This window comes from Humulus lupulus, chromosome 7 (assembly GCF_963169125.1).
Source record: "Humulus lupulus chromosome 7, drHumLupu1.1, whole genome shotgun sequence".
NCBI lineage: Eukaryota > Viridiplantae > Streptophyta > Magnoliopsida > Rosales > Cannabaceae > Humulus > Humulus lupulus.
In genome coordinates this window covers 208,107,936-208,180,024 of record NC_084799.1, presented here as the reverse complement: position 1 = coordinate 208,180,024, position 72,089 = coordinate 208,107,936, and the positions used below count along the sequence as shown (strand labels likewise).

Here is a 72,089-nt window from a genome sequence, read left to right as displayed (position 1 = left end):
AAACTAAATGTCATCTAAATCAATTCCAAAGTTGTCATCATCACCGGGCTACTGTGATGGTTGTTGTGGTGCTTGCTAGGGTGCCTGCTGTGGTGGAATTTGGTCTGAGCCTAAAAAGTTCGCTATCATGGACTGGATCATATTCTTGTCCAAGTTTATAGGTTGAAATTGTGGGACTGAAGTATTCGGGTTGGAAGCTTGCGTAAATTGCTGCATTTGGAGAAAGTTGTTGTTCTGGGTCATGATGGCTTGACTGAATTGTTGAACCATTGACTGGAAAGCCTTAGTTGGTACCATTGGAGGGCCGACTGTAGTCGACGTAAATGGTGATGCCTCTAACTGTGAAGAGGCTCTAGTGGCGCCGGTGGCAAAGGAACTAGTGCCCTTCAACTTGCGTCTAATTGTGGCCACGACGTTGACCAAGTACCTTCGAGACGACTTGTGTCTCATCGATAGCGACACTTCTTGCTGAAGATTCAGATTGGGATTGAGATTGATATTGTGTTTGCGTATGAACTTCTTGTTGCAAGACATCCTGCAGTTTAGAAACAATACAATTAATTATTCACTTATGAATTAATGATACTTAAGGATATAAGAGATAATTAGAAAAGTAAAACGGTAAACTTTGACCAGCTATAATTAACAAACCAATAATTGGAGGACGAACTACATGTATTGATTATATCAATGGACTACAAGAGATATTACTCTGTAAATATAATTTTATAATTACTAAGAGTGCACAATTTCATATTTATAGTGGAGTAATAATTGAATTAATAAATAAGATTGTTTAATCAAAGAGAGTTAAATTAATAGTCTGGTTTATTAAAGCTTAATATTATATGTCCATAGTCTCCGAGTTGCTTCTGCACTACTGTTAAGGGTAAAGTTAGAGTAAAGTTGTTATAGGCTAAATTAATGGTGAAAATAACTAAATTGTAAATAAAATAATTTTCCAGGACTAAGTGATAATTATGTACGAGGCTCACAAAAGGAAACATGAAATTTTAGTAGCTATGATAGGTGTGTATAAATCATTTTTTAAGCAACATTTAAAATCAAACTACTTATTATTATTTATAATACCAAAATATTCATTCTAGGCAGAGACGACTTATATCTTTTTAAAAAAGCAACAATATATTAAACTTGGTAGATTTAAAAGGAAATGACGTAACGTAGACATTTGGCGCATGATGTCACTTTAAATAAATGTATATAATAAACCTTTAAATCGAATTATTAAAAAATAATAATATCCACGTTCTCCACTTTATGAAATATTCATATAAAATAATGTATATGTCTAGATGAAATAAATGTATTTTGTTTTTAATGAGCCTTATTGATCCAAATTTAATGAGTATTGTTTTGTATAAATAACTTGTGTTCATACTTGCTGTCAACTTTTTTAATTATTATTTTATAAATTAATAAATACATATAAATATATTACATATTCATGGGACGACTAAATTAGTCTTTATTTATTCATTTTATTGATAAACCAACTTTAGTCTTATTTTATATATATAATAAATAACTTCTGTGTTCATACTTTAGCTATAAATTTTTTAAATTATTATTTTATTTAAAATAAATAAATATACATAGAACGTGTGTCCATGTCACTGTTTTAAATATTTGATCAAAAGTTGCATGGTCATCTTAATAGAACATTAGATACGTTACAATTTATTATAAAATATATAATATTGAACTTCAAATTCACACTGCATAGTAGTAGAGGGACTTCACTTCAGGTGAATACATATTTCATCTTTGCACTTCTCTGCTAAGAGTATATCCTTAAAACACATCTCTATGGGAAAATTGTGTCGAGCAACTCCCAAGGATCATATACATACTAACACACAAAGCAGTCTAAAGACTGAACCATTAATGTTTTTGCTAAAACAAGCACTCATTTACCTACTTTCTTTGTCACCTCGCCATCAGCAAGCCCTCTTGTAGAACCAAGTGTTTGCAAAGAAGAACAAACATGGTTAGTGACTCTTGAATATATTATCCAGGATGACAAATCAATTTCCACTAAACTAGTTTCATGTACAAATAAATCAAATTCACATTTTATATTCAACTCGAGGGATTCTTATTATAGTTTCTCTTCTAGTGAGCTTTAACTCCACAATTGAAACATTTTCCCTTTTGAGTTACTTTTTCTTGGAGTTGTTGTCTTTCATGTCTCCCTGGCCTTGGGTGACTTTTTGGCTTTTTTGCCTTTATTATCCTTTCCATTTTTCTTCTTTCTCTTCTTACTTTTGCTAAGCCACATTTGCCTCGCCCTGTTTGGTCATACTATTATTGAGTGACTCAAAAATCTTTATTTCATTCAACAGCTATGTAAAGCCCACATTTTTTATATAATAAAATATCATTTTTTAAAAATTGGTGGGGCCCACAAAAGTCGTGAATTAGATTGGAAGGGCCGATAGGGGAATAAAATTAGGAGGTGTGGATTGGAATTGTAATCCCTTTCATTTCTTCAATCATTAAGTTGAACTAATAAATAAGTCAAGTTTCATTTAAAAAAAAATCATTTTTACTTAAGGTTTATACTATACAACTATTTAAAGTCAAAATGTAGTACAAACTAGAATAAATAGTGCAATAACGATAAATGCTTGGTACTTAAAACAAGAAAAACGATTCTTGTTCCTTCTCTGCTAGGGTTACGACTCTCAGCATATTGTTGTGGCCATGGTAGGTCGTGGCTGACCACGCAAAGGGGGAAACCAGGGGATCGGAAAGAGCGCCGAAAAGACGAAGAAGAAGAAGAGAGGACCAAGTTCCGCAGATCCAACCCTCAAATCACGATCCATGGCTGAGATTATGAATGGAGGCCTATAATTTGTCAAAATTGTAAGAAAATTATGAATGGAGGCCTATAATTTGTCAAAATTGTAAGAAAATGGGGCATAACCCAGACAAGTGCAGGAAGAGTAATAAGCCAGAGCAAAAGTGGCTACCTAAAGAACAGGAAGCAGGGAAGCTAGGGGAAGATTGTGTGAATGAGAAGGGTATCAAGCATAAGAATGTTAATGACAGAGGAGTGATTGGTGCTAAAAAGAATTCACAAGGAGTTTGGGTTGCTAGGAAGAAAAGTGAGCAGTTTAAGAGACCTGAACCGAGTGGAGTTGCTTTGGAAAATGGTTTTCATGTGTTGGATAGTGGTTTGGAAATGGCTGAAGAAATTCAAATTGGGCAAATTCTTTGCGATTTGGGACAATCAATTGAGGGAGGGAGAGATCCTCCCACAATTGATGGATAACATTCTTTGTTGGAATGTCAGGGGGGTGAATAGTTCCTGGAAGATGCAAGAAGTGAAACGATGTATTCAAGAAAAGAAAGCATGAATTGTTTGTCTCCTTGAAACAAGGGTTAAAACTCACAAGTTGGGAGTTTTATACCTGAATTTATTTGGCGGATGGTGCTTTACGTCTAATTCGGCTTGTCATCCGAATGGAAGAATAATTCTAGCGTGGAATCCTTTAAGTTTCGATGTGGATATATGTGAAGCTACAAGTCAGTATATACATACATGGATCAAGCCGAAGCACACAGAGGGTTTTGCTACTACTTTCATTTATGCTCACAATGAAGCAAGAGAAAGAGATGTGCTATGGACATATTTAAAATTGATTTCTTCCAAACAGGTGGACCCTTGGATTCTTATGGGAGATTTCAATTCAATCATGCGGCCAGATGAAAGAATTAGAGCTGGAAAGCTTGCTACTGATTATAAGAATTTGAGGGATTTTTTGGATACTTGTGGAATTATGGATATTAAGTACTCGGGGTGCTTCTACACTTGGAATAATAAACAGGAAGCGGATTCCAGGATTTTTGCCAAGCTTGATAGAATGATGGCCAATGAGAAATGGTTGGATATTTTTACTAGTGCGGAAGTCACTTTTTTCCCTAAAGGTGATTTCGATCATAGTCCAGCGGTGCTTGCGGTTTACCCTACTGTGTCAATTGGGAAGAAGCCATTCAGATATTTCGACATATGGAGTACTCACACTGACTTTCAGAAAATTGTTGCAGATGCTTGGGGAAGGAAAATTGAAGGTACTCCTATGTTCCAGTTGTGTCAAAAGCTTAAATTGGTTAAACAGGCATTGAAGGATCTTAATAAAGTGGGGTTTAGTAATCTTGAAGCTCAAGAGAGACTTACTAAACTCAACTTGATGAAATTCCAAACTGATTTGCATAAAGATCCCATGAATGAATGTCTTCTTGTGATGGAAAAAGCAACTCGGTCTGAACATTTAAAAGCTTCTATAGCTTACCTCTCTTTTCTTAAACAGAAGGCTAAAATGGCTTGGATAGCTGAGGGAGATGCTAATTCCAAGATGTTTCATGCTAGCCTCAAAAGGAGAAGAATGCAAAATACTCTACATGCGATTAATGATGATAAAGGTAATTGGGTAAATGATCCAGAAGGAGTCAAGAATGCTTTCATGGATGTTTACACAAATCTTTTGGGCAATAGCTATGGGAAGAGAATCCCGATCCTTACTAATATTGTACAGGAAGGCCCTACTTTAAGTGATATTCACCGTCAAATTCTCTTGCCTTCTTAAACCGAAGAGGAAGTTAAAGATGCAGTTTTCTCTATTCCTAATGATAAAGCTCCTGGCCCAGATGGATTTAGTAGTGGATTCTTTAAAAAGACCTGGGATTTGACGGGGAGAGACTTTACAGAAGCTGTGCTCTTGGTTTTGAATTCTGGGAGACTTCTAAAAGAGGTAAATGCTACCACTTTGACTTTGGTACCTAAGATTAAATGCCCAAATAGTGTTAGTGACTTTAGACCCATTGCTTGTTGCAATGTGGTTTATAAAACTATCACTAAAATACTTTGTGTGAGGCTAAGGAAAGTTTTGCCTGACTTGATTGCTACAAATCAAAGTGGATTTGTTCATGGGAGATATATTGGCCATAATATTTTAATTTTTCAGGACCTTGTTAGTCATTATGGAAGGAAACAAAATAGTCTATCTTGTATGATTAAGATGGACTTAAAGAAAGCTTATGACACTATGGAATGGGGTTTCATTAGAGAGATGTTGGTTGCTCTTAATTATCTCAATCATTTTGTTAATTTAGTGATGGGATGTATGACAACTCCAAAATTTTCATTGATGGTGAATGGGGTTTTGCATGGTTATTTTCCCTCTAAAAGAGGTCTTAGACAAGGAGATCCAATATCTCCGTTGTTGTTTGTCTTAGGGATGGAGTATCTCTCCCGTCTGATGACCAAAGTCTCCATGATGGATCAATTTAAGCATCATCCCAGGTGTGCTCCTCTAAAGCTAAATCACTTATGCTTTGCTGATGATCTTTTACTTTTTTCCAGTGGTGATGTTCCTTCTATTATGCTGCTGTTGAGAGCTTTTAAAAGATTTTCTGAAACTTCTGGGCTTCATGCGAACAACAGTAAGACATTTGTTTACTGCTCAGGTATGTCTAAAGGGGATGAGCAATTTATTTTGGAAAGCTCAGGCTTTGCTAAAAGTTCTTTTCCTTTTAGGTATCTTGGCATTACCATTTGTTCAAAAAAGATTTCTGCTGCTGAATGTGATAATATAATTGAGAAAATGGTTGTTAGAATTCGGGTTTGGAGCTCTAGGAATGTCTCCTATGCAGGCCGGTGTGTGCTTATAAACTCTGTGTTGATTGTTGTCCATTCTTATTGGGCACAAATGATGGTGTTGCCTAAATATGTTTTAGAGCAAATTAACAAAATTTGCAGGGCCTTTTTATGGAAAGGCAATCATGATACTAACACTCCAGGATTGGTTGCTTGGAATCAAGTTTGTCTTCCAAAAGATGTTGGAGGGTTGGGTTTTAGGAACATTGAGCACTGGAACTTTGGAGCTTTGGGTAAGTATGTTTGGGACATTGCTAGAGACAAAGATAGCCTTTGGGTTAGATGGATTCATTCCGTTTATCTTAAAGGCCAAGATTGGTGAAGCTATAATGCCTCACAAAATTGTAGTTGGTATTGGAGGAAGATTGTGGAAGTCAAGAATGCTATTAAGGAAATAATGGAGATGGATGAGTTTAGAAACATGAAATTTAATATTTCAGGTTTGTGTGGGAAGTTATGGTCGAACCAATCACAAAAAGTTTGGCATGCCTTCACTTGGAACAGGTATAGCTTTCCTAAACACAAATTTATCACTTGGTTAGCTTGTCAAGATAAATTGTTAACCAGGGATAGACTGATTCAGTTTGGCATTACTACTGAAAGTAAATGCCTCCTTTGTGAGCAGGCTGCTGAAACTCATCAGCATATATTCTTTGATTGCTTCTATAGTAAAGACATTGTTACAAGTATCCTTTCTTGGGTGGAGATGAAGATGACTCAAAGAACCTTAGAAGCTTGTTTGAAGAGAATTAAGAGAAGGAAATTGTCAAAATTCAGGAGAGAATTCCTTGTGGATGTTATGAACGCTGTTGTTTATTGTATTTGGGAAGCAAGTGATGTTAGTTTGTGGGAGCAAAAAGTCTATACTGTAAATAATATAGTCAAAAAGATTAAATATGATGTTTGTAATAGGTTTTCTCATTTTAAAAGAGAGAAAACAAGTAAAGTAGATAGAGATTGGTATGAGGCTTTGAGCTCTAGTTATGGAGCTCTTTGATTACTGTTGTAAAGAGTTGCAAAGAGATTGTTGAGCAATAAAAGTTTTACTCATTTCTCAAAAAAAAAAAAAATGCTCAGTACTTCCATAATCTCATCATCTCGTTTTTTTTCGTTTGATATCCCTCCCCATTCTCGAATCACAAGAAGTTGGAGCGAGTCTTTGATCTTTTATTTATTAGTATTCCCCTTCCTTGGATTTGGGACGCATGCATTGAGAATCCAGTGTGCAATTCATCTTGATATGATAGATAGATTGTCTTCTATTAGTCATATATAGGTAAAAAAAACTTGTTGTGCTCTCGAGAAATAAATTCTACTCTTTTCGATGGACAATGACCAATCGAAGAAAGCCAGACCAGTACGATATCGCTTTTAATCCTGAATAGGGTGATCCCCTGATTGTACGAACCTACTTATGTCTCTCCCCCATCAATCGGTACTAGTTATTGTCATTTGGATTCCTTGACTTTATTTGTCCGATGAGAAATGCGAAACGAAAGAAGGATCATCTTGCTAGGAATTAGATCCTACTCTTTGTCCCCCTCTTCACCGAAAATGAAGAGGTAAATTGATCGATTCATCGGATTCTAGTTCGAGATTGACGGTGCTCGATCCCACAGCTTCCGCCTTGACAGGGCGGTGCTCTGACCGATTGAACTACAATTCAAGGAAAATTAGGTGTACAACCTAAAAATTTGTATTTGTTTTTCTCATTGGATTTCATTCGAACCATTTAGTTTCGTTGTGTTGTAATAGAGACACGAATGATATACTTTATTAGTAAATTATTCTCATTAAAAAACTCTAATCAAACAGATTATCTATTTATAAATCCAAATGCAGTAAAATCATAGTGGGATAATTCATGAATTGAATCAAATGGGCCCTTTTACAGTAGAGTCACGCTCTTTAAACGCCCTAAGAAGTGTAAGTCATCGGTTCCAATCCAGTAAGGGGCATGTATCTTTTCCATAAAACTCCTGTCTTAGTCTTCATTTTTCAGCAGAGAATAGAGATATGAAAAAAGAGGTAACCGCCTGGCTAGTCATTTTTTTCATTCATTTTTAATTATGATGAGTTGTAGTCGATTAGGAGAATTGTTATGTCACAACAGGGTATACTCTTCCTCATGTTTCATTATCCCTTACTCTGCAATACACTAGGTCATTCTCAGTCTCTCTCTCTCTCTCTCTCCTCTCTCTCTTTATTCATTTCTTTCCCCCTCTATCTTTTCGGCAAGTTCATGACAACAACCACCAGCCAACAAACACGCTGTAGTTTGAGGTAACCTTTCCACCAACAACTAATCGACAAGTGGGTGTAGTACTATTGGAACCTAGGAATTGTTTGATTAATTGAGAGTTGTTTGACAAAGTGACTTTTGGAGTGGACTATGCTACTTGTAACCTAGGAATATTTGAGGGCTTAGGAGCGACTCTTTAGAGAAAGATTGACGAATTTATGTAGGGAGGGAATCAACTTGATTATTATACTTGTATTTTGTATATTTTGTTGATGTAGTTTTTCGTAAACTGGGAATTATAAATGAAAAAGAAAAGTTTCAAGCTTAAATTAACGATAAATGAATAAAAGAAAACAACATAATTTTTGCGTGGTTCAGTGGTTAAATCCACCTACTTCACAAGTCAATATTATTTCTGAATGCTCTCTTAAAGAATTGAGTGAGATAATTTCTCCAAAATTTTGGTATGTCAAAATAGTCGTCCCTTTTCTCTTTCATTCTTTCTCTATTTATATTCGAATATGAATAGGTTTTGGCAACACATAAACTTGGGTAACTACCAATAATTACAATATAACCCATTAATAGCTAATTCATTACATTCAATACATGAAATCACATAATTATATTTGTAAGAAGTAAATCCCAGATTCTCAGGGATCTGTCTGAGCTTCTTGATTACATCTAATTCATCGCGAGCTGAAACCACACCAGGCGAACTCGAATAGGTTTAAGATGACTCGAGCAGGTTTCCCACATAACCCGAACTAACATAGGGTAAATAACTATATATTAAGACAATCAAACAACTTCCCTTGCGACCATTTAGTTTGGATTGAATAGAATTATATATATGGACACTTAGCTCGTATTTGATGTTGTATAGAGAATCCTCAGTCATACAATAAATAATTTTCTCAAACTTGTTCGCTATAATTTTGTACTACGAACAGGTTACGTTAACTCGTATTTTTCAAGTACAAACTATTACAAAAAAAAATGTCATTTGTGACAATTGGAATTATCATAAATTATTTGTGTAAGATTTTACGCAAACCTATCAAACATTTGTGACAATTGGTGACACAAATACCGAAGCATTTGTGTTACTTTGTTGAGCAAGACATGTAGTGATGCACATAGGGCGAGGAATTAGCGGGGAATGTTCCCCCTGTACCCACCCCATCCCTACTTATTCCCCGTCGAGGCGGGGTGGGGAATCCCTTATTAGGGTGGGAAATCCCCAAGGAGAATCCATTTATTTTTAAAAAATTAAATAAAAATCGTAAATTATATCTAAATTAAAATATTGCACGATATTTATTATTTAAAATATTAAACATTATCCTAAATAAAATTTAAAATATTAAAAAAGTTACTACTATACTACAATAACACATAAATAAATATATAAAATACATATAAAATATTACAAAAATATATATAAAAAAAAATTAACGGGGTCCCGTCGGAGTGGAGTGTGCTATCCCTACCCCGCTCCCGCCCCCTTTAACATTTGGGGATTGAAAATTATCCCTATCTCCGTTTTATTTCCCATCTAGACGGGAATTCTCCACCATATTAGGACCGGGTCCCCGTGAGGCCCATCTTCATGAGGAAAATGTGCATCCCTGAAGATATGGCTCGCTCTGTTGAGAGCCCTACCGCAAATAGAATAGCTTCGTCCGGGAAATTCGTCCCCTTACTAAGAAAATAAAGCTCATAGTCAGGCACGGGATGGGATGATTGAGTAGATATTTCTGCTATTGCTTGCCCCTTGCCTTACTCATTTAGGGCTTCAGGGTGACGTACACAATATCGAACTCTCGCACGGTTGCTAATGGGATGGGGCTCAAGGAAACATAAACATTGACTTTTAGTAGCTAATAGTAGGTGTGTATGAATAATTTATTAATCAATATTTAAAAGTAAACAACTTATTATTATTATTTATAATAGCAAAATATTCACCCTATCCTAGGCAGAGAAGACTTTTTTTTTTAATAGAAAACAATATATCAAACTTGTTTGATTTAAAAATGAAATGACACTTGGCATATGAGATAAGTTTAAATAAATGTATAAGTACTTGAAAGTAATATCACCTTCTCCACTTTGTGAAATAATCATATAAAATTAATGGATTTGTAGATTAATTATATGTATTCTGTTTTTAATGAAAGATGATAAATAGCTTGCATGTGGTCATGCTTTGCTGTCTACTTTTTTAATTATTATTATACTAATTAAAATAAATAAATATATATTAGAATAACACCTTCATATTATTCCTTTCTTATTATTTTTTCACAACCAAGTTGCCAAGCTATATATTTCCCTTATATAAATACACAATAAACTTGAGAGTAAAGACGAGTGACTCAGATAGAACATTCAAAATGTCACCATTGCCAAGGTTTATCGTGCTCAAATCCGCATACAGCGGAAATTACCTGAGGAAGATCCCTGAGGAAGTGAGTACACAAACCGAGCTTCCGGGAACGTTTCTGAATTTCACCGGAGACGACATGGCTAGTCCTTTGGCGAAGTTCAAGGTGGAGACAGCCGAGACAGACTCGGAGTTGGTGCATATTCGCTGCTGTTACAACAACAAATACTTGACACGGCTAAGTCGGAATCATCTGTGGATCGTTGCAGCGGCCGAGAGACCTGTGGAAGACACTGAATCATTCTCGTGTACCATGTTCAAGCCTGTCCCAGCTGATGACTTCAATAGGGAAAATCATTTCCGGTTTGTCCATGTCCAAACCGGAAACTACGCTTGTCTGTGGAGGGCGGCGCAGCCCTACACAGACGGCGTGTACGCAGGATATGCCGAGTACGATCGCGACCATTGCGAGGTCTACAAAGTGCTCAATTGGGACGCCGTGTTTCCCGAACATGTGGCCTTCAGGCGAAGCAGCGATGGCAAATATCTCAGCGCTAACATGATCGGTGGCCTAGCGTATCTGCAGTTCACTACGACTGAGCTCACGGACCATAACGTGAAACATGAGATAATTCACGTCGACAGTGAGTTTGTCCGAATAAAATCCATAGCCACCGGACTTTTATGGAAGCGCAGCAGCGGATCCAACTGGGTCCTTGCCTCCGGCGACCCCAACAGTGACCCCCACAGTGACCCCAACATGTTGTTCCTTCCCGTTCAACTCGACGAGAACGGCGTGTCATACCGGAACAAAGGGAACCAGATGTTCTGCAAGAGTCGCTCCCCGGATGACAAGAGGGAGTGTCTCATTGCCTCTGCTCCCGACTTGTCTGATATTGCAAAGCTAGAGCTAGTGGACATCCCAGCAGCTGCTCCATGATGACCAGAACAATAATCAATTCATTCGTGCCCATGAAAAAGATCACATAGTTATGTGTACGGTGTTTTGTGTATGTGTCCAATAATAAGGGGGCCGATTATGTCGATCTACATGTAACAGCTAGCTAGATTTCAGGCATTACTGACTCCAGGTGTCTTCTTTAATTGATTTGCTACCTGTTTAAAGTTTGCTCTGCATAGAGGCCAAAAGATTGGAGAAATTTAATTATTAGCAACTTTGGATATTTTTCCTTACATTACACATTGAGGGCTAGTCCGATAATAGTGAATATATACCGTGAAGAACAAGTTCGTTTGGGAAAAGCTTTTGAGAAGGGGATGTCTAGATCTTCTCTTTGAGAAATCTTTGAAGCTAGGCTATAGGATGTCTGGATCTTCTCCTATGTGATCTCTTGATTGATATAAAACTATGCATTCGTTACTTTGATCTGTTTTGTTGTTTTTCCGTTCTTATGTGATTGTAGGATCTGGTTCATTGTGTTGGTTTAATTACCAAAAGAGACAATAAAAAATTAAGAAAAAAAGAAAAGAAAAGAAAGGGAAATACATATATATTTTTCTTTTAACTACATACAGGCCCGACCCTGCACAAGGACCAACCCTGTGCCTAGGGCCCACACAATGGGCTCTAAATTTTTTTAAAATGTCATTTATTTTACTGACTTTAAAATTTTATATAAGTTCTCCTACTACTCACGTCCGGCCCTGAATACATATAATTGATCGCTCTTGTTACTGAGGCCTTGATGCTCTTGTTAATAAGGCCTTGATGTACATTATTATGTGGCGGTTATATTGAACAAAAACAGGAATGGCATAAATAATGAATGGGATAGTGAAAGAGAGTAGAGCGCAGATTGCTGGAAGAGACCCAGATGTTTGTTTCAGGGAGGCTTGAAAGGCTTCAACGAATGCAAACACTGTAAATGCGATGGAAAAGTATGTCAATAGCATTATTGTCCAAAAAGGATAGGATAAAGTTCTCCCCAACAGTTTTGAAAAGGACACAAACAGAAAGTGGATAATCATAGAGGCAGCTGCCAAGCCAAAAGCCACAGAATCAAGTGCCAAAAAGATTTTGAAATCGAGTTTTTTTCGTAAGATTGGCATGCCATCTGGGTTGCCGTAGCCCCCAGGCATTGAAACAGCTGCGGCAAATGTGATGCTGGCTATGATTGTGGCCACTAATAAGTTGACTTCGACTAGGTTCTTATCCCAAGACTTATTGCTGCTGTTGTTGTTACCATCTTCTTTCCTATGTTTTTCATGTTCTTCTTCATCACTACTCTGAGTACCATCTAATAAGTTGATCGGTGATTGTGGTTTCAGATCTTCATTTGGTAAGCTTGTCCTTGTAATTTCACTGTCAAATCTTTTTTCCAACCTCTCTTCTTCTCCTAATATTGCTAAACAGCCTATCGAGAAACGCTGCATGTGTGAATATACGAAAATACTCGATTAATAGTAGCTCTAGTACATGCTATATTCAAATTAAGGTTTACATTCTTTTATATATATATATAAATTTATTGCTTTGCTTCATATGATTACAATTATAATATATCCTACTTGATATGTATAGGAGCTTCTATGATAGGGGCAGTAGAGGTGTTTTTATTTTTGGTACCCTAAATAGTCTGTGCGTATAAAAAAATCAAGCATGCTTAATTGTTTGAATCTGAATTTCAATGCTATAAATTATTTCGAAATTCTCAAAAATTTGTGGGATGCACGCTATAATTATATTGTTCACCGTCACACACAAAAATTGAGTTACAGTTTCTTCATATGTCAAAATAAAAAAAAAACCCTAACAATTTTCCTATATATATATTAAAAATAAATGAGTGGAATAAGTAATATATAATTGGATGTTGAAATGTGTCTGTACACCTAAACCAAAAGGATTAGAAAAGTATGAATATATGTATAAGAGTTTATACATTTTTTGACTTTTTGTTTTGTCTCATTACGTGTTTGGACTCTATGTTTTGACAAATTACTTTTTGGACCTATATTTTGTAAAATAGTTAAAATAGAACCATAAACTCAATTTTGATGAAGAAAAAATTGAATATAATAACACAGTTTTTAAGTAGAATAATTTTATTTTTATTATGAATTATTAGTTTGGTAAATTATTTGTGATTTTAGTTGAGAAAATATTGACTAAAATCGGGTTTAGGTAACTATTTTAACCATTTTACAAAACATAGGGTCCAAACATGTAATGAGACAAAACACAGAATCCAAAAATGTGTAAACCCTATGTATAATGTTTTAAATTGATGACATTATTATACTAGCTATAGCAAGCTATATTAGTATATATTTACCTTGTTAATAATAGGCAGCTGCGTACTTGATTGAATAATCTCAATAACAGTCTTCCCCTTGTGATTGCTAGCTCTTTTTTCAACTCTGGGGTCTTTTGCTAGCATAATTAGAATACCAAGGTGCCCATTAAGAGCAGCTACATGCAATGGCGTATTTCCTTGGTTGTCTTGCTCATTAGGCATAATACCATCAAAGTGATCACTTCTATGCAGAAAATTCCTTACTGTGTCTTCTCTTCCGCTTCGAACGGCCACATGTAAAGGTGTTTGGTTGTTATTGTCCAATAACTCACAAACATCTGGGCAATGCTTAACCAGTTCGTTTATCACATGAATATGCCCTTTCATTGCAGCAATGTGCATTGCTGACATGCCTTTGTCGTCCTTAATGTAAGCAATGGATCTGTTATGCTTCAAAAATAGCTCCACAACTTTGCTATTTCCGACGTATGCAGCGTAGTGAAGAGCTGTCCTTCCACGTTTGTCCTTTTCTTCTAAGATTTCAGCATTACATTTCTGTAATAGTTTGGTCACAACCACTACGAGTAGAATATATATATATATATATATATAGGGGTATAAAATAATTAATCAAACATATCAATTAATAATAATATGAGACTACAATTATTAATAATATAATTTCTCCAAGTACGGAAACATAATAGTAAGATATTAAATGTTCTTACCTTGATAGTCAGCTGCTGCATGCATCACAGTCATGTTATCCCTCCCCGATCCGCAACTACCAGACCAATCAGAGATGGAACCTAAGATGGAGACAGCAATTTTGTGAAATCCTTTATCCACAGCTATGAACAGAGGTGATTCCCCCGAATCATTGCTGATATAAACCAAGCCTGGATCTTCCTTGATTAGTGAATTGACCACATCAGAGTGTCCATATTTCACTGCGTTGTGCAACGCTGTATCTTTCTTCTCATTCAAAGCTCGGAGTGGAAATGTTCCTGCTTCAGCTGATCCTCCTCGTTGGTCGTTTTTAAGAGAGCTAGTAATTAGCTTCACCAAGTCAGAATGCCCTAACCTTGCCGCGATGTGGAGCGGAGTGTCGCCGCTGAGGTTGGTCTCATGGAGGAGCCATGGATATAAGTCTAGGATTTGCTGTGTTGATTCTTTGTTTCCATGTTTGACCGCTACATGCATAATAGTGTCTTTTCGGATGGTCACTTGAGCCTTTGGATCCACTTTTTCGAAAGTGCTCCGAGAAGAATCGCTAAGCCCATTCTTGGCAGCCTCAAATAGAGTCGGATCCATATATAATCACTTTCTTGAAAGGAAAAGAAGTTAGGTGAGTGAGAAGAAGATGAGAACTCTCAAGTTCAAGTTTTGAGAGAGAGAGATCAGAGATTGGTGAAGCTACATATATCATAAGTATCGAAAGCCATCTACATATATACATATTTCAAATAATGAAAGAGAATTGCTAATATCAAAATAGATACTTGCTGCTTAAAAAAAAAATATTCATTTCTTCAAGAATGAAATGTATATACATATAATATAGTTTTCCTTTTCCAAAGGTATATTCATTTCTTTGCTGCTTAAAAAAAAATATATTCATTTCTTCATGAATGAAAAATATATATTACATTCTTCACCCTACTTTACCTTTGCTCTTTCTTTTTCCTATTTTGCCATTATTTTATTCTATTTGTACACAGTGACAGACCCATGATTTATAAGTAGGGGTTAATTTTTCTTTTAACTATATAGGATAATCTATATTTTCATTCTCTATAATTTATAGTAATTCATCTTAATTGGCGTTCAAGTATATATATAAATATATATATATATATGTCATATTTGCTTAGTTTTAAAGTTGTAAACATTGTCTATAATTTTAATAAAAATTAGTTCACTATTTTTTTTAAATATATATATATATAATAGAATGATCTATAATTCTATTGTATACATAAATATTTATATCAATAATCTCTACATATATGACATCCAAACACAATGTTGACATAAATATATATTTACATGACTACATGACATATATATATATAATACAATAATATTTAAAAAGAAATTAATAATAGAAAAAGTCAGAGTGTAGGCAGTAGCATATACATGCATAAACTATTTTTAGTTTCTAATGTATCTCACAATGTCCATTAGTGAATTTGATGAAGAAAAATAGGTTCAATCACTTGATAAAAAACAAACAATCACACAAATTTATAAGATAAAAAAATTATATGTATGCATTTATTATTTTTAAATAAATATTGTTTAAAAATAATATAAATTATCATAAAATATCTTAAAATATTATATTTTAATTAATTAATTTATTTATTTATTTTTGTTTAAGTTTATATTTGTTCTAATTTTTTAATTAGGGAGTGACAATAAAAGATTATATATTATATGTTTAATATAATATTAAGTTTAAGTTTAAGTTTAATTAAATTTTATTTAAGTTATTATATATATGGCTTTATTATTTTTAAATAATTATCATTGTAAAATATCTCAAAAATATCATATTTTAATTTATTTAATTTTATTTAAGTTTAAGTCATGTTTACAATCTATCGTCAAATATAAAAATATTCTATTAAATATAAGAATATTTCGTTAAAGTTAATGGAAAAATAAATAAAAAACCGTTAAAACCAAGAATTTCTGTTATCTACGCACTTTTTTATATAGAAGAGATATATATAATAACTATAATAACACGAAGAGGAAAACAACTTTAGAATCTAGTAAACATATGAGTGCATAGAGAGAATGAAAAGAGAAAAGAGAAGACCGAGTTTTATTAATTAATCAATAAAGGGTATGTACTAATTTGGTACCATGTGTTTTTTAAAAGTTGAGATTTGGTACCCTCTATTATGAATAATACTCACCTGATACCTTGTAATTACAAAATCAGAATAAAATTGTACCCTAAACTAAATTTTGGTCAATAATTTTTTCTATATGACAAAATTACCCTTAAGATATAAGCATTTAAGTCATTAGAATATTAAGTTAAAATAATTTATAAAATACTCTTACACGTGTCAGAATATTCAAACTAAAAACATATTTAAATTATTAAAAAACAAAATGTATAATTAATAAAACTACACCCTAAATTTTTTTAATCCTACCACCCATTTTTCCCAAGTGGAAATGGGATGACATTACAATGGATTTTGTGGGAGGTTTACCCAGGACAGTGAGGCTGTATGACTCGGTGTGGGTGATAGTAGATAGATACACTCACTTTCTACCAGTGAAGACGACCTATACTGTGGATCAGCATGCAGAGCTGTACGTGAGGGAGATTGTATGTCTCCATGGGGTTCCCAAGTCTATAGTGTCGGATCGGGATCCTATCTTTACCTCCAAGTTTTTGGATGGTTTACAGAAGGCTTTGGGGACTTAGCTGAAGTTCAGTACGACCTTTCATCTTCAGACTGATGGACAGTCTGAGAGGATGATTCAGGTATTGGAGGACATGCTCAGAGTGTGTGTGATAGGCTTTGAGGGGTCTTGGAGTAAGTATCTCCCATTGATTTAACTTTCATACAACAACAATTACCAATCACTGATTGGAGTGTCTCTGTATGAGATGCTATATGAGAGGAGATGTAGATCACCCATTCATTGGGATGAAATGGGTGAGAGGAGGTATTTGCGATCGGAGATGGTTCAGAAGACTAATGAGGCTATCGAGAAGATTTGAGCTTAATGCTTGCTTCGCAAAGCAGACAAAAAAGCTACACTGATCCTAAGCGTAGAGACGTGGAGTTCCAGGTAGGGGACCACGTCTTTCTGCGAGTTTCGCCATTGCGAGGAGTGCGACACTTTGGGAGAAAGGGCAAGCTGAGCCCTAGATTCATTGGACCTTTTGAGATCCTGGAGAGGATCGGGTAGGTGGCCTCTAGATTGGCACTACCATCGTATTCCACATTTCTATGCTTTGGAAGTACGTCTCAAATACGACTCGTGTGTTGAAGTATGAGGACTTGGAATTGCAGACAAATTTGTTTTATGAGGAGCGAACGGTTCAAGTCCTAGACAAGGAATACGAGGTTCTACGGAACAAGACAGTTCCTCTAGTCAAAGCATTGTGGAGGAATAGCAAAGTCGAGGAAGCGATCTGGGAACTTGAGTAAGCGATGCAGGACTTGTATCCCGAATTATTTAGGTAAATTTTGAGGACAAAATTCTCATTAGGAGAGGATAGTTGTAATGACCCAAAATCACTAATAAGACTTAAGGGTCTTGATTAGCGTGTTGGGAGGGCATAATTGACATATGTGTGATTAAAGGGTTAAAATGCATGATTTTGGGGCATGCATGATTAATATGATTATGTGATATGCATGTTGTTATGAGTGTTAGATATGCATGTGGGCCCTTTATACTTATAAGTGCATATTTGTAATTTTGGCTCGTTGATGGCATAAATGTGATTATATGTAATAAATTGTTGAGTCCACATTATTATGTGGATAAATATTTGCAGCATATGGCTCGAGGCGGTCCTAGTGAGCGAATTAGCAAAATAGTCACAGCGGGGTTTAATACCCGGCTCGGGGGGAGCCTGGGGGTATTTTTGGGAATTTAGATAATATTTTGAGATTTATTGGGTAATGAATAAACAATTGGTAATTATTTAGAATGATGACATGATTAATTGGTAAACATTAGGAATACTTGAGGAATTAGCAGGAATTGGGAGCAAAATGACTAGTTTACCCTTAAGAACAATTTGAGGGCTAATAGGCTTTAAGGGGGCAAAATAGTCCTTTGTAAGCAAAGGATATAATCAGTCAAAATACTTGGGATAAGCTTAGTAATTCTAAGAAGTAACCAGAAACTTAAGGAGAACTCTCATCTCTCTCTATCTCATGAAATCTCTTTCCTTCTCCCTCTCTTTGTGCTATGAAGTTGAAGGGAAAACTGAAGGAATTGGAGGTGATCAATGTAATATCCAAGTGGTTCGGTTATTTAATTGTTGCTATTTAGTTATAACATATTCATTAATAGTGTTAATTTAAAATAATACTTTTAGTTGTGGAATTATTTTAATTAATTTTAGAAAAGTGAGATGATTGCATAGAATTCTAGATTGTTAGATTAATTGGTTAGATTAATTGGTTTCAAGTTATGTCTAGTTTAAAAAAAAAATGGGTGAATAAATTATGAAGAATATATTTTAAGTTGTATTTAGTTGTTAGTAATTTTCCAATTATATAATGTTAGTCACCACGTTAGTTCAAAGTTATATATACTTTGAAATTGAAAAAGAGAACTTTATTTTGAATAGATGATAGCATGATATTGTTATTAAGATATTTAAGTATTTGACTTGGTCAAATGTGGCAACTAAAGTAATAATGATGAACTAAGTAATTGATGATATAAGTAGTAGAAAATTTCGGTCTGTTAAGACCATATTTTTTAGGTTGGTATATTGTTAAATTAAATAAAAGATATTTGTTAGTATTATATAGAGAGAGTTCGGTGAGGAGGGGTTGTTAAGAATGATTTTATATGTACTTAAAAGAAAGAATATTATTTAAATGTTTATATTATAGGCTTAACAATAATCTGGTAGAGATAGATATATTAGTTAAAGTTAATAGTATTTTATTATTTTATAAACTAAATGATTTGTGCATAAATTAAGTAATATAATAACAATCTAAATTCCTAATATCAGGAACGACGAGGTTAGATTGGTTAAGTCAAAGTAGTTAATTAATATCTTAGGAACTAAAATTTGAGTTATGGAGATATGATGTTTATATATCACACGATGATTATTGTTCTTATGATGTTTATTTATGTTTAGTTGAAAGTTTATGTTTCTTGGTTTGGGGAGTTATGTCCTACATAGCTCTTCTTACTGGGCGTTAGCTCACGGGTACTCTGTGTGCAGGTAAAGGCAAAGCAAAGCAGTGAGTAGTGTGGGCTCGAGGCATGGATGGAACATGTTAGAGGCTGGGCTCCAGTTATTTTATGTTTTTAGAAATAAATGTTATATTTTTAAATTTTCAGACTTGAATGGTTATTTTCTTTATGTTTTTGTTATTAAACTTAGCGTCCAACATTTTTATTTTTAAATAATGAGATCTCATTGTCTGCTTAAATTTTAAATACATATTTTCTCTTAGTGTCTTAAAGTATTTATTGTTTATTATTTTTAAATGGACTCCCTAAGTAACGTCTCGGGAAATCAGGGCGTTACACGCTGCAAAGTGACATCATGGTTTAGAGACAACTTTTGAGGCTGAACACTTCTGTTTGAACAGTTTCCAGGGTGGCCTTGACACCAGCGAGTTCAGCAGCAACAGAATCAGCATCGCCAGCCTTGAGAGCAATCCCTTTAGTTGCCTTAACAGATGATGGTTCCTTCTTGAGTTTGTAGTCTGCTCCGGCAGTGGGAGGAGTCAAGATTTCATATTCCAATCGAAGAGGCTTTTGGGAATCAAGCAACTTGTAGATCAAATGAGGAAACACCAAATATTGGCCTTTCTTTTTGGCATTTCCTAAGGCAGTGATCTGGTCAAAAATGAGAGAGGCAAGATCAACTTGAAGACCAGTTCCGACTTTGTACAGAAAGAAGGCCGTTTCAAAAGTAATGGTTGAGGTATGAGTAGTGGGAATCCAATTGTTGGTGGCAAATTTGTGAAGCACGACATAGTAATGAGTAAGATCGGTTACTTTGAGTACTGAGTGAGGTTCCCAAACCATATTTTGTCCTACCAACTCCGAAAGCACCTTATCTTTGTTGAAATCCACAGCAACATTGTCAACAGAAGGGGGCAAATTAAGAACCTTGGCAATTTCAGCAGCATTGAACAAATACCAATTCCCTCAGACATAAACTTGTCCAAACATAAAAGACTTCTTATCAAACATATCATCATTGAGATTGGCATAGAATTCTTGAACAACTCTAGGAACAAAACCATCCAGCCCGGTTAAAGTACCTAACCACCCCCGATCCTCAATATTTTTAATGACCCCAAACACTCGATGGGCAGAAAATGAAAAAAATTTCTCACAGATAAAATCACGATGCACATAGTGCTTCATATTTTTCTCATTGTCATTGAAACAAAAATTCAGAGAGAGAGCCTTAAAGGAAGAACCTGGAGAGACTTTGGGAACCAAGGGAGACTTGGTGCGAATCTCAGGAATATTCACAGATTTCTTGCCCTTTGGTGAAACAGGAGGGTCCTCTGATGGGTCAGATTCGTCTTCAGAGCCAACATTTTCTTCAAGAGAGGGCTCGTCTTCAGGGGATCTTCATCAGAGGGTACACAATCTGAAGAAGGGTCAGATTCAGAAGAAGAACAAGGTGGAGGAATTTTCTTTACCTTTGACCGAAACTTGGAACGTGGAGTGGAACCCACGGGAGACGAAGCCTTCGGCGTGGAATCAGAAGGATCAGGCCCTTTGGAACAAGGAGGTTTTCGAGAAGAAGAGACCTGGAACCAACCTTTGCTTTTCTTCCTGGGTGCAAGCACATCAGGTGACTCTGAGGAATCAGAATGGGGTTTGGCAGGATCACGGTCATGATCAGAGACATCCTCTGATGGAGAAGCTCGACCCCTTTTGGAAGTCCCTGGGACAGAGGCGAGCAGAGCCGCCGATGAAGGAGGCTCAGTCGGAACTTTGGGGGCTTCAAGGTCCGGAATGACCACGGCTTTGCTCGTGGTGATGGAACCATCAATGTGGCTGGGATGAGACAAGGTACTCTTCCGAGCCTTCTTCTTGGTGAGGGATGGAGATGCAGTCAACGAACCAGCCACTGCCTTAACAGACCGAGAGCCACTTCCTCTGGTTCTCACCATGGTTGCACGTGGATGAGAGAAAACTGTCAAGGAAAAAAAAGAAACCAGAAAAAGTGAAGGATGGAGACGGTTGAAGTATTGGGCCCAAGGATATCCGAATAAATAATGAAAGGGAAAGGTAGGGATTTGATCCTTAATTCCTTTATTTGAATATTACAAAGATAAACACTTTTGGAAAGTACACACCAAATATCTCAATAATAACTGCCAACAATAGTGCACGACACAAATTGGGAAACAAGCCAAAAAAAGGAAACTTTTGATCTTAGAAAAATATGAGATAAGGACAAAAACAATCAAGATACAACATACCCTTTTTGACACACTCAGATACGATTTCCCTCAAAAAGAAATATATATTTTTTATTATTATTATTATATTATATTAAGTAATATAATCGAATGTACCAAAAAAAAAATATCTCATTTTTTATTAGTGCTCAATGTCTTCGTGCCCTTGCATGTGGAGAAAGAAACAATCATTATATCAAAACACATCTTTACTATAAGGTTTAGACAATATATTTAATATAAATCATGCTTTTATTTTTCAAAATAAGATATCACAAAACATTTACTCCAATCACAAAAAAATATATCACTCAAATCAATCAGTGTATATGAGACTTACAAATTTTGCCCAACAGTATATCTTAAGCATTTGTGTGTGATTGTGAAAGCAGAGATCATTGCCCTATATGACAATTTTTAGCTTTTTTCAGGGACATTACCCTATGTAATATCCATCAATTTTTAGCATTCATATTCAATTTTATTCTATTTCATTCATACCCATCAATTTCATTTCCTCAAACCAAATGTAATATAAGAGAATAAAAGACTAATTTTAGAATAATGTGTCTTTTTTTTTTGTAAATACAAAAAAATTCATAAATTTAGAAAAAAAAATGATACTAATATATCTTCTATATATAATAAGTGTGTAGATAACGGAAATTCTTGGTTTTAACGGTTTTTTATTTTTTTAATGTTAAATTTAACAGAATATTCTTATATTTAACAGAATATTCTTACATTCACTACAAGAAACCAGTTCTTTGCCGGCGTAATTCGTAATTGCGCCGGCAAAAATCACTTTCACCGGCGCAATTCATGAATTGCGCCGGCAAAAATCAAACCCTATGCCGGCACAATTTAACGCCGGAAAAGATGACTTTTGCCGGCGCAAGTCGGGGTTGCGCCGGCAAAAGTAATGCCAGATTTTTCAAAATAAGCGTACAAACTTTTGCCGGCGCCTTTCACCTAACGCGCCGGCAAAAGTCAACGTGTTTTTAAATTTTTACACGTTTGAAATAAAAAGTAGGTGGGCTTACTTTTGCCGGCGCGTTTCGTTGCGCCGGCAAAAGTGAAAAAACGCGCCGGCAAAAGTCGAGATAATTAAAACGGCATCGTTTTACTTTAGGGTTTACTTAAACACTTTTGCCGGCGCATTTTTAGACTTTTGCCGGCGCAACGAAACGCGCCGGCAAAAGTCTTAACGATATATCTCAGCCGCAGCCTCCTTCTTCCCCATTTCTGTTCTGAGTTTGTAAGCAAAGCTCTCTCTCTCTCCTCTGTGATAGTCTCCGACCACCGGTGTCCCATAATCCCACGCCGTGGCTCAAGTTATATATTGAAGCATCTCTCAAGGTTAGTAAAATGAGAAATTTTTTAACATTTTTGGATTTTTTTCTCAATATTATGTTTTGTAATTGTATTTTTTTTTTGTTATTCTCTCCCTATGAACAGGTGTGTTGTAACTCTCTCGGTGAAACAAATGCAAAGGTTAGTTTATATATATATTTATATATGTTTATATATATTTCGGTTTATATATATATATTTATATATGATTATATATATATGTATATATTTATATATATTAGTTATATCCGAATATATATATGTATATATTTATATATATTAGTTTATATATATGTATATATTTATATATATTAGTTATATCCGAATATATATATATATTAGTTATATCTGAATATATATATACTTAAATTTGGTTTTTTTTTTTTATATATCTGTATATATGTTTGTATATGGATATATGTTTATGTATTTCTGTAAATGGGTGTGTATATATGTTTATTTAATGTTAAATTTTTGTAGAAATTGATTAATATAAATGTATGTGTGTGATATTTGTTATTATAATTATATTTTTCTGTTTATAAAATAAATAAATGTGTAGTTTTAAAAAAATGATATTAATAATGAAAAAGAAAATGTAATTTTAGTATTTATTAAAAAAAATTTGATTTGAGAATGTATATTTTTTTAATTTTAATGCTTAATATGTATATTAAAAAATAGATTAGATTATGTATATTAAAAAAAAATATATTATATTTTTTATATTAAATATTATTTGTTTATAAATATTTACTAAATAAATTGTTTTGATGTTACTGATATAGAAAGATTTGATATATGTTATTAATCTTGGTTTATGTTGTGCATGTTATGAGAATGTTCTGTATATTGCTCTGGGACTATTCTGGTTATATATGTGTTTAATTTGTAGGTTTTTAAATTTTTGGGATAGTTTGAAATATAGTCGTTATGCTGCCCAATTTTTGTTGGAGTTAGTAAAATTAATAAAAGTTTAATAATTAATTAAATAAATATTTAAGTATAATTAAAAATTCATCAAAAAAATAATTTTTAACTATAATTTAAATAAAATAAAATTACCAATCATAATAATTAATAATTAATAATTAATTTTAACATTAATATTAGATGTTTTGTAATTGAAAAAGTTAAAAATATAAATGATTTAATAAAATATAAATATAATAAAATTATTATTGATTAAGTAAATAATCCAATACAAATTAAAGAATTTAATAAAAAATTACAAAATGGAGATTAATGTATAATTAAATTAATTTTAAATTAAAAGTAATAAATAAGTAAATGTTAAAGTAGACTAGTCAACGGACACGTGGCAGTACATGATTGATAAAATTTGTTATTATTCTTAAAATATTTTTTAATTTAACAAAAAAATAAAATTTACATTTTTTAAAAAAAAATTCAAAATTTTTTTCAACTTAAGATTAAGTATGAAAAATACATTTTTTTTTAAATTTAATTTTATATTGTTAATATCCTCAAAATTTTTAATTTATTATTATTAAAATCTTCCTATTTATCATTTTGTCTACTTGTTTTCAATTAAAGATTAAGTAATTTTGTTTAAAATCTAAGCAATAATTTAAGATTAAATATTTTTTTTACTTAATCCTAAATAATTGATTAAAAGCAGCAAATTTGATTTTTTTTTTGTAAAAAATGAAAAAAAAAATTATTTTTTGTTACCTTTAAATTGGAAAACAATAAATTGGATTTTTTAAAAAAAATAAAAAATATAAAATGTTTTTTTTTATGAAAAATTATTTAAAATAATAATAATAATAATGTGTACCAATCATGTGGTGTCACGTGTCATTTAAGTGTTAGTAAGTTGTAAGTTTGAGTAATTTAGCCGGAAATATCTCTATAAATAATTATTTTTGCCAGAGATAGGATATTATTATCAGTTAGTGATAATTAGGGAGACAAACAGTCATGAAATACTTTGACTATCATTTCCCTTATTTTAAGACAATTATTAATATTTTCTTAATTATTTCGCTTAAAGATGGCAAGCGACAGAAGCTGGATGAGTGCGAGGAATCGTTGGTCTCTGGAGTATAGAAATGGTGTTAAGGAGTTCTTCGATATCGCCAAAAATCAGTTGAACGATCGGGGTTTGGTTCGCTGTCCGTGCAAGAAATGTGGGAATGTTAAGTTCCAGCCTATAAATGCAATTTCGATGCATTTATTCAACAATGGCATCGTACAGTCCTACAAAGTGTGGCATTACCATGGAGAGGCGCTGCCGTCGCCACCAGCTGTGGTACGAGATCATGATAGAGATGAGATAGCGGATATCCTGGAGGATGTTTACGCTGAAGATGACGTTCCCCATGGAAACTATAATGATCCTCCCCAAGATGATCCTCAACATCGCGACAAGTATGACAATTTATTTAAGGAGATGTCAAGTGAACTGTACCCGGGTTGCCGAAAGTATTCCGCGTTGAACTTCTTGGTGAAGCTGATGCATCTCAAAGTAATTAACAAGTGCAGCAATCATTACTTTGATGGTTTGCTGGAATTGTTAGTCGACGCTATGCCTGACGGAACAATTTTACCTAAGTCTAACTATGAGGCGAAGGCAAAGTTGCGGAGTATTGGATTGGGATATGAGTCCATCGATGCTTGCAAGCATGACTGTGCACTGTTTTGGAAGGAGAATGCGAATTTGGAATTCTGTCCGGTTTGTGGTGAGTGTCGCTGGCAAGATAATCGTGGGAACGGGAAGAAAGTGGCCCATAAGGTCATGCGGTACTTTCCGTTGACGCCGAGATTGAAAAGGCTGTACAGTTCCAGATATACTGCAGAGGATATGAGATGGCACTATTCTAAAAGGCCAAGGGAAGATGGTGTGATGAGGCACCCCGCTGACAGTAAGGCGTGGAAGCACCTTGATGAGTTGTACCCATCTTTCGCAGCCGAACCTCGAAATGTTAGGCTTGGGTTGGCTACAGATGGTTTCAATCCTTTTGGGAACATGAGCAACTCTTACAGCATGTGGCCTGTAATACTTGTCCCATACAACTTGCCGCCGTGGAAGTGCATGAAACCACAGTCATTAATGTTGTCTATTCTTATTCCAGGTCCTTCTTCACCTGGAAAAGATATCGATGTCTATATGAGACCTTTGGTTGACGAGTTGAAGGAGTTATGGATGAATGGTGTCGAGACAAGAGATGCATACAATAGTACATTGTTCAATATGCGTGCAGCAGTCTTGTGGACCATTAACGACTACCCAGCTTATGCTATGATGTCTGGGTGGAGCACAAAAGGGTACAAGGCGTGTCCCACATGCAATGAAGAAACTCCCTCTGTAGGGATTAGAAGTAAGATTGTATACATTGGCCATAGGAGATTTCTTGATATGGATCATGAATGGAGGAGCAAACGAGCACTATTCGACGGTAACAGGGAACTCAGGCCACCACCGAAACATTACTCCGGTGATGATGTTTTGAAGCAATTAGAGAATTTGCTGATTAGACATCCTGGGAAACACAAAGAATTTGGTGGTGTGAAACGCAAAAGGGCTCCGATTGAACTTAATTGGTCGAAGAAGAGCATATTTTTCGAGCTTGATTATTGGAAGGAGTTATTGTTGAGGCATAATTTGGACGTAATGCACATTGAGAAGAATGTTTGCGACAGTGTCTTGGGAACTTTGTTGAACTTAGAGGGAAAATCTAAAGACACTGACAAGGCAAGACTTGATCTAGCAGACATGAAAATTAGGGAAAAACTCCACCTCCGCAAAGAGGGAAACAAGTGGAAGAAACCGCACGCCAGTTACACCCTCAGTGTCCCGGAGCGTCGAGTTTTCTGTGAATTTGTGAAGTCAGTTGAATTCCCGGACGGTTTTGCTGCAAACCTTTCGAAGAATGTCAATGTCAATGATGGCAAGATAACTGGGTTGAAATCACATGATTGCCACGTGTTGTTTCAGCAGTTGTTGCCCGCCGCACTTAGGTCGTTTTTGGTTCCGGAAGTTCGGAAGCCAATTATTGAGTTGTGCGGTTTTTTCAAAAAACTTTGTGCACGGACTTTGAATGTGAAAGACCTTGAGAAGATGGAGACAGACATTATCACCATTTTATGCAAGTTGGAAATGATATTTCCTCCAGCATTTTTCGATATTATGGTGCATTTGGTTTTGCACCTTCCGAAAGAGGCAATTCTTGGCGGTCCCGTGCACTTTAGGTGGATGTATCCCATTGAACGTTCGATGGGAGTTTATAAACAATATGTAAGAAATCGTGCACGTCCTGAAGGTTCAATCGCAGAAGCTTACGTGGTGAATGAGGCTTTAACCTTTTGCTCAATGTACCTGCGGGGGGTTGAGACTCGATTCAATCGACCTGAGAGGAATGACGATCGCGTTGAATCCCAACCAAATCGGGAATATTCTATTTATAAGGCTGTTGGTCGTCCATTTGGTAAGAAATCAAATATGCTCCTCAATCCGCAGTTAAAGCAAAAGGCTGAGTGGTATATCTTGAACAATTGTGCCGAAATTAAGGAGTACCTTAGGTGTGTTTTCTAGTATTTTTTCAATAATGATGTTTGGTTTATATACCGAGTAAATGCCAAAATCATAGTTTTTTTGTTCATTTGTAGTGAGCATATGGATGAATTAAGAAGACGGGGGGGCTTGAATCTTGAAGTTCAACAAAAAACTGATTTTCCTCAGTGGTTCAAAGAAAGAGTATGTATATTAGTCAATTCTTTTCTGAAACCCCAATTAGTCAATCCAAAACTAACTTTCAATGTTAATGTTGATAGGTGAACGGTTTGCATGAGTCAACACCTACTGAAGTGAATAATGAATTGTATGCTCTCGCAAACAAATCAAGCGGCACCGTGTATTCATATCCAGGGATGATAGTGAATGGTGTGAAATTTGTGACTCGTGGTCGTGATATGAAGCTTAAAACACAAAATTGCGGTGTAATGGTGCCAAGTGAGGAAGGAGTGAACTACTATGGAGTTTTGGAAGAAGTAATTGAATTGTCCTACTTGATGGGTTACAGTGTTGTCCTATTCAAGTGTAGATGGTTCAATACAAGTAGAATTAAAGTGGAATCCAATTTTACGAGCGTATATGTGAAAGAAGAATGTTATAAAGATGATCCTTTCGTTCTCGCATCTCAAGCGAAGTTGGTGTATTATCTTCGAGATGTGAAAAATGGGGATGATTGGAGGCTCGTTAATGAATACATTCCAAGGAATGTATGGGATTTCACAAATTCCGATGTTGATGATACTGAGACCACAAATGATATACCAATATTGCAAGAAGTTAATTCTTCTTCATTTCAGTTGTGGGTAGAACTTCCAATTTTTGATAATCTTCAGTATGATCGGGTTGATGTCAATGCCACTGAAGTGCACAACGTTGATGATTTGGTTGGCGAAGGTTCAGATGAATTTGTTGTCGATGATGAAGTTGAATTTGAAGACGACACGTTGGTCGAGTATGAAGACGATGAGGATGACGATAATGTTCTAGTCGATAGTGATAGTGATAGTGATGTTCGTAATGATGTTGTAGTTAGTGATGACGAGGACAGTGATATGTAATTTAAACAAGTGTATGTAACTTTTTATTTAATTCAATGAAAAGTTTATTTATTATCATTAATTAATGATAGTATTAGATATAGGTACACATGCACCTATTGGATGCTTTGGGGATAGTCAATGTATTCATGTACTGGTACTCATTTTTTCAATATATTTGATGAAATATGTTGAAAAAATGGGTAGTCGCACATGTCTGCTTACTATCTCCAAGGGATCTATTAGGTCGGAATAGGGTAGGTTGGGAAAGACAATAAGTAATAAAATGTTAATTCAATAACAAAAAATAATAGTGATGCACCTAGTGGATGCCTTGGGGATAGACAATGTATTCATGTACTGGTACTCATTTTTTCAATATATTTGATGAAATATGTTGAAAAAATGGGTAGTCGCACATGTCTGCTTACTATCTCCAAGGGATCTACTAGGTCGGAATATGGTAGGTTGGGAAAGACAATAAGTAATAAAATGTTAATTCAATAACAAAAAATAATAGCGATGCACCTAGTGGATGCCTTGGGGATAGTCAATGTATTCATGTACTGGTACTCATTTTTTCAATATATTTGATGAAATATGTTGAAAAAATGGGTAGTCGCACATGTCTGCTTACTATCTCCAAGGAATCTATTAGGTCGGAATAGGGTAGGTTGGGAAAGACAATAAGTAATAAAATGTTAATTCAATAACAAAAAATAATAGTGATGCACTTAGTGGATGCCTTGGGGATAGACAATGTATTCATGTACTGCTACTCATTTTTTCAAAATGTTTGATGAAATATTTTGAAAAAGTGTGTAGTCGCACATGTCTGCTTACTATCTCCAAGGGATCTACTAGGTCGGAATAGGGTAGGTTAGGAAAGACAATAAGTAATAAAATGTTAATTCAATAACAAAAAATAATAGTGATGCACCTAGTGGATGTCTTGGGGATAGACAATGTATTCATGTACTGCTCCTCATTTTTTTTAAATGTTTGATAAACATTTTAAAAAACTGAGGAGAAGTACATGACTTCTTACTATCTCCAAGGGATCCACTAGGTCGGAATAGGGTAGGTTTGGAAATACCATAATGAATAAATGTTAATTTTATAACAAAAAACAATAGACATACATAATTTGAATTAGTTAATTAATGAATATTTTAATGTAGAATGGCCGAAACAAGTAATGACACAGGTGGTGGCTCCAAGAGAGGCAGGGGAGCTTATTACGGTGCCAATATCGAGAAGGAGCTGGCCATCAAAAAAGTTACTCATTTGAAAGTAGAGTTTGATAAAGAAACTGGAAAAGCTATTCAAAAGTACGGCAAGTGGTTCAACAATTCTATGGCTCGTTATTTGCGTAGCACCGTACCCCCAACTACACTAGCTTGGGAACAAGTAAAACCAGCTGATATCGAAGTTATTCGAAAGAGACTATCTGTAAGCATTCTTTAAACCTTTAATAACTCATTATTAAATATTTTGTCTATCTTCAAAATATTTTAACAAATTCCAATTTTAATTGTGATTTTAGGAAAAATTCATTTATCCAGAAGACAATCCAGTAATCAACGATGCCATGGTAAGACAAATGCAAAAACATCTGACTGATTGGCGCCACACGATGAAGAAACACTGGGTAGATGTTGGAGGAGAGGTGGACAATGAGAGAGCGAAGTCAAAACCTTTTGTGTCGATCACTTCTTCTGATTGGGCAGTTCTGTGTGATTTTTGGGTTTCTGATTCTCACCAGGTATGCCGTACATTTTACATTAATTTTTAATTATAAAATTACAATTTAGATTAATGAGTACTGTTTTCTTTTTGAAGCGTATATCGAAGAAAAATAAAGAAGCTCGAGCTAAAATGACCATACCAGGAGGACACGGTTCCAAATCCATCGTTGCCCATGTTTATGATCACGTAAATTATAATAACTTATATCCTTACATTTACGAAAATATTATAAATGTCACAATGTTTAAATAATTTGCTTTTTTAGATGGACCCATCTACTGGCCAGCTCCCGAGCATGATCGACACATTCGAGCACCTGCACAAGAAGAAGGATAAGTGGATTAGTGATGCAGCGGCGACAAAACATGTAAGTTGCATAACCTTAACTAATTTATGATCATTTAACTTTAAAAAAGTTTAGTAAATAATTAATAAATATTAATTATTAATTGTTGTTGTCAATTAGTAATTATTTATTAATTATTAATTAAATTTTTAACAATGAAATCTTTATAATCTATGTGCCAATATTTTTATGATTAATGATTGTGGACTAAGATAAAAAAAGAATGTAATTAATGTTGTCCCCGTATCAGGGAGCTTGTGGACTAAAGTAAATTTGGTCATGAAAATCCATATCTGAATCAAAAACATGTAAATATAGTTGATGTATATGTTTGGAGACGTAAATTCCTCATTAATGGAATTAACTGCACTTACCGTATATATCAACAACATCTTCATGATTTTGATTCAGATATGGATTTTCATGACCAAATTTACTTTAGCCCACTTGCTCCCTGATACGGGAACAAAATTAATTACATTCTTTTTCAGTCACTGGTCTGTAGTCATTAATGATAGGATGTTGGCAGATAGATAATAAAGTTATATTTTATATGTTGTTATATTAAAAATTTATAAGTTAGGTTTTCAAATAATGTTATATTGGAATTCGAAATACGTGCTTTTTATTGTGCAGAATGAGATGACCGAACGTCGAGCATCGCAGAGTACGGCCCCTGCATCATCTGCTGCTTCTTGTGTCGGCGATAATGTCGACGGTCATTTCCCGCCTGATATGGATATTGTCACGGATGTCCTTGGACCCCGCTCGCGTTATAAGAAAGGGTTTGGGGGGTTGCCTAGGTTGAAGGCAATTGGCGCAAAGAGGGCAGCATCTTCGTCAACTTCTCAAATGTCCGGGCAATTGCCACCTGAAGTGGACACCATTTTGCAGCAAAATCAGGACATTATGCTAGAAAATCAGAACCTAAAGAAGCATACGACTAAACTTGAGAGTCGTCAACGGCGTCAAGATCTCCTGCTCAGTGCTTTGTTGAAGCAGGTTGGTCAATTGGCTCCTGGTTTTACTGTTGACTTACCAGACCAGGATTCGGACGAGGACGATGATGCTGATGGGGGCGGGAATGATGAGGCGGCCAGTACTCATTTGTAGAACTTTTTTTCTATTTATTTAAAATTTAATTTATGAGACATTTATTTTACTAAATTACTTTTATATTTTAATGTTTGGTGGAGACAATAAATATTAATAGTTGTAATTTTTTGTTTATTTATTTATAAAATTTTAATTTTATTTTTATTTATAATTAAATAATATTACTAAAAAATTAAATAATTATTAATATATTAAAATTGAAAATTATTAATTAATATTAATATATTGAAAATAATATTAATAATTTAATACAAATTATTATTTTAAAAATACTTTTACCGGCGCAAAATTACGTCGGCAAAGAGTTTCAATCTTACCTTCACATATACACTTTTACCGGCGCAAAAATGCGCCACTAAAAAATTAAACTATTGCCGGCGCATTATTGCGCCGCTAAAAGTGTTTTCCACAATATCGTGACAGATTTTTTTACCGGCGCATTTATATTTTCACCGGCGTATTTTTTCGTCGCCAAAAAAGTCCATTGCCGGCGCATTATATTTGCGTCGGCAAAAGTGACATTAGCGACGGAGATACGACGCAATTCTTTGCCGGCGCAAAATTGCGTCGGCAAAAACTCCATAGTTTTTGCCGGCGCAAAACCATACTTTTGCCGGCGCAAATTTGCGCCGGCAAAAGTCTCCTTTTTTGTAGTGATTTAACGGTAGTTTGTAAACACTTAAATAAAATAAATAATTAAAAAAATAAAAAAGAATATTTTTGAGATATTTTACAATAATAATTATTTTAAAATAATAAATAATTAAACAAATTAGAATATGATATTTTTGAGAAATTTAACAATGATAATTATTTAAAAATAATAAATAATTAAACAAATTAAAATAAGATATTTTTTTAGATATTTTACAATGATAATTATTTAAAAATAATAAATAACTAAATAAATTAAAATATGATATTTTTTTGGATATTTTACAATGATAATTATTTAAAAATAATAAAATTATATGTTTTATAACTTAAATAAAATTTAATTAAACTTAAAATTACTTATTAGAATAACATCATATTAAACATATACTATAATTTACTGTCTATTAGCAACAAAATGATTTTTTTTTAAATAGCAATAAACTTGCATTTAAAATCCACGTATAATATTTAATATTACATAAACATATAATATATAATCTCTTGTTGTCACTCCCGAATTCAAAAACTAGAACAAACATAAACTTAAACAAAAATAAATAAATTATTTAATTAAAATAAGGTATTTATTTCAAAATTTATATAATATTAATATAAATTTAATAAAAATAATTAATAAATTTTATAAATAAAACTAAGCATAAGTACATTGTGAGTTGTTTATATCTAGTGTATATATATATATATATATATTTGTTATAAAAGGGTGAAAAAAATTTAAATTTTGTCATGACTCCTAGTGTTTGGAGACCAGGGTTAAGGTATAGATAATTTGTGATCTTATTATAATAAGTTAATTTCGTCAATATCTATATATATATATATATATATTTATATTTATATATATACATACCAACTGGACAAAAACTGAGCATGAGTTCGATCGTGACCATTGCGAGGTCTACAAAGTGTTCCCCGAACATGTGGCCTTCAGGCGAAGCAGCGATGGCAAATATCTCAGCGCTAATATGATCGGTGGCCTAGCGTATCTGCAGTTCACTACGACTGAGCTCACGGACCATAACGTGAAACATGAGATAATTCACGTTGACAGTGAGTTTGTCCGAATAAAATCCATAGCCACTGGACTTTTATGGAAGCGCAGCAGCGGATCCAACTGGGTCCTTGCCTCCGGCGACCCCAACAGTGACCCCAAAGTGACCCCAACATGTTGTTCCTTCCCGTTCAACTCGACGAGAACGGCATGTTCTGCAAGAGTCGCTCCCCGGATAACAGGAGGGAGTGTCTCATCGCCTCTGCTCCCGACTTGTCTGACATTGCAAAGCTAGAGCTAGTGGACATCCCAGCAGCTGCTCCATGATGACCAGAACAATAATATGAGAAATATCACATTCTAGTGTAAGTACGATGTTGTGTGTATGTGTTGATTATGTCGATCTACATGTAACAGCTAGCTAGATTTCAGGCATTATTGACTCCAGTTGTCTTCTTTAATTGATTTGTTACCTGTTTAAAGTTTGCTCTGAGCATCTTGACAGAGTCATGACTCAGCCATTTATACAATAATAACCCTAATTACTAAAATGCATATATGTTTTCTATTCTAGGAGGACATACTTAAATTTAATTATTAGACGCGAAAGGATTAGAGAAATTTAATTATTTATAACCATCTTAACTGACTAGTCCTCTCTAATCTATATTTAGGTTAATATATATTTATATGGGTTTGTTGTATTCAAAGTTAAAATAGATAATCAACTGAAAAAAAGAGAGAATAGAGTGAAAATGCTTTTTGTACGAAAGGAGAGAAGGAGACTGATTGTGAGAACAAGTTCATTTGGGAAACTTTGAGAAGGGCATGTCTAGATCGATCTTCTCTTTGGGAAAATCTTTGAATGAAGGGCATGGCTATAGGATCTATGTACAGTGAATGAAGTTTTGAGCTCGTTACTTTGATCTGTTTTGTTGTCTTTCAGTTCTTATGTGATTGTAGGATCTGGGTTCATTGTGTTGGTTTAATTAACAAAAGACACTATAAAATTAAGAAAAAAAAAAGGGGGAAATACATCTACATACAGGCCGAGCTCCGAGCTCTGAGCTCTGGGCACAGGCATGCCAAATTTGTGTCTAGGACCCCACACAACAATTCACGGCCGACCCTGACTACATATAATTGATCTGATCGTTCTTGCTAACGAGGCCTTGATGTACATTCTTGTGCACATAACATAGTAGCCGTGGCGGTGACATCTAACAACAACAGAAATGGCATAAATAAAGACCGGGATAATGAAAGAGAGGGCAGCGTAGATTGCTTGAAGAGACTCAGATGTTGGTTTGTCCGTTTGTTCGAGTTCGAGTGAAGCTTGAATGGCTGCAATGAATGCACACACTGTACATCCAATGGAAGAGTATGTCAATACCATTATTGTCTTAAAAGGATAGGATAAAGTTCTCCCCAACAGTTTTGAAATGGACACAAACAGAAAGTGGATAATCATAGAGGCAGCTGCCAAGCCAAAAGCCACCGAATCAAATGCCAAAAAGTACTTGAATTTGAGTTTTTTTCGTAAGTTTTGCAGGCCATCTGGGTTGCCGTAGCCCCCAGGCATTGAAACAGCTGCGGCAAATGTGATGCTGGCTATGATTGTGGCCACTAACAAGTTGACTTCGAGTAGGTTCTTATCCCAAGACTTATTGCTGTTGTTACTATCTTCTTTCCTATGTTTTTCATGTTCTTCATCTTCACTTGTTGGTGGACCATGCTTGAGTAGTAAGCTTGACCTTGTAATTTCACTGTCAAATCTGTTTTCCAACCTTTCTTTTTCTCCTAATTTTGCTAAATAACGTATCACAGAACACTGCATGTGTGAATATAGGAAAATACTCAATTAATATAGTAGCACTAATACATGCTATATTTATAAATTTATATATATATATAAATTTATTAATTTGGTTCACATGAATACAATTATAATATATCCTACTTGATACTTGATATGTATAGGTAGCTTCTATGATAGAGGCACTAGAGGTGTTTTTATTTTCGGTACCCCTCAAAAAATTATTTTCGGTTCAAATTGTCTATTTTCCATGCGTATAAAAAAATATCAAGCATGATTACAATTGACTGTTTGAATCTGAATTTCAATACTATAAATTATTCCGAATTCCTCAAAAATTTATGGGATACATGTTATAACTATATTGTACACCGTCACATAAAAAAATTAAGTTACGTACAGTTTCTTCATATTTCAAAACAAAAAACCCCTACTCATAAAGGTAAAAATAATGATCCCCTAAAAATTTTCCTAAATATTAAAAATAAATGAGTAGAGTAAGTAATATATAATTGGATTTTGAAATGTGTCTATACACCTAAACCAAAAAGATTAGAAAACTATGAATAGGATGTTGAAATGACATTATTAATTGGATGAGTAGAGTAAGTAATATATAATTGGATGAATACACCCAAACCAAATAAATGAGTAGAGTAAGTAATATATAATTGGATGTTGAAATGACATTATTATACTAGCTATAGCAAGCTATATTAGTATATAGGAAAATTCTTGTATATCAGTTTTACTTTAAGACTTATCGGTGGGGCTCTCAATGTTCTTGACCTTTGAACAGTTTTCGGTGCGATTTTTTTTATGACCGGGTATATTGTAGCTATTTAGAGCATCAGCACAGCACGAGTTTTAGAAAATTCTGAATAGTTTACAATACCAAAAACTAAGTTCAAACATGTTGTTGCATGCATGACTAATTTTTTTATTCGTGTGGAAAGCAACATGTTTGAACTTAGTTTTCGATACTGTAAACTATTTTGAATTTTCTGAAAATTTGCAGGATGCTCTAAACAACTACAATATACACGGTCATAAAAAAATCACACCAAAAATTGTTCATGAGTCAATAACAGTGAAGAACTCCACCAGTTTAATTTAAAGTGAAGCCTCTATAAAAGAATTGTCATTATTATATATTTACCTTGTCATAAATAGGCAGCTGCGTACTTGATTGAATAATCTCAATAACAGTCATCCCCATGTGATTGCTAGCTTTTTTTTCAACTCTGGGGTCTTTTGCTAGCATCATTAGAATTTCAAGGTGTCCATTAAGAGCAGCTACATGCAATGGCGTATTTCCTTGGTTGTCTTGCTCATTAGGCATAATACCATCAAAGTGATCACTTCTATGTAGAAAATTCCATACTGTGTCTACTCTTCCGCTTTGAACGGCCACATGTAAAGGTGTTTGGTTGTTATTGTCCAATAACTCACAAACATCTGGGCAATGCTTAACCAATTCGTTTATCACATCAATATGACCTTTCATTGCAGAAATGTGCATTGCAGACATGCCATTGTCGTCCTTAATGTAAGCAATGGATCTGTTATGCTTCAAAAATAGCTCCACAACTTTGCTATTTCCAACATATGCAGCGTAGTGAAGAGCTGTCCTTCCACGTTTGTCCTTTTCTTCTAAGAATTCAGCATTACATTTCTCTAATAGTTTGGTCACAAGCACTACGAGTAGAAATTTTATTAGGTCGTAGTAAGATCGTTTTCTATTTTCGATACTTAAAACCTAATTATGGCAAGCATTCTGTCAATTTCCGAGAAATCTCGAAAAATTTACAGTGTTGAAATCTGAGTTCAAACAGTCAGTTGCACGCTTGTTTTTTTTTTTTTTTATATGCGTGGAAAACAGACTATTTGAACTCTGATTTCAGCACTGTAAATTCATCGAAATTTCCTGAAAATTAATGAGGTGCTTACTATAACTATCATGTATGCTCACATGTAAAACAAATGGATTATAATTTCTCCAAATACCGAAAACATAATACATCCCTACAGTGCTAAAATCTGAGTTGAAACAGTAAGATATTAATGTTCTTACCTTGATCATCAGGTACTCCAAAAGCTACTGCATGCATCACAGTCATGTTATCCCTCCCCAATCCGTAACTACGGCACAAATCAGAGATGGAACCTAAGATGGAGTTAGCAACTTTGTAAAATCCTTTATCCACAGCTATGAACAGAGGTGATTCTCCCGAATCATTGCTGATATAAACCAAACCTGAATCTTCCTCGATTAGTGAAATGACCACATCAGAGTGTCCATATTTCACTGCGTTGTGCAACGCTGTATCTTTCTTCTCATTCAAAGCTCGGAGTGGAAATGTTCCTGCTCCTCCTCCTCCTCGTTGGTCGTTTTTAAGAAAGCTAGTAATTAGCTTCACCAAGTCCGAATGCCCTAACCTTGCCGCGACGTGGAGGGGAGTGTCACCGCTGTGGTTGGTCTCATGGAGGAGCCAAGGATATAAGTCTAGGATTTGCTGTGTTGATTCTTTGTTTCCATATTTGACCGCTACATGCATAATAGTGTCTTTTCGGATGGTCACTTGAGTCTTTGGATCCACGTTTTCGAAAGTACTCAGACAAGAATCACTATGTCCATTCTTGGCAGCCTCAAAAAGAATCGGATCCATAATCATGAAAGGAAAAGAAGTTAGGTGAGTGAGAGAAGATGAGAACTCTATACATATATGATAAGTAATGAAAGTAATCTACGTATACATATTTCAAATAATGAAAAAGTAAACTGTATATCAAAATCAAAATAGATATTTTTATGGGGCATATTTTTTGTGTTTCTGACTCGTGACCGTGTTTAAGGTTGTTGCATGCGTGGATACTTTTTCTTTTTTATGCGCATGCAAAGTAACATGTTTGAACCTAGTTTTCAGATTTGTAAATTATTTGAAATTTATTGAAAATTTACAGAATATTCTAAATAACTACAATATATACGGTCTTAAAAAAATTACACCGAAAAGGGTTTACGAGCTGAGAATACAAAAGTATGCACCATAGAATTATCCCATCAAAATATTATTTTTAAATCTCAATAAGAGTGTCTTGGTCTTTTTATATGCTTTTTTAAATCTCAAATTGAGGACGTGACAAATTAAAAATAAAAATTTGACAATTTGGACATTTTAATGTTTAGATAGCTATTGAAATTACGATAAATTTATTATAATGAATTCAAGAGTCAAAATGACTTTTTCTCGCTCTCATTATTAAAATCTTTAGTGTAATAAGATAGAAACAAAAACTCTTGTGCCTAACATAAGAAAAGTTTGAAATCTCTACTCCCGGAAATAGAATTAGTCTAGGAAACTTTACCAACTAAAGTGATTTGGAAACTTTACCAACTAATGTGATTTAGAAACTTTACCAAATAGATTTGTTATATTATTTTATATTAATAATATAATATTGATTAAATGAGTGTGACAAAATTTCATCTTGTCAATTTGTAACATACAAAAGTGAAATTCACTTATTTGGATTAAATTAATTGGTTAATTCAAATAATTAATCTAAGGATGTATGTAAAAACACGTTTTAACAGATTGCGGAAATGCTTAAACAGATGTATGATATGTGTAAACAGAATTACTTAATCAGAAACGTAAAAATAAAGGACACACGAATTTTTACGTGGTATCAACAACCTTTGCAGGTTGTTACTAATCCACGGGGCCACGCCCAGAGAATGAAGTTTATTATATAAGAATTATTCAAATTACAATCACCAATTGACTTATACAATCTTAAAGATTCCCTCTTTAAATTGTCGCAATCCCAGCAATTTGACACTTCCTAATAACACTTCCAAATGACTCAGAAACTTGAACTCCCTTCAACTTCTGGTCCGTGCACTAATCATCCCGAAGAGTGACTCACACTACAAGCTTCTCCCGAAGCTCTTAAACAAGGTGTCCTTGAGAGTTTTACCTGCAAAACAGTTAACAAAACATATGCAAAAAAAAAAACAGAAAACAAAACACAAAGAGCTCTAGAACAAAAGCTCTTTGCACATGAAAACGGCACTTCAACAAAATATGAAATCAATCTCTGAAGTGATAACCTAATCGTCTAGGTCAGAAGCTTTTATAGAGAAACAAAAGCATAAATAAAGAATATTCACCATTGATTACTTGATGCACAAGATAATTCTAAATAGGGTAAATATCCACCTGTTTAGACAGAACCGGATTCTGCTGGAACCAAAAATACCCAGACTTTCCTAACCGAGACAAAAAGAATAAATGACAAGAATATTTCCAAGATAATTCCAGATTTATTCTATATACGGAAAGAGACATTACAGCAGAGAATATTACACAATAAACAGGATTTAATCAATAAATACAATATTAATTTTGACTAAAACCAAAAATGCCAATAAACTAAAAATAGAAACAAATCCCTTAAAATCGGGATTTTACAATCTCCCCCTTTGGCACTTTGGAAGGCAAAATTAATATAACACTCCTGCAAGAAAAACAAGTTAGTGATTACCAAATAAAACTCCCCCTGCGAAAAAGCACAAGTAAGCACAAGTAATCAAAAACAAGTAATCATAAAAAACTCCCCCTCAAAAAGTAGAGGGTCCAGAGTTTGATGTTCACAAAAACTTAATAAAAAATAAACCAGGAGTGTGCTTCTCCCCCTATTTGTCTGTCAAAGTACCAAAGAAAAATATAAAAGACCCCAAAAGACCAATGTTGTAGGGAAAAATAAACAAACAAAATAAAAACAGTGGTCAGAAATTGGAAGCACGGGTGACAAGCAGCCGTAGGTCATGAATGGACTGCTGGAAGATGGCAAACTTTGTGTGAAGATCAGCCATACTAGAACGAAGGAACGCCAATTCAGTAGCCACAGCAGGTGAATCTGTTGGGACAGAATCAGGGGGCAGGTCCTCTGATGCGAAATTGAGTGACTGAGGCTTCATTTTCTTGGCGCTTGGTGCTTCGCCAGACTCATTTGAAGAACCACCTGATCGGAATGAAACGGCAGTAAAAGCTAGGACCAAGTCTTCGGTCTCCAGTTTGATGTCATCATTCTGCATGCTAAGAATTTTATAAATGAGATGGGGAAATGGCAAATTAAGAGACTTACGATTACCCCTGCGGAAACCAACAATTTGATCAAAAATGAGTTTCGCCAGATCAACTTCTATGCCTGTGCCAACTTTATAGAGGAATGCGGCCAGGTCAAAAGAAATTGTGTTAGTGTGAGATGTAGGCTTCCAGTTGGTAGTGGCGAACTTGTGGAGCACAGCATACGTATTTGTCAGGTTGGTGACCAGCAGAACAGTGTTGGGAGACCACTGCATTCTTTGTCCCACGAGCTCGGACAATACTTCATCGCGATCAAGGGTTTCAGCAGCTTGGTCTTCAACAGTTGCAATCGGAATTTGGAGTGCGATTGCAATATCTTTAGGAGCGAAGGAGTACCATTGTCCGCGGACATAAACCTTTTCGAAGTGAGGGGACTTTGGATCAAGCACATCATTGGTAAGATTGGCATAAAACTCCTTCACAACACGCTCCACATAGCCAGAAAGCTTCACCAAGGACCCAACCCACTCACGGGTTTGAAGCAAGATGAGAACTCCGAAGGACCTATGGTCACTAAGAACAAAATTCCTCTCGGGAAGGAACTTACGATGGGCATACAACATCATATCTCGTTCATTATCATTATAACAGAAGGAATAAGAGTGAGGTTGAAATTTTACCACTGACTTAGTAAGAGGAGTACCAGACCGAGAGATGGGTTTCTTGCCTTTTCCCTTGGATGAGGGTTTTGTTACCACAGGACTGGGAACAATGGCGACAGGGCTTGGGACTGTGTCCACATCTGGATCAGACGACGCAACATCTTCCTCTTCCCTTGGCTCAGAGTCGGTGGCTGATTCTTCAGGTTCCTGAGACAGCTCTTTGTTAGAGGCCACTTTCTCTGGGATATCTTCTGTGGATTCTTCAGCCACCGTTTCTTCTTCTTCATCTGTCTCAGAAGTGGACGGTGATGGTGGGTTGTCCTTGAGACGTTTCTTGACCGAGGATAGAGGAGAGACAGTAGAATCGGAGGGCGTTTTCCTCTTCAAAAAACCTTTGGCATTTGTCTTTGGTGGGAGAGACGACTTCTTTGGTGGAGAGGGTTCGACAGACCCTTTTTCGGATGCCCTAGTCCTTTTGGTTGGAGCGCTCTGAGAAGAAGGAATAACAGAGACCTTTTCGGTCACTACCCCTTTAGGTGGTGGTGACGACACAGGGACAGCATCATCAACATCGAGGAACACCAGAGGGGTCTTCGTGGGAACCGGAGTTGTCTGCTTATGCGGCTTCATTTTGGGTCTTGTCCCCGCAGATGAACTAGGCGTCGAGACGGACTTGGGAAGAGCAGAGGCAGACGGCACGACTGTGCTGACAGGTGTTTTAGACAGAGGTTTTGAGAGATTGGTTGGAGTTTTCTTTGAGTGTGCTCCTCTGGTCCTCACCATGGTATCTATAACTCAAAAAAAACAAAGACAAGAAATAACAGCCAAGAAGATGAAGAAGAATTAGAGAAATCGTGTGTGAGAGACAAGAGGAAGAAACCTTTATATAAAGGAACAAACCGATCGTGATCTTTCCATTACTCAAAATGGACGGTTAATTTCCCAAAAATCTGTCACATCTCTCTGAAATAACTGCTCAAATCTCACAAGGAAGTGATGTTTCCTTTTTCAAAAAATTTCTCATTAAGACCAAATATCCTCATCATGGCACACGATCTCCTTTCTCCCTTCCTTTACAATTTTCTTTCCCTTTTTATTTCAAAAAAGACAACAATAGAAGAACACAAAAGGAAACCGAATTTAATGGAGAAGATCATGATACAATAAAAGAGATGAAACCCTAGCCATTCGATTTCAAAAAAAGGAAACCACATCAAAGACTTTAAGCAACACAATATTCTCAATTAATTCACGTGAGATGCCAAGAATAAAAAAAAAACTTGAATAACTTGGTATATTGAAAAGAAACTCATCAAAGCAATATTCACAAAACCAAGATTCGGTCAAGACAATTCCCCCATATTTCCTTTTCCCTTTTTTTTTTTTAATTTTCTTTTTTTTTTATTTTTTAAATTTAATAGAATAAAACTAAACAACAAATACAACTTGAATTATGGGCACGTGACAAACAATCTGAACAATCAATGAGAGAATCATGTGTGTATGAGAACCTTAAAATAAAAAACCTTGTGAAGATGAAGTCTTGAGCAATACCTGAACACAAATCAAGCACAATCCAGTTACTAAGCATATTTCAAAATGAATCAAACACTATGTGAACATTTATTATAAATTTTTCTTTTTCCTTTTTTTTTTTTAAAATTCGGTGAATCACAACTTCAAGCATATGTGTGTGAGAGTGTAGCAAGGGAACATTGCCCAATTTGACAGAAAGTCTCTTTCAAAATTTTGTACCCTATGAAGACGCTCTCACACTTACCCTAGTGGTAGCCCTTTTCTATGGTAGAGTATCCTCTTTATAACTCCGAATTACAAAGTTCCAATTTACTCAAAGATGGCTTTCACACACTAGGAAGGTAGCTCTATTCATTCATAGGAGCCTGAAATTGTGAAACACTAAACACCACTGTCACATAAAACAATGCTTGATTCACAAAAATATACTACGAAAGGATTGCTATTTGATTTTACTCTAGGCATGCAAATCAGGAATTCATACAACACAGGATAATTTATTCTAAGTCATACACACAGATTCTCAAAATGTTTGAACAGATTCTAAGCTCGTGCCAACAACCAAGAACCAATACTTTAAATAAGACAAACTCCCAAGGATTTTCTGAGGGAGTCAAACCTAACCGAATCCAAGGCCTTGGTGAAAATATCTGCAAGTTGTTTTTCAGTTTCAATATACTCAAGCACAAGAGTTTTATTCTCAACTAATTCTCTTATGAAATAGTGTCGAATATCAATGTGCTTAGTCCTAGAGTGTTGTACCGGATTTTTTGAAATGTTGATGGCACTTGTGTTATCACAAAAAACAGTTAAGGTGTCAAGATCAAACCCATAGTCTTTCAGCATTTGTTTCATCCATAAGAGTTGAGCACAACAACTTCCAGCAGCAATGTATTCTGCCTCAGCAGTGGAGAGGGTGATCGAGTTTTGTTTTTTGCTGTGCCATGACACCAAATTGTTCCCTAGATAGAAACATCCCCCACTAGTACTCTTTCGATCATCGGTGTTTCCAGCCCAATCTGCATCACTAAAACACACAAGAGTGGGATTAGTTTCTTTGGTGTACCAAAGCCCATAATCAGTTGTTCCATGAACATATCTAATTATTCTTTTCACAGCCTTCACATGAGATTCCATTGGATTCCCTTGGTACCTGGCACACACTTCTCATCTTTTGTGAGTTTAGTTGTGGTGCTCATTGGTGTTTTTGCAAATTTTGAGCTTTCAAGACCAAATTTCTTGACCAAATTCTTTGCATATTTGCTTTGACTCACAAAAGTGCCTTCCTCCATTTGTTTTACCTGCAGACCTAGAAAAAACGTTAGTTCACCCACCATACTCATTTCAAACTCGTCTTTCATTTGTTCCACAAACTTTTTCACTTCTGACTCAGAGGTAGAGCCAAAAACAATGTCATCCACATAGATTTGAGCAATTATGATATGTGAATCAACAATCTTGATGAACAATGTTTTGTCAACTCCTCCCCTTTTGTACCCATGTGACACCAAGAAATTTGTAAGTTTCTCATACCATGCCCTTGGTGCCTCTTCAAACCCTTTAGGTTGTTCAACATAGACCTCCTCATTTAAAACACTATTCAAGAATGCGGATTTCACATCCATTTGAAACAACCTAAAACCAATCAAACAAGCAATAGAGAGTAACAAACGTATAGATTCCAATATTGCAACTGGGGCAAATGTTTCATCAAAATCTATCCCTTCCACTTGTGTGTATCCTTGTGCCACCAATCTTGCCTTATTTCTTATGATAGTACCAAATTCATCAGATTTATTTTTAAAGATCCATTTAGTACCAATAATATTTTTGTCAAGTGGACGGGGCACAAGATTCCACACTTTATTTCTGAAAAATTGCTCCAATTCTTCCTGCATAGCCTCAATCCAATTAGCATTAGTTAATGCCTCTTTCACATTTTTAGGCTCAAAATTGGATAAAAAACAAGCAAAACGAGAAACATTACTAAACCTCTTTCGTGTCACCATGCTGTCTTTAGGATCCCCCATAATTAAATCTGATGGATGGTTCAGTTTGACTCTGCTAGAAGGTTCTTTTCGAATCTCATCAGATATAATACCTGGAAACCTTTTTTCTGTCTGTTCAGTATCTGTGTCATCAGACTCAAGATCTGTGGATACAGATGTTCCGGAGGTTCCCACAGCATGGTCATGAACAGGTTCACCGTCAACTTGCTCATCGGATTCGTCCACAAACCTGTCAATTTCTTCTTCTGTAGAAAATTCAGAGAAATCTCGAACATCATCAATAACAACATTAATTGACTCCATAACAGTTTGGGTTCTCATGTTATACACACGATAAGCCTTACTATTAGTGGAGTACCCAAGAAATACACCCTCATCACTTTTGTTATCAAATTTTCCCAGATGTTCTCTATCCCTCAAAATGTAACAAGCACATCCAAACACATGAAAATAAGCAACACTTGGTTTTTTACCTTTCCAAAATTCATATGAGGTTTTAGAGGTACCTGGACGAAGAAAGACACGATTTATGATATAGCAAGCAGTACTAATGGCTTCAACCCATAGCCTCTTAGTTAGTTTCTTGCTATTCAACATTACCCTAGCCATTTCTTGCAGGGTACGATTCTTCCTTTCCACTACGCCATTCTGTTGAGGCGTTTTAGGAGCTGAGAACTCATGAGTTATACCTGCAGCCTTACAAAATTCATCATAGACCGAGTTCTCAAACTCCTTCCCATGATCGCTACGTGTGCACAAAATTTTTCCAATTGTGCAATCTTTTTCAACCTGCAACTTAGTACACAAGGTTTTAAACGCATCAAACGTATCTGATTTTTCCCTTAAGAATTCAACCCATGTGTATCTAGAAAAATCATCCACACACACAAATATATACCTCTTACCATTCAAGCTTTCAACTTGAATTGGACCCATTAGATCCATGTGAAGCAACTCTAGCACTTTCGAAGTATTAATGTCAGAGACACTTTTATGAGTGCTTTTTAGTTGCTTACCAAGTTGGCATTCTTTGCACTTGCCTTCAGTTTCCTTACCCAAACTAGGTAAGCCACGAACAATCCCTGCATGAGACAACTTTTTCAACAGTTTAAAGTTTATATGCCCAAGTTTGGCATGCCACACATCAATATTGTTACCTAAGGCAGAATAACACATGAAAGAGGGTAACACGGTATAACAATTGTCTCTAGACCTGTACCCTTCAAGAATTTCCTCACCATCTTGATTTACCACAACACAATTTTCTTTATCAAAGTTGACCGTGAAGCCTTGATCACAAATTTGGCTAATGCTAAGGAGATTAGCCTTAAGTCCTTCAACAAGTAAAATTCCTTTAATTCTAGGTAACCCATCAAAATCAAGAGTACCTATTCCAAGAATATTACCTTCAATACCATTACCAAACGTGACTGATCCACAATGCATAGGTCTTATGTCAGTGAGAATTGTCTTGTTACCTGTCATATGTCTAGAACAACCACTGTCAAAATACCATAAGTAAGACGAAGGAAGTCTATCATCACAAATTCCAGCAAAACATTTTTTCTTTTCAATCCAAACATTTTTTGATTTAGATCTTTTCACTTACATGTTTTCTTTGAAATAATTCGATTTTTCAAAGTATTTGTTTTTAGAAAAATTCATGAGAGTGAAACATCTTGGTCTAATATGTCCCTTACTCCCACAGAAGTGACATGTGGGAATAAACACAGTATTCTTACCTTTGTTCTTACGACCAGTGAACCTTTTTTCTGTAACAACAGGTTTGTTTTCTGTTGAGTCAGACACTATACATGTGGGAGCAGAACTTTCAGGTGCCAATAACCCTGCAGAAACAAACACAGTTTTTTGCACTTTTTGAGAACTTGAGGCTCCAAGTCCTATGTGCCCTTGTTGACCTGCATTCTGAATTTCCTCAAAAACAGTAGATCCAGGGTTAAGCATTCTAACATTCTTATTGAGATTCTCAAGATCTTTTGTCAATTTGCTTATTTCATTAATTTTCAAATTAATATCATTTTCAAGCAATTCATTTTGATCAACAAGTATTTTAATCTCAGCAGAAAGTTCTTTGTTCTTACTAACCAATGATCGATTCTCAGAACACAATTTCTCCCATGATTCATACAATTTTTTGTATGCTTCTCCTAGAGACTCATCATTTAGATCGGATTCATCACTATCCGAGCTTTCACCTTTGGTACAATTGTTTAGGCACACCATTTTGGCCTCTCTCAATGTTGACTCAGAAACGCTGGTTGTGAACGCAACGTTCTCTTTTTCCTCTTCACTGTTATCCGAGTCTTCGTCACTCCATGTAACGATCATACCTTTCTTGTTCTTTTTGAGAGTGTTTGCACATTCAGCCTGGATGTGCCCAAAACCTTCACATTCCCTGCACTGAATACCCTTTTTGTTAGAGAAAGAGGGTTTAGAGTAAGAGAAATTACCTCTAGGAGCCTTTCCAATGGTTTGCCTATTCCCAATCTTTTTCATGTATTTTTGAAAAAATTTTGAGAGCAAAGCCATTTCATTATCACCGTCTCCCTCATCAGGAGTCTCCATCTCCGTGCTTTTGAAAGCAATCGTTTTTTCTTTTTCTTTTGATGGGTTAGGTTTGTCCTTTTGAAGAATCTTTTGGTTAAGCTCAAAAGTTCGTAGTGATCCCATCAACTCTTCCACCTTCATGTTGCTGAAATCTTTTGCCTCTTCCATTGCTGTGAGCTTCACATTAAACCTGTCAGGTAGAACTCTAACAATTTTCCTAACAAGTACAGAATCATCAAGTTTCTCACCCAAGGCAAAATATTCATTAGCAATATCAGAAAGTCTTTCATAGAATTCAGTTAAAGTCTCAGAATCAAACATTCTGAGATCATCAAACCTAGTTTGAAGCATAATGAATCAAGATCTCTTGACATCAGCTGTTCCTTCAAATTGAGTTTGAAGGATTGTCCAGGCTTCTTTAGCAGAGGTGCAAGTGGAAACAAGCTTTATAAAACTTTCTCCAACACCATTGAATATGGCGTGAAGAGCTTTATTATTATAGCTAGATAATTTTTCTTCTTCTGTGTCCCAAACAAGTTCAGATTTTACAATTGTGCTTCCATCTTCACCTTTTTCAGTAGGAGGTGACCACCCAGACAAAATTGCTCTCCATGCTTTCTCATCTTGAGCTTTTATGAAGGCTCTCATCCTAACTTTCCAATATGGATAGTTTGAGTCATTTAGCAATGGAGGTCGAGACACCGAACTACCTTCTGCAAAGAAAGACATTTCACACAAAACAAATCAAACGGAAAATAACCATAAGATCTCACTAAGAGTTTAGTGAACCTCTCTGATACCAATTGAAATTCACTTATTTGGATTAAATTAATTGGTTAATTCAAATAATTAATCCAAGGATGTATGTAAAAACACGTTTTAACAGATTGCGGAAATGCTTAAACAGATGTATGATATGTGTAAACAGAATTACTTAATCAGAAACGTAAAAATAAAGGACACACGAATTTTTACGTGGTATCAACAACCTTTGCAGGTTGTTACTAATCCACGGGGCCACGCCCAGAGAATGAAGTTTATTAGATAAGAATTATTCAAATTACAATCACCAATTGACTTATACAATCTTAAAGACTCCCTCTTTAAATTGTCGCAATCCCAGCAATTTGACACTTCCTAATAACACTTCCAAATGACTCAGAAACTTGAACTCCCTTCAACTTCTGGTCCGTGCACTAATCATCCAGAAGAGTGACTCACACTACAAGCTTCTCCCGAAGCTCTTAAACAAGGTGTCCTTGAGATTTTTACCTGCAAAACAGTTAACAAAACATATGCAAGAAAAACAGAAAACAAAACACAAAGAGCTCTAGAACAAAAGCTCTTTGCACATGAAAACGGCACTTCAACAAAATATGAAATCAATCTCTGAAGTGATAACCTAATCGTCTAGGTCAGAAGCTTTTATAGAGAAACAAAAGCATAAATAAAGAATATTCACCATTGATTACTTGATGCACAAGATAATTCTAAATAGGGTAAATATCCACCTGTTTAGACAGAACCGGATTCTGCTGGAACCAAAAATACCCAGACTTTCCTAACCGAGACAAAAAGAATAAATGACAAGAATATTTCCAAAATAATTCCAGATTTATTCTATATACGGAAAGAGACATTACAGCAGAGAATATTACACAATAAACAGGATTTAATCAATAAATACAATATTAATTTTGACTAAAACCAAAAATGCCAATAAACTAAAAATAGAAACAAATCCCTCAAAATCGGGATTTTACAAAAAGGAATAAGTAAAAAAATTTGTGACTGATTTGTAACTCACAAAATATCATCATAATAATCAAAGGTTACATATTGTTGATTTAATTTGTATGTGCTATAATGTTTTATAGGTGTTATGGATGTTATTTTAACAACCAATAAGTGTATAGATATTACAAAATTGTATGATAAAATTTATAATTTACCAAACACTCAGTAATTATTTCCCAAAACACGGCTAGAGCTAATTTTTTCCACAGCACAACTACAACTAGCTTTTTCCCACAGCACAACTATACCATCTTGACTGAAAATCGTCATCACTCTTGTTTTGATGATATAAAATATTTGATTATGATGCCACTAACCATACTTTATTTTTTAACAAAAGTGTTTATCTTGTTGGAAACAAGTTTACTAAAATGATCAAGAGAAAATGACATTTTCGTAACCGGAAAGTAACAAACTTGGAACCAAAAACCCAGAATTTGTTACCAAAGCAGAAATTGTCACATCCCAGAAATTACAAAGGCCTAGACTTACTCCTAGACTTAATAAACACCCAATACCAGTTTTATATCATAGTATTAAGCTAGAGAAAATGTTATAAGCTCTTACCTTGTGTATATCATTCCAAAACAACTCAGCATAGGTGACACCAGAATTCATTTGTAAGTGTGTCATCTCTGTCTGGTTTCTCAACTAGTATTTATCATCCTACTTCATATTTTTTATCTATCTTCGTAAAGTAAGATTGAAAACAATCTGCAAGAGAGGTGAGACTAGCACCAAATTCATAACAACTTGGCAAGGTGAGATTGGCACCGGAATCACAACAACTCGACATTGATGAGATTGGCACTGAACAAATAATTCGTGTAAAGAGGTTTGGTCATTGATTATAGAAGATCTCAAACAGATTATGTCTTCCAACTTAAAGGCTACACTATAATTTTGAAAGATAACATATAACTTATTGTTGCCTTGTCTACCACTGAGGTAGAATATATAGCTTATACAGAGACTGTTAAGGAAGCTTTATGATTAAAGAGAATAACTAGGGAGTTTGGTCTTGACTAGAGCTGTAAATACGGGCCAGGCTTTTGAGCACGGCACGAAACCGGCACGAGCCCGGGAGGCACGAGCACGAATGGGCATGAAAAAATATGGGCTTGGGCCAGGCACGGCACGACACGGGCTTAGCACGGCACGACATGACAAGCCCGAAGGCACGACACGAAAGCACGAACAAACTAGCCCGAAAGCACGACACGATAAAAAACCCGATATTTTGACATTAATAATTATAATAAATTTTTATTTGTCAATAATTAATAAATTAAAATGATAATATATGTCTTATTTTTTTCAATGTTTATATTTTTATAATTATATTAATTTATTTTAAGATTTGTTAGTTAAATTTTTAGCATTTATTGGTAGGTATTAAAATTCTAATAATTATCTTTGATATAATTTTGTGTAAAATATTGTTAAAAAGTATATAAAAATATCTAAAATTATAATTTAAACAAAGAAATGTATTTGGTTTGGTGGTAAGTCCATTGATGGTTAAAGAGGAGGTGGGTGGTTCAATCTCCATCCTCACATTTTTTAGCAAAAAAAAAAGTGGGCCTAAAAGTGGGCCCAAATTTGAGCCCGAATATAGAAAGTGGGCCTAAAAGTGGGCCCGAATATAGAAAGTGGGCCGGCCCGACTTGGGCCCGACACGGCACGAGCACGGCACGACATGGGCCGTGCTGGGCCTACTCTTTCAAAAATGGGCCGGCACGAGCACGGCACGAATTGAATATGGGCCCGGCCCGGCCCAAATTTACCGAAGACACAAAAAATGTGGGCTGGGCTGGGCTGGGCTGGGCTGGGCGGCCCACATTTACAGCTCTAGTCTTGACTAGAAGTTTGTGGTAATTTACACTGACAGCCAGAGTGCCCTTCACCTAAGCAAGAATCAAATTTTTCATGAAAGGACTAAACACATAGATGTGCAACTTCATCTCATCATTGACATGCTCACCAAATCATTACCAACAACTAAGTTTAGACATTATCTAAACTTGCTCTAAATCACTGAAGAAGATTGACCATAATGATTTTAGATTCTAGATTCTCTTAGTCAAGACTTCTGTACAATGGAGAATTGTGAGATATTGCCTACCAATGTACACATATTATTAGCGGTGTGTGAGGTTGAGTAGTATGTACAACAAAACTAACTACTATACATACACATGTGAATATATATAGGGAGCGACTACAACGTATCCCTTTTTTTACAACACTGGTGCATCCTTTTTCTATTTTCGACACCTGAATAGATATAATCTCAAATTTTTTTATATGACGGTGTACATAGTATTTAGAATATCTTGCAAATTTTGAAGAAATTTCGGATAAATTATAGTACCGAAAATAGGGTCTAAACTGTCTGTTGCACGCGTGCCTGTTTTTTTGTGTATACGTGTAAAATTTGACAGTTTGAACCATATTTTCGGCTTCGTAAACTATTCATAATTTTTTAAAAATTTGCAGGACATTCTAAATACCTACAATGTACACCGTCATATAAAAAAAATAGGATTATATCTATCCAGGTGCCGAAAATAGAAAAATGATGCACCGGTATTGAAAAAAATGAGATGCGTATACATATCATTCCAATTGAAAAAGAAACTACATATTTTATTTTTGTTTATAAAGAAATATAACTGACCACTTTGGTTAGTGAGGCTTTGATGTGAATTATTATGCAGACAACAAAGTGGAGGAAGGGAAAACCTCTAAAAAATACAGAAAGAAGCCTGAAACATCTAAAATATACAGAGAGCAGATAGATAATGAGTGGGATAAAGAAAGAAAGTAGGGCATAGACTGCTGGAAGAGACTCAGCTGTTGGTCTTTCGGTTTGTGCAAGGGCTGCCTGAATGGCTGTGGCGAATGCACACACTGAAAATGCAATGGAAAGGTAGGTTAACCACATCACCATCTTAAATGGATAGTGTAACTTGCTCCCAGATAAGGACACGAACAGAAAGTGGATGACCATTGATGAAGCTGCAAAACCAAAAGCCACACAGTCGAACACCAGAAAGTATTTGAAACATCGTTTTTTTCTTAAGCTCGGCGTCCCATTTGGGTTGTCGTAGCCACCGGGCATTGAGACAGCTGCGGCAAATGTTATGCTTGCGATGATTGTGGCCACTACTAAGTTCACTTCCACTAGGTGCTCATTCCATGACTTGGATAATGTACTATCTTCGTTCCTGCTTTTTTCCTCGTCTTCCAGTACTTTTTTCACCTTGTCTTGATCATCAGTATTATCTTTCCTGCTTTTTTCCTCGTCTTCCAGTACTTTTTTCACTATCTTTTCTCCTTTGTTAATTATTAACTTTCTCAGTTCATCTCGATCATCAACATTATCTTTTTCCCTTGAAATTTCACTAGGAGTAGTACTGTGTGATGTCTTTTCCAACCTCTGGTTTGCTCCTAATAATGCGAACGATGGTAACATGGAAAGCTGCATGTAGTAGATATATATATTTATATATATATGCATTTGGAAATACTCAATTAATATTAAAATCAAAAAATATATACAATCATTTAATATTGGAAATATACCATTTTGGCCCGGTATTTTTTTCGAATACGCGATCGGCCCATGTGTTTTGTTAAACGACAATTCGGATTATGTATTTTACAAAATGCATCAAAATAGTACTCTAGACTCGATTTTGGTCAAAATATTTTCAATTATAAAATCAATTCTCGGGTCGTTAGTGATGCGATGAGTTCAGAGAAACAACGAAAGTGGTCGATGAGTTGAGAATATATTACATTTGAATTTTTTCTCAACAAAATTGGGTATAAGGTACTATTTTGATCCATTTTGTAAAATACAAGATTTGACTTGTCATTTAATAAAACACAGGGACTGATCGCGTATTTGCACTACAAGAAACTAGTTCTTTGCCGGCGTAATTCGTAATTGCGCCGGCAAAAATCACTTTCACCGGCGCAATTCATGAATTGCGCCGGCAAAAATCAAACCCTATGCCGGCGCAAATTAACGCCGGAAAAGATGACTTTTGCCGGCGCAAGTCGGGGTTGCGCCGGCAAAAGTAATGCCAGATTTTTCAAAATAAGCGTACAAACTTTTGCCGGCGCCTTTCACCTAACGCGCCGGCAAAAGTCAACGTGTTTTTAAATTTTTACACGTTTGAAATAAAAAGTAGGTGGGCTTACTTTTGCCGGCGCGTTTCGTTGCGCCGGCAAAAGTGAAAAAACGCGCCGGCAAAAGTCGACATAATTAAAACGACATCGTTTTACTTTAGGGTTTACTTAAACACTTTTGCCGGCGCATTTTTAGACTTTTGCCGGCGCAACGAAACGCGCCGGCAAAAGTCTTAACGATATATCTCAGCCGCAGCCTCCTTCTTCCCCATTTCTGTTCTGAGTTTGTAAGCTCTCTCTCTCTCTCCTCTGTGATAGTCTCCGACCACCGGTGTCCCATAATCCCACGCCGTGGCTCAAGTTATATATTGAAGCATCTCTCAAGGTTAGTAAAATGAGAAATTTTTTAACATTTTTGGATTTTTTTCTCAATATTATGTTTTGTAATTGTATTTTTTTTTTGTTATTCTCTCCCTATGAACAGGTGTGTTGTAACTCTCTCGGTGAAACAAATGCAAAGGTTAGTTTATATATATATTTATATATGTTTATATATATTTCGGTTTATATATATATATTTATATATGATTATATATATATGTATATATTTATATATATTAGTTATATCCGAATATATATATGTATATATTTATATATATGTATATATTTATATATATTAGTTATATCCGAATATATATATGTATATATTTATATATATTAGTTTATATATATGTATATATTTATATATATTAGTTATATATATATATATTAGTTATATCTGAATATATATATATACTTAAATTTGGTTTTTTTTTTTTATATATCTGTATATATGTTTGTATATGGATATATGTTTATGTATTTCTGTAAATGGGTGTGTATATATGTTTATTTAATGTTAAATTTTTGTAGAAATTGATTAATATAAATGTATGTGTGTGATATTTGTTATTATAATTATATTTTTCTGTTTATAAAATAAATAAATGTGTAGTTTTAAAAAAATGATATTAATAATGAAAAAGAAAATATAATTTTAGTATTTATTAAAAAAAATTTGATTTGAGAATGTATATTTTTTTAATTTTAATGCTTAATATGTATATTAAAAAATAGATTAGATTATGTATATTAAAAAAAAATATATTATATTTTTTATATTAAATATTATTTGTTTATAAATATTTACTAAATAAATTGTTTTGATGTTACTGATATAGAAAGATTTGATATATGTTATTAATCTTGGTTTATGTTGTGCATGTTATGAGAATGTTCTGTATATTGCTCTGGGACTATTCTGGTTATATATGTGTTTAATTTGTAGGTTTTTAAATTTTTGGGATAGTTTGAAATATAGTCGTTATGCTGCCCAATTTTTGTTGGAGTTAGTAAAATTAATAAAAGTTTAATAATTAATTAAATAAATATTTAAGTATAATTAAAAATTCATCAAAAAAATAATTTTTAACTATAATTTAAATAAAATAAAATTACCAATCATAATAATTAATAATTAATAATTAATTTTAACATTAATATTAGATGTTTTGTAATTGAAAAAGTTAAAAATATAAATGATTTAATAAAATATAAATATAATAAAATTATTATTGATTAAGTAAATAATCCAATACAAATTAAAGAATTTAATAAAAAATTACAAAATGGAGATTAATGTATAATTAAATTAATTTTAAATTAAAAGTAATAAATAAGTAAATGTTAAAGTAGACTAGTCAACGGACACGTGGCAGTACATGATTGATAAAATTTGTTATTATTCTTAAAATATTTTTTAATTTAACAAAAAAATAAAATTTACATTTTTTAAAAAAAAATTCAAATTTTTTTTCAACTTAAGATTAAGTATGAAAAATACATTTTTTTTAAAATTTAATTTTATATTGTTAATATCCTCAAAATTTTTAATTTATTATTATTAAAATCTTCCTATTTATCATTTTGTCTACTTGTTTTCAATTAAAGATTAAGTAATTTTGTTTAAAATCTAAGCAATAATTTAAGATTAAATATTTTTTTTACTTAATCCTAAATAATTGATTAAAAGCAGCAAATTTGATTTTTTTTTTGTAAAAAATGAAAAAAAAAATTATTTTTTGTTACCTTTAAATTGGAAAACAATAAATTGGATTTTTTAAAAAAAATAAAAAATAAAAAATGTTTTTTTTTTATGAAAAATTATTTAAAATAATAATAATAATAATGTGTACCAATCATGTGGTGTCACGTGTCATTTAAGTGTTAGTAAGTTGTAAGTTTGAGTAATTTAGCCGGAAATATCTCTATAAATAATTATTTTTGCCAGAGATAGGATATTATTATCAGTTAGTGATAATTAGGGAGACAAACAGTCATGAAATACTTTGACTATCATTTCCCTTATTTTAAGACAATTATTAATATTTTCTTAATTATTTCGCTTAAAGATGGCAAGCGACAGAAGCTGGATGAGTGCGAGGAATCGTTGGTCTCTGGAGTATAGAAATGGTGTTAAGGAGTTCTTCGATATCGCCAAAAATCAGTTGAACGATCGGGGTTTGGTTCGCTGTCCGTGCAAGAAATGTGGGAATGTTAAGTTCCAGCCTATAAATGCAATTTCGATGCATTTATTCAACAATGGCATCGTACAGTCCTACAAAGTGTGGCATTACCATGGAGAGGCGCTGCCGTCGCCACCAGCTGTGGTACGAGATCATGATAGAGATGAGATAGCGGATATCCTGGAGGATGTTTACGCTGAAGATGACGTTCCCCATGGAAACTATAATGATCCTCCCCAAGATGATCCTCAACATCGCGACAAGTATGACAATTTATTTAAGGAGATGTCAAGTGAACTGTACCCGGGTTGCCGAAAGTATTCCGCGTTGAACTTCTTGGTGAAGCTGATGCATCTCAAAGTAATTAACAAGTGCAGCAATCATTACTTTGATGGTTTGCTGGAATTGTTAGTCGACGCTATGCCTGACGGAACAATTTTACCTAAGTCTAACTATGAGGCGAAGGCAAAGTTGCGGAGTATTGGATTGGGATATGAGTCCATCGATGCTTGCAAGCATGACTGTGCACTGTTTTGGAAGGAGAATGCGAATTTGGAATTCTGTCCGGTTTGTGGTGAGTGTCGCTGGCAAGATAATCGTGGGAACGGGAAGAAAGTGGCCCATAAGGTCATGCGGTACTTTCCGTTGACGCCGAGATTGAAAAGGCTGTACAGTTCCAGATATACTGCAGAGGATATGAGATGGCACTATTCTAAAAGGCCAAGGGAAGATGGTGTGATGAGGCACCCCGCTGACAGTAAGGCGTGGAAGCACCTTGATGAGTTGTACCCATCTTTCGCAGCCGAACCTCGAAATGTTAGGCTTGGGTTGGCTACAGATGGTTTCAATCCTTTTGGGAACATGAGCAACTCTTACAGCATGTGGCCTGTAATACTTGTCCCATACAACTTGCCGCCGTGGAAGTGCATGAAACCACAGTCATTAATGTTGTCTATTCTTATTCCAGGTCCTTCTTCACCTGGAAAAGATATCGATGTCTATATGAGACCTTTGGTTGACGAGTTGAAGGAGTTATGGATGAATGGTGTCGAGACAAGAGATGCATACAATAGTACATTGTTCAATATGCGTGCAGCAGTCTTGTGGACCATTAACGACTACCCAGCTTACGCTATGATGTCTGGGTGGAGCACAAAAGGGTACAAGGCGTGTCCCACATGCAATGAAGAAACTCCCTCTGTAGGGATTAGAAGTAAAATTGCATACATTGGCCATAGGAGATTTCTTGATATGGATCATGAATGGAGGAGCAAACGAGCACTATTCGACGGTAACAGGGAACTCAGGCCACCACCGAAACATTACTCCGGTGATGATGTTTTGAAGCAATTAGAGAATTTGCTGATTAGACATCCTGGGAAACACAAAGAATTTGGTGGTGTGAAACGCAAAAGGGCTCCGATTGAACTTAATTGGTCGAAGAAGAGCATATTTTTCGAGCTTGATTATTGGAAGGAGTTATTGTTGAGGCATAATTTGGACGTAATGCACATTGAGAAGAATGTTTGCGACAGTGTCTTGGGAACTTTGTTGAACTTAGAGGGAAAATCTAAAGACACTGACAAGGCAAGACTTGATCTAGCAGACATGAAAATTAGGGAAAAACTCCACCTCCGCAAAGAGGGAAACAAGTGGAAGAAACCGCACGCCAGTTACACCCTCAGTGTCCCGGAGCGTCGAGTTTTCTGTGAATTTGTGAAGTCAGTTGAATTCCCGGACGGTTTTGCTGCAAACCTTTCGAAGAATGTCAATGTCAATGATGGCAAGATAACTGGGTTGAAATCACATGATTGCCACGTGTTGTTTCAGCAGTTGTTGCCCGCCGCACTTAGGTCGTTTTTGGTTCCGGAAGTTCGGAAGCCAATTATTGAGTTGTGCGGTTTTTTCAAAAAACTTTGTGCACGGACTTTGAATGTGAAAGACCTTGAGAAGATGGAGACAGACATTATCACCATTTTATGCAAGTTGGAAATGATATTTCCTCCAGCATTTTTCGATATTATGGTGCATTTGGTTTTGCACCTTCCGAAAGAGGCAATTCTTGGCGGTCCCGTGCACTTTAGGTGGATGTATCCCATTGAACGTTCGATGGGAGTTTATAAACAATATGTAAGAAATCGTGCACGTCCTGAAGGTTCAATCGCAGAAGCTTACGTGGTGAACGAGGCTTTAACCTTTTGCTCAATGTACCTGCGGGGGGTTGAGACTCGATTCAATCGACCTGAGAGGAATGACGATCGCGTTGAATCCCAACCAAATCGGGAATATTCTATTTATAAGGCTGTTGGTCGTCCATTTGGTAAGAAATCAAGTATGCTCCTCAATCCGCAGTTAAAGCAAAAGGCTGAGTGGTATATCTTGAACAATTGTGCCGAAATTAAGGAGTACCTTAGGTGTGTTTTCTAGTATTTTTTCAATAATGATGTTTGGTTTATATACCGAGTAAATGCCAAAATCATAGTTTTTTTGTTCATTTGTAGTGAGCATATGGATGAATTAAGAAGACGGGGGGGCTTGAATCTTGAAGTTCAACAAGAAACTGATTTTCCTCAGTGGTTCAAAGAAAGAGTATGTATATTAGTCAATTCTTTTCTGAAACCTCACTTAGTCAATCCAAAACTAACTTTCAATGTTAATGTTGATAGGTGAACGGTTTGCATGAGTCAACACCTACTGAAGTGAATAATGAATTGTATGCTCTCGCAAACAAATCAAGCGGCACCGTGTATTCATATCCAGGGATGATAATGAATGGTGTGAAATTTGTGACTCGTGGTCGTGATATGAAGCTTAAAACACAAAATTGCGGTGTAATGGTGCCAAGTGAGGAAGGAGTGAACTACTATGGAGTTTTGGAAGAAGTAATTGAATTGTCCTACTTGATGGGTTACAGTGTTGTCCTATTCAAGTGTAGATGGTTCAATACAAGTAGAATTAAAGTGGAATCCAATTTTACGAGCGTATATGTGAAAGAAGAATGTTATAAAGATGATCCTTTCGTTCTCGCATCTCAAGCGAAGTTGGTGTATTATCTTCGAGATGTGAAAAATGGGGATGATTGGAGGCTCGTTAATGAATACATTCCAAGGAATGTATGGGATTTCACAAATTCCGATGTTGATGATACTGAGACCACAAATGATATACCAATATTGCAAGAAGTTAATTCTTCTTCATTTCAGTTGTGGGTAGAACTTCCAATTTTTGATAATCTTCAGTATGATCGGGTTGATGTCAATGCCACTGAAGTGCACAACGTTGATGATTTGGTTGGCGAAGGTTCAGATGAATTTGTTGTCGATGATGAAGTTGAATTTGAAGACGACACGTTGGTCGAGTATGAAGACGATGAGGATGACGATAATGTTCTAGTCGATAGTGATAGTGATAGTGATGTTCGTAATGATGTTGTAGTTAGTGATGACGAGGACAGTGATATGTAATTTAAACAAGTGTATGTAACTTTTTATTTAATTCAATGAAAAGTTTATTTATTATCATTAATTAATGATAGTATTAGATATAGGTACACATGCACCTATTGGATGCTTTGGGGATAGTCAATGTATTCATGTACTGGTACTCATTTTTTCAATATATTTGATGAAATATGTTGAAAAAATGGGTAGTCGCACATGTCTGCTTACTATCTCCAAGGGATCTATTAGGTCGGAATAGGGTAGGTTGGGAAAGACAATAAGTAATAAAATGTTAATTCAATAACAAAAAATAATAGTGATGCACCTAGTGGATGCCTTGGGGATAGACAATGTATTCATGTACTGGTACTCATTTTTTCAATATATTTGATGAAATATGTTGAAAAAATGGGTAGTCGCACATGTCTGCTTACTATCTCCAAGGAATCTATTAGGTCGGAATAGGGTAGGTTGGGAAAGACAATAAGTAATAAAATGTTAATTCAATAACAAAAAATAATAGTGATGCACTTAGTGGATGCCTTGGGGATAGACAATGTATTCATGTACTGCTACTCATTTTTTCAAAATGTTTGATGAAATATTTTGAAAAAGTGTGTAGTCGCACATGTCTGCTTACTATCTCCAAGGGATCTACTAGGTCGGAATAGGGTAGGTTAGGAAAGACAATAAGTAATAAAATGTTAATTCAATAACAAAAAATAATAGCGATGCACCTAGTGGATGTCTTGGGGATAGACAATGTATTCATGTACTGCTCCTCATTTTTTTTAAATGTTTGATAAACATTTTAAAAAACTGAGGAGAAGTACATGACTTCTTACTATCTCCAAGGGATCCACTAGGTCGGAATAGGGTAGGTTTGGAAATACCATAATGAATAAATGTTAATTTTATAACAAAAAACAATAGACATACATAATTTGAATTAGTTAATTAATGAATATTTTAATGTAGAATGGCCGAAACAAGTAATGACACAGGTGGTGGCTCCAAGAGAGGCAGGGGAGCTTATTACGGTGCCAATATCGAGAAGGAGCTGGCCATCAAAAAAGTTACTCATTTGAAAGTAGAGTTTGATAAAGAAACTGGAAAAGCTATTCAAAAGTACGGCAAGTGGTTCAACAATTCTATGGCTCGTTATTTGCGTAGCACCGTACCCCCAACTACACTAGCTTGGGAACAAGTAAAACCAGCTGATATCGAAGTTATTCGAAAGAGACTATCTGTAAGCATTCTTTAAACCTTTAATAACTCATTATTAAATATTTTGTCTATCTTCAAAATATTTTAACAAATTCCAATTTTAATTGTGATTTTAGGAAAAATTCATTTATCCAGAAGACAATCCAGTAATCAACGATGCCATGGTAAGACAAATGCAAAAACATCTGACTGATTGGCGCCACACGATGAAGAAACACTGGGTAGATGTTGGAGGAGAGGTGGACAATGAGAGAGCGAAGTCAAAACCTTTTGTGTCGATCACTTCTTCTGATTGGGCAGTTCTGTGTGATTTTTGGGTTTCTGATTCTCACCAGGTATGCCGTACATTTTACATTAATTTTTAATTATAAAATTACAATTTAGATTAATGAGTACTGTTTTCTTTTTGAAGCGTATATCGAAGAAAAATAAAGAAGCTCGAGCTAAAATGACCATACCAGGAGGACACGGTTCCAAATCCATCGTTGCCCATGTTTATGATCACGTAAATTATAATAACTTATATCCTTACATTTACGAAAATATTATAAATGTCACAATGTTTAAATAATTTGCTTTTTTAGATGGACCCATCTACTGGCCAGCTCCCGAGCATGATCGACACATTCGAGCACCTGCACAAGAAGAAGGATAAGTGGATTAGTGATGCAGCGGCGACAAAACATGTAAGTTGCATAACCTTAACTAATTTATGATCATTTAACTTTAAAAAAGTTTAGTAAATAATTAATAAATATTAATTATTAATTGTTGTTGTCAATTAGTAATTATTTATTAATTATTAATTAAATTTTTAACAATGAAATCTTTATAATCTATGTGCCAATATTTTTATGATTAATGATTGTGGACTAAGATAAAAAAAGAATGTAATTAATGTTGTCCCCGTATCAGGGAGCTTGTGGACTAAAGTAAATTTGGTCATGAAAATCCATATCTGAATCAAAAACATGTAAATATAGTTGATGTATATGTTTGGAGACGTAAATTCCTCATTAATGGAATTAACTGCACTTACCGTATATATCAACAACATCTTCATGATTTTGATTCAGATATGGATTTTCATGACCAAATTTACTTTAGCCCACTTGCTCCCTGATACGGGAACAAAATTAATTACATTCTTTTTCAGTCACTGGTCTGCAGTCATTAATGATAGGATGTTGGCAGATAGATAATAAAGTTATATTTTATATGTTGTTATATTAAAAATTTATAAGTTAGGTTTTCAAATAATGTTATATTGGAATTCGAAATACGTGCTTTTTATTGTGCAGAATGAGATGACCGAACGTCGAGCATCGCAGAGTACGGCCCCTGCATCATCTGCTGCTTCTTGTGTCGGCGATAATGTCGACGGTCATTTCCCGCCTGATATGGATATTGTCACGGATGTCCTTGGACCCCGCTCGCGTTATAAGAAAGGGTTTGGGGGGTTGCCTAGGTTGAAGGCAATTGGCGCAAAGAGGGCAGCATCTTCGTCAACTTCTCAAATGTCCGGGCAATTGCCACCTGAAGTGGACACCATTTTGCAGCAAAATCAGGACATTATGCTAGAAAATCAGAACCTAAAGAAGCATACGACTAAACTTGAGAGTCGTCAACGGCGTCAAGATCTCCTGCTCAGTGCTTTGTTGAAGCAGGTTGGTCAATTGGCTCCTGGTTTTACTGTTGACTTACCAGACCAGGATTCGGACGAGGACGATGATGCTGATGGGGGCGGGAATGATGAGGCGGCCAGTACTCATTTGTAGAACTTTTTTTCTATTTATTTAAAATTTAATTTATGAGACATTTATTTTACTAAATTACTTTTATATTTTAATGTTTGGTGGAGACAATAAATATTAATAGTTGTAATTTTTTGTTTATTTATTTATAAAATTTTAATTTTATTTTTATTTCTAATTAAATAATATTACTAAAAAATTAAATAATTATTAATATATTAAAATTGAAAATTATTAATTAATATTAATATATTGAAAATAATATTAATAATTTAATACAAATTATTATTTTAAAAATACTTTTACCGGCGCAAAATTACGTCGGCAAAGAATTTCAATCTTACCTTCACATATACACTTTTACCGGCGCAAAAATGCGCCACTAAAAAATTAAACTATTGCCGGCGCATTATTGCGCCGCTAAAAGTGTTTTTCACAATATCGTGACAGATTTTTTTACCGGCGCATTTATATTTTCACCGGCGTATTTTTTCGTCGCCAAAAAAGTCCATTGCCGGCGCATTATATTTGCGTCGGCAAAAGTGACATTAGCGACGGAGATACGACGCAATTCTTTGCCGGCGCAAAATTGCGTCGGCAAAAACTCCATAGTTTTTGCCGGCGCAAAACCATACTTTTGCCGGCGCAAATTTGCGCCGGCAAAAGTCTCCTTTTTTGTAGTGTTGGGAAAAACAAAAGAGTCAAACTAGTATTTTCCCTTTAATGTATAGATAAGTCTCCTATAGAGGCTTCACTTTAAGCTCTGTCGATGGAGCTCTTCAGTGTTCTCGACTCGTGAATAGTTTTCGGCGTGATTTTTTTGTATGATCGTGTATATTGTAGTTGCTTAGAGCATCTTGCAAATTTTAAGAAAATTCAGAATAGTTTACAATACCGAAAATTAAGTTCAAACATGTTTTCCACTCGCATAAAAAAAATTAGTCACGTGTACAACAACATGTTTGAACCTAGTTTTCAGTACGGTAAACTATTCAGAATTTTCTAAAAATCACACTAATGCGCTAAATAGCTACAACATACACGGTCATAAAAAAAAATCGAGAACACTGTTCAAAGGTCGAGAACACTAAGAGTCCCACCGATAGAGCTTAAAGTGAAACCCGAATTGTCATATATATATATATACATACATATTTATCAGGGTTTATTTTACCTTGTCAAAAATAGGCAGCTGCATACTTGATTGAATGATGTCAACAGCAGTCATCCCCTTGTGATTGATAGCATTTTTTTCAACTCTAGGGTGTGTTGCTAGCATGGCTAGAATTTCAACATGTTCAGTAAGAGAAGCTACATGCAATGGCGTATTTCCTTGGTTGTCTTGCTCATTAGGCATAATACCATCAAACTCAGTCCTATGTAGAAAATTCCATACTGCGTATGCTCTTTTGCTTTTAACAGCCACATGCAAAGGTGTTTGTTTGTTATTGTCCAATAACTCACAAACATCTGGGCAATACTTGACCAATTCGTTTATTACATCAATATGCCCTTTCATTGCAGCAATGTGCATTGCAGACATGCCTTTGTCGTCCTTAATGTAAGCAAGGGTTCTTCTGCGCTTCAGAAATAGCTCCACAACTTTGGCATTTCCAACGTATGCAGCGTAGTGAAGAGCTGTCCATCCACGTTCGTCCTTTTTTTCTAAGATTTCAGCATTACATTTCTCTAGTAATTTGGTCACAAGCTCTACACGAGTAAATAATATAATTAGTGAAAGAGAATTGGTAAGGGGCACCAGTCATACCCAACACCACAAGAATGTAGGGGATATCGCTATTGGTAAAATTTAATATCAGGTCACAAGCTCTACACGAGTAAATATAATTAGTGAAAGAGAATTGGTAAGGGGCACCAGTAATACCCAACACCACAAGAATGTGGGGGATATCGCTATTGGTAAAATTTAATATCAGTTCACAAGCTCTACACGAGTAAATAATATAATTAGTGAAAGAGAATTGGTAAGGGGCACCAGTAATACCCAACACCACAAGAATGTGGGGATATCGCTATTGGTAAAATTTACTATCAGGTCACAAGCTCTACACGAGTAAATAATATAATTAGTAAAAGAGAATTGGTAAGGGGCACCAGTGATACCCAACACCACAAGAATGTGGGGGATATCACTATTGATAAAATGTAATATCAGGTTACAAGCTCTACACGAGTAAATAATATAATTAGTGAAAGAGAATTGGTAAGGGGCACCAGTGATTCCCAACACCACAAGAATATGGGGGATATCGCTATTGGTAAAATTTATAATCAGGTCACAAGCTCTACACGAGTAAATAATATAGTTAGTGAAATCTTATTATTAAGTAATAGAGGTATATAGAAATAGTGTTGGGAATAAAGACAAACAATAAATGAGCTAAGAAATCTACTAAGTTCGGTAAAATCACCAAACCCACAAAAGATAGATCAATTTTGCTTCTCACTCTCACTTCTCTTCCAAAAAAACTCACTCTCACATCCACCAAATACATATTTATATAGCTGTATTTACTAGAGTTTCTAAAAATGTGAGAATTATCTAGAATAATTTAACTACTAGCTAATAATTTAATTGCATTTCTAGAAATATCCATAGAGTCCTGTAAATAAAAATATAGTCCCGCTATTTTGTATTAAGCAAAAAAAAGCACAAATAATAAAAAAAAACACCTTCGATCATAAGAGCATCTCCAACAGAGTGTTAAAAATGTGTTGCAATGCTATATTTAGCACATCTTACAAAAAGTATGGCTCGAATAATGTTGCAAAAAGTGTCAAATTTGACACAAAATATAGCATGAGTCAAATTTTGCACATCAATAAATGGTACTTTTTTATTTACCATATTGACACTAATTATTATAATTAATTCAGTAGTTGACAACTAATGACCAATCATATATTATTTCTTGTAATGATAAATTTCTTAGAGTACATAATTTGGATTTAAAAAATAATTTTAGTATGTTCTCAATAAATATTAAAAGAATTATTGGCTTTTTTGTGTTAATTTGTATCTTGTGCGCATTAGAGTATAATTACAAATATTGGGCCAAATATAACGTTAACTCATTTTTTGTGCTAAATTTGACACAAAAGATGGTCTAATATTCTCTCTCGTATTAATTAACCTTAGTTTTCAACAAAGTCTTCAAGTTATCTCTCATATTCATCTTAGTTTTCAACAAAAATTTACTCCATTCGTAAAATCATCAAACCCACAAAGATAGATCTATTACACTTCAAACTTTAATATTAGACACTCAAACTCTCTTAGCTAGTCTTTCCACTCAAAACTCAATACACCATTTGCTTCTCCCTCTTCCACTCTCAACTCATTTTACATAAATTAGTAATCACCCTAAATTAAAAGTATTATTTACCATAATTAATTTGAGTCGATACTCAAGTGATAGATATATAGATAGACAAACGTATACCTTGCCATTTGATGATACTTTGATCATGTGATTTTTTGAACACCAAACCGCCCAACTTCAAAAATATCAGGAGGACGAATTTCAACATAACATACAAAAATTTCCAATCCTGATTTAGCCAAGAGTCGATAACAGAGATGATCAAATCTAGCAAAAACAAGAAATCAAACTTAAGAGATATGTATATGATAAAAATAAAACATATATAGTAGTGTGAGTGATAATATATTTGAGAAAATGATTATAACCAAAATGAAAAGTTTAACATGTGCGTACATTATCGATGTACGTACATGTTAAACCCTAAACGAAAAATTTAATAATCTTACGTCGATCAAATACTCGAGAAGAAACTGCATGCATCACAGTCATCTTATTGCTCCCTGATCCATAACTACCAGACCAATCAGAGATGGAACTTAAGATGGAATCTGCGATTCTGTAAAATCTCTTATCCACAGCTATGAACAGTGGTGATTCTGTTGAGTCATTGCAGATATAAACCAAACCTGGATCTTCCTTGATGAGTAAAGTGACGACATCAAAGTGTCCATTTTTCACTGCGTCGTGTAATGCTGTCTCATTCTTCGAATTCACAGCTCGGAGTGGAGGTGTTCCTGCCTCAGCTCCTCTTCCTTGGTCGTCGTTTTTAAGAACCTTAGTAATCAACTCAACCAACTCAGAATGCCCTAACCTTGCGGCGATGTGAAGAGGGGTGTCGCCGTAGAGGTTGGTCTCATGCACCAGCCAAGAGTGTGAGTCTAGGATTTGCTGTGTTGACTTTTTGTTTCCATATTTGACTGCCACATGCAATATGGTGTCTTTTCGGATTGTCAGTTGAGCCTTTGGATCAACATTTGTGAAACTACTCTCACAAGAAACGCTATCATTGCCATTCTTCGCAGCTTTGAAGAGAGTCGGATCCATTGGCACATAACAAATTATCTAATAACCTTTTGGTTTGGCTATGCATATTTAACTATATATAAACAAATAAATTTCATTTATATATTTAAACAGAGTTTATTCTTATTTAATGATATTTTGTCTTGTTTTGCATGGGTGGGTGAACATTCGTACTAAAAGTAAGAAAATTTATGTCTCATATATGTACGAGGTGGTTGGGTATTATTAATTAGCAAAGCAATAAAAATATGATAAAGACATTTCAATTAAATAATTAAATGCACGGGTCCCAACATTATTTTAAGAAGAAAATTGATTTTTACGGAAGAGCGACTTAAAAACGCCGCTAATAATACTGTTGTTAGTGGCGACACCATATTTTCGCCGCAAATTAAAAATATTTATTAGGGTATCGTGTCGCCACTAATAATCCCTTTATATCATACTAATAATACCCTAATCATGTCGCCACTATTAAGGTATCCTTCTTCCTCACTCGATCAACGCTGGCCTGTGCTAGTTAACTCACTCAATCGATGCCGCGAAGCTCCCAACCACCCACCACCCCTGAAACCTTTGCCCAAAACCAGTCCACCACCCACCTCCGGCAAAGCACTCTGCTGACTGTCCCTGGTAAATTTTTTTAATGTTTTAATATTTATTTATATTAATGAAATTTATATTTATATATATATATACATTATTTGTTTTGATTCTAATGGAGAAGAAATTAATATATATACCGTGAGCCACTACTATATCGAGCAAAATTGTAGAAGTATGTATTTTTATAAGTATTTTTTGTTTTTAATTCAATTTGTATAAAATAATTCAGATTTGTGATTAAGTTTTGAGAGTAAAATTTGTGATTGTTATTAATAAATAAGTAGTTAAATTAAATTTTATTTATGTTAGAGTAAATATGTTTTTTTGATGAATAATATAAATAGAAAGGTAATAAAATTTATATTATCTGTGTTTACATAAAATATTAATAAAACATATTTTTTTCTTGAGAAAATAATTAAAATTAATTGATTAGGATAACTAGGAACGTAATTAAATTAAATTAGATAGAAATTAGTAAAACTACATTTTTGGATCCCATTCTGGGCAGCTTCAAAGAGAGTCGGAACCATTGGTATAATGCATTATAATATATATTCATTCTCTCCTATCACGACATTATAATAATATCAAGAAAGATCGATGTAAATGAAATGACACACCAACTCATGAGGACCCAACTTATTATTATTATTATTATTATTATTATTATTATTATTATTATGTTTTTTATGCGCAATTTTTTTCGTATAAAATAAATTTTTAAAAAAACATATACAATTATATGATAATTCTTTTATAGGGGCTTCACTTTAAGTCATATCGGTAGTACTCTCAGTGTTTCTCGACCCGTGAACAGTTTTCGGCGCGATTTTTTTTATGATCGTGTATATTGTAGCTATTTAGAGCATCCTGCAAATTTTCAAAAAATTCCGAATAGTTTACAGTACCGAAAACTAGGTTCAAACATGTTGTTTTCCACACGCATAAAAAAAATTAGTCACGCGTGCAACAATATGTTTGAACTTAGTTTTCGGTACTGGAAATTATTTGGAATTTTCTTAAAATTTGCAGGATGCTCTAAATAGCTACAATATACACAGTCATAAAAAAATCGCGCCCAAAACTGTTCACGGGTCGAGAACACTGAGAGCCCTACCGGTAAGGCTTAAAGTGAAGCCCCTATAAAAGAATTCCCCTATAATTATATATAGGAAAATTTTATAATAAGGGCATGTCTTTAGTCCACACCGGTAGGGGTGTTTCTATTTTTAGCACATGAATAAATTATAAATCAATTTTTTTATATGAAATACACTGTAGTTATGGTAGGCTTCCCACCAATTTTCAGGAAATTCCAAATGATTTACTGTGCCGAAAAATAGTTCAAAATAATTTGTTTCACGTGCGTATAAAGCAGGCTTAAAAACAACTTGTTTTTCGTGTTTTCGGTATATGGATAGATTACAATTTAAATTTTTTTTATATGACGGTGTACAATGTAGCTATTTAGAATCCCCACAAATTTTTCGGAAATTATAAATAATTTACGGTGGTGTAATAAGATATAGGTTGTTTTAATTTGAAGCTTATTTTATACGCGTGTGAAACAAGTTATTTTGAAGCTTGTATTTGATATCGTAGATTATTTTTTAAAAACTGGCGGAAGGTCCTAAATAATTATAATATACATTGCCATATAAAAAAAATTGGACAATAATTTTTTCACGTGTGAAAAACAGAGACGCAGAGTTGTCAACTATTAGAGAAAAATATCACATATGGAAAGTGTGTGGGTACATTCAACAATACATAAGAGCATGAATTACTCCACTCATCACCAATTGGTTTTGAGATGAAATGTCATACTTCTTACCATGCACTTCATTCTACTTCTAGACTACTTTCCACATTATAACATGGTATCAAGAGCCAAAGAAAACTCTAACGAGTATGTATCCGATTCAAATCCAAAACCGGTCCAAACACTACAACAAAATAGATGTTTTATGACTTTAATTGGGAGACATTGGAAGTCTACAATGTCTCTCACTTAGGGAGACGTTGTTGCTAGGGTCATTGTAGGTATATATCTCATGTCTCCCATTGGGAGACGTGCCTCACTTCCCACGTCTCCCACTGGGAGAGGTGGAAAGTCAAGCGTTGACTTTCCACCTCTCCCAATGAAAGACATTGAAAGTCTCCCACATTTAAAAAAAATAAATTAAATAAATTTATAATTAATATTATTTTAATTTAATTTAATATTTAATTAAATTAAAATAATATTAATTTAAATTGAAATTATTTTAATTTAAATTGAAATTATTTTAATCTACATTTAAATTAATTTAATAATCAATTAAATTGAAATACTATTAATTTAAATTGAAATGATTTTAATCTAAATTTAAATTAATTTAATAATCAATTAAATTGAAAGAAAAAAATATATTTGTTAGATATATACAAGAAATACAATATTTGTTAGAAATATTCAAAATGAACAAATATTGCATTGTGTATGAAGAAAGAGTTAAAAAATTAAAAAAAAAACCTATCAACGAGGTCAGTAACTTTGGATTATCGGCAACATATATGTCGCCCATTCTTGTCGCAACTCATCAATTTGTGCCTCTGTATATGATGTGCTTGTTAGCTGCAAGAAATATAAAGTAAAATATATTAATTAATTATTTGATTACATTTATAGTTTCAAAAATAATTTGTAAATTTTAATTAATAATACCGTTCTCAAGTAATGCCCGGGACTCGCATGTTCAATCAAATCCTTCAACATCCTCATTAAGTAGTATCCACATGCCACATTTTCCGGTTGGTGTGGACACTAATTATTTAAAAATATGAGTAATTTATTTAAAATTTGGGTCTTTCACATTTTCCGAACAAAACCTTAAGAACAAATCGACCACGTTCCTATATTCCGCAGATAACCTATTCGCTGACATCCACTGTTTATCCATATATTCTCCTATGTCTATGGAAAAGAAAAGAAACAACACTAAATAAGCACGTGATAAAGTTGTATGTCTATATCAAACTAATTTTTTATTATCCTAGATAAAATTGGGCAGCATTTCCCCTATAATAGTGACATAACCATCTGCATGTGAATATCAAAACAAACAATTCAAACAACATACAATAAGTTTCTTCCTTATAGAATGTCTATATAAAACTAATTGTTTATTATCCTAGATAAAATCGGGCAGCATTTCCCCTATAATAGTGACCTAACCATCTGCATGTGAATAGCAAAACAAACAATTCAAACAACATACAATAAGTTTCTTCCTTATAGCTCCGCAGCACACAGTCAAATTTCTCAAAACCTACTTCACTAATACACACAAGTTCTCAACCTTCTGTTATCACCGCAACACACAATTTTAATCTTAGAACCTACTTCACTATAGATGAATATTTAAGATATTCAAACTCCTCTAACATTTGTTTAATAATATTAAAAGTAGAAGTAAGAGAATATATATGTACCTCTTGCAATCTTTAATCCAAATGCTAGCAAAATTACTTCACTTAGTAATCAAATTCGCTATTAAATCCACAAACCAATAAAATTAAATTAATAAATAATAAATAAAACATCACTAAATATCTAGCAATATATAACGTATTATTGTAATTTTAGAAACTTAATTACCTCAAATGTGTGATTGATATAGGAATTTTGATGCAAAATACTCTCTAAAATCTCACCACAAAAATCACAACCTATGAAATTAAATTAATTAATATGTTACACATTACTAAACAAATATCACTAAATATCTAATAATAGTAAATGATATTGGTAAACAAATAAAAAAAATCTCAATGTGCCACTAATTATAACCTCAACAAAAAATCAATATAAAATTTCATAACCTAAAAACTTAATAATAAACAAAAACATAAAAAAAATTCATATATTTATATTTTATAAACTATTTAATAAATTTATTTTAACATAACTATATATATAACAAAATAGTTACAATTTAAAAAAAAAATCAAATATACAAAAATATATCTAAATTTCGAAATAAAAAATGAAAAAAATTTTAAAAAATCATGAACATATATACTCTAATGAAATTTATACAATGTGATAGGTTAAATTAAAAAAAAAACTAAAAAATCATAAATCCCTAAAAACTTCCATGGAAAAACCACAAAATCCTACAATGTATATAAAAAAATGCATAAAAATGTAAAACTAACACAAAATCATGTATATTAGTCATCCTAATACAAAACCTATGATTTATTTGCAAAATAATTAACTAAAAATCAATAAAATAAAATAAAAACTTACCTTAGAACCCTAAAAAAACGCAGCCCCTATTTTCTCTCCTCTGGTTTTGCATGCTCTCGGGTTGGTGTAATGTGAGGAAGACAAAGATTTTGGTGATATACAAAGGGTGCACATCCAACGTCTCCCACTGGGAGACGTGCCACGTGTCCCACGTCTCCCAATGGGAGACGTTGGATGTAGTCCCATGCACATCCAACGTCTCCCACTGGGAGACGTGGGACACGTGGCACGTCTCCCAGTGGGAGACGTTGGATGTAGTCCCATGCACATCCAACGTCTCCCACTGGGAGACGTGCCACGTGTCCCACGTCTCCCAGTGGGAGACGTTGGATGTACCTATAATCACTACCCAACTTATTTCCAACGTCTTCCACCATTTTTAATGTCTTCTAATTGTAGCCATTAATATACACTTTCAATGTCTTACACCATTAGACATTTAAAACCCCTGATAAGTTTTAATGTGTTACACCAATGGTGTAAGACATTGTAGGGAGTCATTGTATATCAAATTTGTTGTAATGAAAAATAGAGCCAAAATAGTCACTTGTGATTCAGGCATAGTGAGCCAAAAATAGTCAAAGATGTACTTGTGATTGAGCCGTCCAAGATTGGTGAGCAAAAATAGCCACCATCTTGAGGGGGATGTTAGAGAAAAATA

The 72,089-nt window shown here is 34.4% G+C and overlaps 5 protein-coding genes and 1 long non-coding RNA gene across 8 annotated transcripts; 2 read left to right on the top strand and 4 right to left on the bottom strand.

The window, feature by feature from the left end:
• Positions 1-10,324: 10,324 nt before the first annotated feature.
• On the top strand, positions 10,325-11,254 carry LOC133792683 (uncharacterized). The gene has a single exon (XM_062230592.1). The coding sequence runs from the start codon at positions 10,325-10,327 to the stop codon at positions 11,252-11,254; it is 930 nt and encodes a 309-aa protein (XP_062086576.1).
• Positions 11,255-11,711: 457 nt separating this feature from the next.
• On the bottom strand, positions 11,712-14,999 carry LOC133790176 (ankyrin repeat-containing protein At5g02620-like). The gene is made up of 3 exons (XM_062227710.1): positions 14,300-14,999; positions 13,611-14,149; positions 11,712-12,702 (listed from the first exon to the last, which is right to left on the bottom strand). The coding sequence occupies exons 1-3, from the start codon at positions 14,883-14,885 to the stop codon at positions 12,007-12,009; spliced, it is 1,821 nt and encodes a 606-aa protein (XP_062083694.1). The 5' UTR covers positions 14,886-14,999; the 3' UTR covers positions 11,712-12,006.
• Positions 15,000-22,834: 7,835 nt separating this feature from the next.
• Positions 22,835-30,044, top strand: LOC133790175 (uncharacterized). Its single transcript, XR_009873941.1, has 3 exons — positions 22,835-23,098; positions 23,198-23,233; positions 29,848-30,044. It is a non-coding gene; the product is annotated as an uncharacterized LOC133790175 (long non-coding RNA).
• Positions 30,045-34,527: 4,483 nt separating this feature from the next.
• On the bottom strand, positions 34,528-35,383 carry LOC133792682 (uncharacterized). The gene has a single exon (XM_062230591.1). The coding sequence runs from the start codon at positions 35,381-35,383 to the stop codon at positions 34,664-34,666; it is 720 nt and encodes a 239-aa protein (XP_062086575.1). The 3' UTR covers positions 34,528-34,663.
• Positions 35,384-36,509: 1,126 nt separating this feature from the next.
• LOC133792681 (protein ACCELERATED CELL DEATH 6-like) lies at positions 36,510-38,031 on the bottom strand. Its single transcript, XM_062230590.1, has 2 exons — positions 37,437-38,031; positions 36,510-37,060 (listed from the first exon to the last, which is right to left on the bottom strand). Exons 1-2 carry the CDS (start codon positions 38,029-38,031, stop codon positions 36,510-36,512), a joined length of 1,146 nt encoding a protein of 381 aa, XP_062086574.1.
• Positions 38,032-51,658: 13,627 nt separating this feature from the next.
• LOC133789316 (ankyrin repeat-containing protein At5g02620-like) lies at positions 51,659-66,579 on the bottom strand. Of its 3 annotated transcripts, none has more exons than XM_062227134.1 (4): positions 65,949-66,579; positions 65,620-65,766; positions 63,330-63,865; positions 51,659-52,514 (listed from the first exon to the last, which is right to left on the bottom strand). In XM_062227134.1, the coding sequence occupies exons 1-4, from the start codon at positions 66,544-66,546 to the stop codon at positions 51,690-51,692; spliced, it is 2,106 nt and encodes a 701-aa protein (XP_062083118.1). In that variant the 5' UTR covers positions 66,547-66,579; the 3' UTR covers positions 51,659-51,689. The 3 variants fall into 3 exon arrangements, with proteins under 3 accessions (XP_062083118.1, XP_062083119.1, XP_062083120.1); XM_062227135.1 differs by lacking the exon at positions 51,659-52,514 and adding an exon at positions 60,868-61,036; XM_062227136.1 differs by lacking the exon at positions 51,659-52,514 and adding an exon at positions 61,827-61,937.
• Between the last annotated feature and the right edge of the window lie 5,510 nt (positions 66,580-72,089).

Excerpts from the sequence above, each read along its gene's own strand:
- LOC133792682 (XM_062230591.1), bottom strand. The coding sequence starts at position 35,383 with ATGCAGTGTTCTGTGATACGTTATTTAGCAAAATTAGGAGAAAAAGAA.
- LOC133792681 (XM_062230590.1), bottom strand. The coding sequence starts at position 38,031 with ATGGATCCGATTCTTTTTGAGGCTGCCAAGAATGGACATAGTGATTCT. Across the intron at positions 37,061-37,436 it reads TGGAGTACCTGATGATCAAG|TGCTTGTGACCAAACTATTA; the intron begins GTAAGAACATTA and ends TTCTACTCGTAG.
- LOC133792683 (XM_062230592.1), top strand. The coding sequence starts at position 10,325 with ATGTCACCATTGCCAAGGTTTATCGTGCTCAAATCCGCATACAGCGGA.
- LOC133790176 (XM_062227710.1), bottom strand. The coding sequence starts at position 14,885 with ATGGATCCGACTCTATTTGAGGCTGCCAAGAATGGGCTTAGCGATTCT. Across the intron at positions 14,150-14,299 it reads TGCAGCAGCTGACTATCAAG|TGGTTGTGACCAAACTATTA; the intron begins GTAAGAACATTT and ends TTCTACTCGTAG. Across the intron at positions 12,703-13,610 it reads AGCTGCCTATTATTAACAAG|CGTTTCTCGATAGGCTGTTT; the intron begins GTAAATATATAC and ends TCACACATGCAG.
- LOC133789316 (XM_062227134.1), bottom strand. The coding sequence starts at position 66,546 with ATGGATCCGACTCTCTTCAAAGCTGCGAAGAATGGCAATGATAGCGTT. Across the intron at positions 63,866-65,619 it reads AAGTATCATCAAATGGCAAG|AGCTTGTGACCAAATTACTA; the intron begins GTATACGTTTGT and ends TTACTCGTGTAG. Across the intron at positions 52,515-63,329 it reads AGCTGCCTATTTTTGACAAG|CTTTCCATGTTACCATCGTT; the intron begins GTAAAATAAACC and ends TACTACATGCAG.